We start from the raw sequence: 72,089 nt of genomic DNA, 5'->3' as shown, positions 1-72,089 counted from the left end.
CAACCACTATTAAATTTAATCTATGGGAACCCAATGGCAGCACAGGAAAAGATAAAATGGACTGACAAGGCAGAGATGGCCTTCACAAAAAAAAAACAGGCCTTAGTGTCGTGCTGTTACAGGAACATGGCAGCAAACAAAGACAAATAGCTTACTACTCTACTAAACTCGATGCAGTTGCAAGGGCCTTACCGCCCCGTTTACAATCTGTAATAGTGGCAGCCTTGGCAGTATCCTCTGCCACAATCGTCCTGTACCGACCTTTAACCTTAAAAGTACCACATGCAGTATCAGTAGTATTATTGCAGCACAAACTGTCCTACCTCTCACCGGCTGGACACTTGTCTTGCATGACAGTATTGTTATCACAACCTAATATGGTCATAGAAAGGTTCACTACTCTGAACCCTGCTACACTATTGCCTACAGCCCATGATGGTGTGCCGCATGACAGAGATAGATAAAGTAATGATGCCCAGAGCAGACTTACAAGACACAGCATTAGATAAATCTGATCTAATAATGTATGTCGATGGCTCATGTCGAAAGAAGCCCGATGGATCCAACAAATCGGGTTTTGCTGGAGTGACAAACACAGATCTATTATCAGCCAAACCACTACCATTAGACTACAATGCCCAAGCCGCTGAACTTATTGGGCTCACTGAAGCATGCAACCTGGGAAAAGGGAAAAGAGTGACAATTTTTACAGATAGTGCATATGCCTTCTCTACCATTCATGTGTTTGCAGCCCAATGGAAAAATAGGGGAATGGTAACGTCGACAGGAAAACCAATCCTCCACAAAGATACTTATACTACATCTTTTAGATGCCATCCTCCTGCCTACATAAGTAGCTATTTGTAAATGTGCAGTACATATGAGAGGGACAGATGACATAACAGGAAATTGCAAAGCTGAAGAAGCAGCCAAAGCAGCAGCTCAACATGTACTAACAGATGTGGTGTTTCTAACCCAAGAACAAAAGAAAAGAAAAAGACAAATGGAAAAAATATAATGCATCTACAGTGGGGGAAAAAAAATGTTGATCCCTCACTGATTTTGAAAGTTTGCCCACTGACAAAGAAATTAACGGTCTATAATTGTAGTGGTAGTTTGGTAGGTTTATTATAACAGTGAGAGACAGAATATCAAAAAGAAAATCACAATAAATAAAATGTATAAATTATTTTACATTTCATTGAATGAAATAAGTATTTGATCCCCTATCAAAACATGACTTAGTACTTGGTGGAGAAACCCTTGTTCGCAAGTACAGAGGTCAGACGTTTCTTGTAGTTGATTATCAGGTTTGCACACATCTCAGGAGGAATTTTGGACCACTCCTCTTTTCAGATCCTCTCCAAATCTTTAAGGTTTTGAGGCTGTCGCTTGGCAACTCGAAGTTTTAGCTCCCTCCACAGATTTTCTGTAGGATTAAGGTCCGGAGACTGGCTAGGCCACTCCATGACCTTAATGTGCTTCTTTTTGAGCCCCTCCTTTGTTGCCTTGGCTGTATGTTTTGGCTCATTGTCGTGCTGAAAGACCCATCCACGACCCATATTTAGTGTCCTGGCTGAGAGAAGGAGGTTGTCACCAAGGATTTCACGGTACATGGCCCCATCCATCTTTCCCTCGATGCGGTGAAGTCGACCTGTCCCCTTAGCAGAGAAACACCCTCAAAGCATAATGCTTCCACCTCCATGCTTGACGGTGGGGATGGTTTTCTTGGGGTCATAGTCAGAATTCCTCTTCCTCCAAACACGGCGAGTCGCATTGATACCAAAGAGCTCGATTTTGGTCTCATGTGACCAGATCACTTTCTCCCAAGCATTGTCTGAATCATGTTATACGCGAACTGGAAGTAGACTACCAACCACCACATTAAAAATTAAAGGTCTTGATTTGGAATTTCTTGTGGATTCAGGTGCTGCCCGTTCTGTTGTTAGTGCAAGCGATTCCCCGCTCACTCCCACACTCAGCACAGACACATGCACTGTCATAGACTGTGCCAATACTCGCATGCGCAAAACACCTTACGGAGCCTCTGAACTGTTCCACCGCAAACCGATACCTCAAACACAAACGTATCTGATTAACCTCCTAGGCCGAGATTTAATGTGTGCATTTGGCATTAGTGTGATATAACGTGACGGCCGTCTCGTTGTCACTTTTCTACCAGAAAACCCACTCTACCCTCTCGTGACATGCACTATTTTCAAATGGCGTATTATTGATCCCATTTTCGCCGCCAACTTGTTAAAAACGGCTCGAATGAAGCCTCTGTGCAACTGACCGACGATCCTGACTACCTGCTTCAATGGACTGATATTTCACCACAAACAGAAACTCTCACATTGTGTAATTTGTACTACAACTGTTCCCATGCAGCATGCTCCGTTTCTCTCAGTATACCACAACTGTCAAAATTGACATGGGTCCAGCCACCACATGTTTTACTCGCGAAACCCCCCTCCACAACGGAGCCAGGTACCTGGGTCCCTGGCTCCTTTCTACTTTAAGTGCCTCGGACTGGGAACCCTCTACCTCCATGCTCAACACGCTTTACAGCCCGTCCACCGACATCTACACCACACCACTGCAGCACGTTACACTCTTCTTCTTCTTCTTCTTCTACACCCGTCGAACGATTTACGCTGTGAACCGATGCAGATAACATCTCTCCATTTATAGGCGTATTAACAGAAGACGATTGAAGAACCATTCCACAATGTCTTTGGGCACCTGGTCCCGCTGATATCGGGTGAATAAAAGACACCACTCCCTATGTGGTTCAACAAAAGGGATCTTATTTCCCCCGTCAATCGCAATACCCCTTTTCGCACGACACTGTAGACGGCATAACCCCCGTTTTCAATGCTCTCGCGAAAAATGGTATCGTCGTCCTAATTACCAATCCGCCTGTAAACACTCCAATCTTTCCAGTAAAGAAGGCTGCCGTTGAAGACAATCAAACTCATACAAATTGGCGCTTTGTCCAAGATTTGCGACCTGTCAACGATGCTGTTGTACCATGTGCTCCTGTCGTTGCAAACCCACACACACTCTTCACCCAACTTCCCCCAGGAGCGGCCTGTTTCTCTGTTTTTGACCTGAGTAATGCTTTTTTCTCTGCCCCTATGGCCCCTGAAAGTCAGTTTTGGTTCGCCTTCACTTTTGCGGGTTCCACTTGGACATGGACTAGGCTGCCTCAGGGCTCTACGGACAGCCCAACCGCTTTCCACGCTGCCCAAGCACATAACCTCGCTAAGTTTACACCTCCGGCTGGTTCCACTATTTTGCAGTATGTAGACGATCTCCTCATTGCCAGCACATCCACACAACTCAGATACAGACAACACAGATAGACTTGCTCTCTTACACTTTCTCGCTGACAACGGCTATTGATCTCCCACAAACAAAACGCCAACTCATGTCTTTTCTCAGCACTATGTCATACTGTCGCCAATGGATTCCTGATTATGCATCACGTGAGGCCCCCCTGTCTGCGCTTGTCCATGCCTCCGATCTGAGTCCGACTGATGCGGTGACATGGACACCCGAGGCTCGAGCGGCCTTCACTGATCTGAAACATTCCCTTACTGTCACACCCACACTCGGTTTCCTTGACTATAGAGTCCCGTTTACTCAGTTTGTGGATCAAAAGGGTGGATATATGATATCGGTGCTGTGTCAACCCCAGGGGGGAAAACTCCGCCTGGTGGCATATTTCTCTTCTAAATTAGACCCTGTAGCAGCTGGACTCCCGGCATGCTTACGTGCTGTGACCGCAGCGGAAAAGGCAGTAACAGCTGCCGCGCGGTATGTGGGCTACTTACAGTGCACGCTGATGGTGCCCCACACTGTGGAATTGATCCTACAAACTGGTAAACCAGCACAAATGACACCACAAAGATTTTTGCATTATAATGTGCGTCTGCTTGACATGTCAAACATAAAAATCCAACGCTGTTCCCCACTCAACCCAGCCACATTACTCGCCCCCACTGACGTCACAGACAATGAAACATCACACGACTGCTCACAAACCATGGAGATTGCATGCAGGCCTAGGGTTGAGCTGTGAGGACCATATCCCTGACGCAGATCTCACCCTCTGTGCGGACGGATCGGCTTCACGATGCAAAGATACAGGTCAATCAAATGTAGGTTTTGCCGAGCTGGCTGAGGGACAAAGGGTGAATGTCTACTCGGACAGCTGCTATGCCTTTGGTTTGGTGCATGACTTCGGCGCCCTGTGGGAGCAGAGTGGATTTATGACGTCATCAGGAAAATCCATCCCTCACCACACACTTGGGAAAGAACTTTTAGCTGCAATTCAGCTCCCCAGGGAAATTTCTGTGATGAAATGTGCTGCACACACCCAAAACACAGAGTCCGTCACACAAGGAAATGCTCTGGCTGACGCGTGCGCAAAAGAAGCAGCTGTTATGGGCCCAGTGCATTTGTTTGTGGTGACGGACCTGAACACTGACAATGACCCCACTGAAATGGCTACCGTTACCGAGATCCAGATGCGAGCTACAAACACAGAATGACAGAAATGGAAAGTTAAGGGCTCCACATTTTCCAACCAAATCTGGTACGGGCCTAATGGTCTACCCTGTCTGCCTACTGCTGTGTACCTCCTATTCATCAAAACAGCGCACGGCCTTGATCACGCCTGACACGATGCAATAGTGAGAGCAATACCTGAGGTTTGGTATGCTCCAGGAATCCAAACAGTCGACCAGTCGTGGTTATCAAACTACATGATCTGTGCACGTCACACCCCACAGGGCACAGCCCAACTGTCTGTACTAACTCAACCAACTCCATCACAACCGTTTCAAACTCTGATGCTTGATTTCATAGAACTCACCCCATGACAAGGAAAAAAGTAGTGTCTACCCATCGTCTGTATGTTCTCTAAATGGGTTGATACTTTCCCTACTAAAAACCAGTCCGCTCTTACGGTTGCAAGAATTCTCCTCCATGAAGTCATACCCCGATAGGGAATTCCAAGGAAAATATCTAGTGATAATGGCTCTGCTTTCGTCGCTGATATCTTAGCCCAACTCACAAAGCTCTGGACATTAACATGCGACACCGCTGTGCATATCACCTGGCTAGTGGAGGCACCATAGAACGCGAAAACGGTACCATAAATAGCAAACTGGCTAAAATGTGTGAACACACCGGACTCCCTTGGATCGATTGTCTCCCTCTTGTTTTGTTTTTCATGCACACATGCTCTCGTGATCGGTACAAGATCTCCCTATACAAACTCGCGTATGAACGTCCACCTTATATCGGGATGCACCACAGCAAGGCCACACTGACCGGCGTTGATGATGACATTGTAAATTACTGCAAAGCTCTGTCACTTGCCATGTCAACTCTGTCCTCCCAGGTGAAAGCAGCTCAACAGCCGCCTGAGTTCGAACCCCTCCATCAGTTCCAACCTGGGGACAGGGTCCTCGTAAAGAATCTACGAGGATCAACTTGGCACAATCCCCGTTTCCTGAGACGGTTCCAAGTCCTGCTTGTCACCAAGGTCGAAGGCCGAGCCTCCTGGATCACGCCTCCCACTGTAAGAAAGTTCCTACTCCCCTCTAGCTACTCGCTGAGGAGACAACGTGAGTGTGCGCGGAACGCTGCTCACCCTGCAACTGCAATGGGACCACGTCAACCACACCTGCGGCCATGGCACCCTTTCCGCCAAACAGGGTTTTGTGGCCTACAAGACATTATTTGTTTCCTACTCATCATTGCTATAATTGTTGTTGTCCCCATATACACTGCTGCTAATGTCTCTTCCCCTTTCAAACTGCGCGTCAGATGAACCCTATTAGATCACTTAGATCACGATTGGCTTCCTAATAAAGTTCACAATGTATAGGCCACTAACCTATGGTGGCGCTAGGTCAATTACACCGCTCACCACTCCAATCATGCTAACTGCTATGTCTGTACTCATATGTCACCCTTTTCACGATCGCCGAAGGTTACCGCCATTCCCCTTACTGCAACCAAAGAAATGTGTGTTTTGGAAGGAGTTACTGAAGGGGTTTACAGCACTAACATGGTCACCCCACAGTCCCCTCCATCGTTGGAAATCTGCTCCTCATTTGATAAAGCCTGGCCCACAGCAGTCGAGCAGGCAGTTCTGGCTGTTGCAAGCCAGGCGCTGGGCTTGATACTTGCTACGTTGCTAATGGTTCCCTACATGGGTCAAATACATATCGACCTGTGCATGCACATACACAGCGTTCTAAATTATTATGCAAATTGGATTTAAGTGTCATAAACATTTAATTTTTTGTTTTTCAATTAAACTCATGGATGGTATTGTGTCTCAGGGCTCTTTGGATCACTGAAATCAATCTCAGACACCTGTGATAATTAGTTTTCCAGGTGAGCCCAATTAAAGGAAATCTATTTAAGAAGGATATTCCACATTATTAAGCAGGCCACAGGTTTCAAGCAATATGGGAAAGAAAAAGGATCTCTCTGCTGCCAAAGGCGTCAAATAGTGCAATGCCTTGGACAAGGTATGAAAACATTAAATATTTCACGAAAACTTAAACGTGATCATCGTACTGTGAAGAGATTTGTGGCTGATTCAGAGCACAGACGGGTTGGTGCAGTTAAAGGCATAATGAGGAAGGTTTCTGCCAGACAAATTCATCGGATTAAGAGAGCAGCTGCTAAAATGCCATTACAAAGCAGCAAACAGGTATTTGAAGCTGCTGGTGCCTCTGGAGTCCCGTGAACCTCAAGGTGTAGGATTCTCCAGAGGCTGAGGTGTGAAAATGACCTCGGCAAAGTTTATAGAGTTTCTGACTGACCACTTTCTTCCGTGATACATAAAGAAAAACCGTGCCTTGCGTAGCAAAATCATCTTCATGCATGACCATCTCATGCTGCAAAGAATACCTCTGTGTCATTGGCTGCCATGGGCATAAAAGGAGAGAAACTCATGGTGTGGCCCCCATCCTCCCCTTATTGAGAACCTTTGGTGCATCCTCAAGCAAAATATCTATGAGGGTGGGAGGTAGTTTGCATCAAAACAGCAGCTCTGGGAGGCTATTCTGACATGCTGCAAAGAAATTCAAGCAGAAACTCTCCAAAAACACACAAGTTTAATGGATGCAAGAATAGTGAAGGTGATATCAAAGAAGGGGTCCTATGTTTTTGAATGAAATAGCTTTTGATTTAGGTCAATATGACATCCCAGTGCTGCAAATTCAACAAATGACCATTTTCAGTTCTTTAAAACCTATAAAATGTTTTCAAACTATGTTGTACATAATAATTTGGAACAGTGCATTTTGAGTTTTTTAATTTTGAAAAAAATACTGTCATCATTGGGAGGTTTGTTTAATAACATTCAAATTATACCCTAATGGTTGATGACTTGAAAATTATAATGACTGTCATTTGCATCGACTATTGAGGAAAATCAGAGAAAAATATAATTTGCATAATAATTTGGAACGCGGTGTACTTTACCCTCCTGAGAATATAACTGTCCCAAACAGTATTAATAAAATATATGTTCCCGGCACTACAACACATAGTACTGGCTCAGCTGCCGGCCTTAATGGCACTACTACTAAACTACACTACTAAACAGGTTTTCTGGTTATGTGGCCATAATGCATACACCCATCTTCCAGTCAGCTGGAATGGCATTTGTGCCCCAGTTTGGCTGGCCAATCACTCCTTTATCATCTCAATTTTCAACAACACTGCTGACGTCTGCGCCACATGCATTTAATGCCCGCTACCAACCCTTAGCCCCCATGACCCTGTTTGGGGCTCAGATGTCCCAGAGGATCACAAATTATGGACCGTGGGCTAAAAGGTCCTACTCTCGCTCTTTCCTTCGACCGGGGTTGGTAAAACTATGCTCCGCATTGAAACTTTACATTATCAATTTACCACCTTTGTGAACTAATTTCTCCTCATAACCAACACCAGGACACAAGAACATTGCGCACTCCGCCTATTGTCCCTCCAAAACCGCATGGTGTTAGACCAGCTTACAGCAGCACCAGGTGGGGTCTGCGTCCTCGTCGGAACGGCTTGCTGACTTTTGTCCCCGACAACAGCCATGTCATAGACCAAACTTTACATAGGCTTACCCAATTGCGCGACGTCACTCTCAAGGAGGAGGTCAATGACACTCAGAGTGGGTTCTGGTGGTTTCACATGAATTGGCGCCACCGCTTTAGTTTCTATGCCTTTGTTTTGTTTGTATAATACCATTACTACGCCGCCTGACCACCCAAATCATTAAGACCGTTGTTGCCATCCATTTTGTCGACCCTGAGCCCCCTCAGGAATCTTGGTCTCCCCCTTATGCAGGCCTTGACGACAATTTCGATACCACCTCCTCACAGGACACCCGAGTTTAAAACCACACATGACGCATTACATTGAATCTTCATGAATTTGTAGTGTTGATGTTTTTTCTGGTTTGCTCAGAAGTTATATATATATATATATATATATATATATATATATATATATATATATATATATATATTTTAGGTTTATGACATCTCTAATAGCGACTCCCGCATGTAATTTACTATTTTATACTTTGCCTGATTTTGTATCCCACACAGGTTGTGACAAGTTGATTTGAATCTTTGTGAATTAGCACCACTGATGTATTACATAATCATTTCAAGCATTTATTATAATGTCAATTATTTTTAGAGCTTATTACATAATAATTTTAAGCATTTATTACAATGTCAATCATTTTAAGCAATCATTTTAAGAGCTTATTATATAATCATTTTAAGCATTTATTATAATGTCAATCATTTTAAGTGTTTATTACGTAATCATTTTAGGCATTTATTATAATGATCATTAGTTGTTTCATTCTGATGTTCATTGGATTTTGTGTCGTGCTATGATTTTGAAGGAGGTGGGGGTGCAGCAAATGGCATGTTTGGTGCAACCTGAATTTTCCTCTTTGCTTCCCTCCTTAGAGGGAATTTCCTTTGGAAATGGGGATCTGGCTCTCTCTGTCTTGCTTTTGTTGTGTTTTTTAGTTGTTGTGATGTTTCACATTTCATGTTTTAGTATTTACATTTTCCATAGTTTTATTATCCTTATGTTTATATGGTTTAAATGGGTGGAATGTAACAAAATAATGTCACAATATATACATATATAAATCTATGTAATCACAAATGTATATGCACACACATAATGACGAACGCAACTTCATAGAACCCCAGTCACATATTTTCCATTATTCACATAGTTTCCACAGACATCCAAGCCTTGGAGTCCAGACCCAGATATCAGTATTTAAGCCTCACCTAGACGCAGAGTTCACCAATGACCAGTAACGCCAAACTGACTACATATTGTTTCTGACATCCTATAATAAACTGTTCAACTCAGAGAGCTGCTCAATAGCACATCTCTGATCCCACCCATGTACAAGTAAAACCAAAGTCTATCTGCCTCTTTATTTAAGACCACCGATTGACAAACTGCAGATTAAAGTGACCCTTTAATTCCAAAACAAATCTTTGTCATGGACTGGTCTGATTTCCTGTCGTGGTACCCTAGTACAGTGGTTAAGATGATGCCATGTGGTACGTCCTTCTACCTGATTGGCAGTTGGCATCACTGTGACCACCTTGTAGGGACTCTCTTGCCTTGATTCATTCCGTCGTCTCCTGAAGACCGGCAGATAGACCAGCTCTACAGGTTCCACCCCCTTGGTGGCCCCTTGGTGGCGCCCCCTTTTTCTGTTGGTATATAAACTTATGTATGGCAGTTTGTTGTTTTATATATTCCTTTATTTCCATTTGCAATTGCTCCAACAGAGGTCCCCTATTTGGTCCTCCAATGGTGCAGGAATGGGTCGACCCCGTGAGCATTTCATGCGGAGTTAGATGCGTCCTTCTGTTAGCCTGCATGCAATAACTCATTAGTGCCAGTAGTAGTGCATCTACCCAATTCAGTTAAGCGCTTGCACAAATTGTTTATTTTTGCCTTGGGTGTCCCATTCACCCTTTCCACTATTCCCTGTGACTGAGGATGGTACACACAACCTAACCTTGGTTTGACATGCAGCTGCTGTATCACTTGTTTTACTGTTTTCTGGATAAAAGCTGAGCAATCATCCAAGTTAATCTCTGTCGGAATTCCAAACCTCGGCATGACTTCTCTTGACTGCTCCTACCCAACTGCTGAATCTATCAATGACTACTCATATGTAAATTTTTCCATTTACCTACCTGAATGGTCCCTTAGGTGTCGTGATTTTTTTTTCTCACGTTGTTTTTTGCACATACCCCACATTCATTTAGTTGATTATAAACCATTGTTTGCAAGTATGGTGACCAAAAACCTTGTTTTCTGATTTTTCTCACTACTTCCCCCCCTTGCGCAGTGGTCAAAACCATGCACATTAGTGGTAAGTAAACTTACAACGTCGTTGCTGCCAACAACAGCAACAGCAATGCAAATGCAAAGGTTAGAGATGGTTAACTTGAGGTATAAGTTTAAAGATGGTTTTGTTTAGGTATAATGTTTTAGATGGCTAAATTAAAGTATGAGGTAAGAGAGGGTTAAGTTTAGGTATAAGGTTAGCAGCAGCAACAACACCAGCAGCAACGACAACACCAGCAGTGACAACACCAGCACCAACAAAAACAGCAGCACCAGCAGCAACAACAGCGGCAGCAAAAACAGATACAACAACTGGAACAGCTGCAGCACAGACTGTCAGAGCCATCAAGGATATCTCAGTGCGAACAATCTGAATTCCCTAATCCAAATCAGGTAAAGTTGGGAAACGATTCAACAAAGGAAGGCACACACAAAGATGTCACCAGAACCAAAAGTGGTAGCCCTCAACTGAAAAGTAAATTCCAACAGTGTGCACCATCTCATTTCAATCCAGTCACGGTGTTTTTATTAGCGTCCCTAAATTACGGGTCCAGATTTTATTCACACCTCGGGAGGGAGATCCTTTTGACCCTCTCTCTCCAAAAACACACCCCTCTTATGATCCTCTCACTGTAATCTCAAAACAGAAACAACAACAACAGCAACAGAAACAGCAGCATCAGCCACAGAAACAGCAACAACAGCAGTAGCAGAAGCAACATCAACACCAGTAGCAACAACAAAAACAACAGCAAAAATAGCAACAGCAATGCACATGCAAAGACGTTACCGGAACCGGAAGTTTTAGCTCTCACCGAAATCGGAAAGGTCACTCCGGTTAGAGATGTTAGAGATGGTTAAATAGAGGTATAAGGTTAGAGATGTTTAAGTTAAGGTATAAGGTTAGAGATGGGTAACTTTAGGTATAAGTTTAGAGATGGTTATGTTTGTTAGGAGGTGTGCTGAGTGAACCCAGGTGCAGAGAACAAGGCAGAGGCGAGGTGGCAAAAATAGAGGTTTTACTCAAAACAAGTACAAAACTGGGCAAAAACAAATAAGAAGTCTCGGGAGCTTGGGACAAGAGCGTTGTCATGAGGTTAGACAAACTCAAGACTGAGCGCCCGAGGACACAAACGACAGGGTCTAAATAGGGACGACCAAACGAGACACAGGTGAAACATATCATCTAATGAGGCAGGGTAATCAGGAACAGAAATAGGTGAAGCAGAGCAACCTTGAAAAGGCAGTACTGGCGGCATCTAGTGGCTGATGCTGGTAGGACCCGGGCGAACCCTGACAGGACCCCCCCGTCTAGGAACGGCTCCCGACGTTCCTCCAGGGAGTGTCGGGTGGCGACGGCGGAAATCCTGGATCAGAGAGGGGTCCAGGATATCCCGGGCCGGAACCCAGGAGCGCTCCTCCGGCCCGTAACCCTCCCAGTCCACCAGGTATTGCAGGGCCCTGCGGACCCGGCGGGAGTCCAGGAGCTGGCGGACCGTGTAGGCGGGCTGACCGTCGATGATGCGAGGCGCCGGAGGAGGCCTCGTGGTGGGCGCCAAGGTGCTGGTGACCACCGGTCGGAGCCGCGACACGTGGAAGGTGGGGTTTATCCTCATCGACCTGGGGAGCAGAAGACGGTATGCGGCAGGATTGACCCGCCGCACGATCTTGAAGGGCCCAACATACCGTGGCGCGAGCTTGCGTGATTCCACCCGTAATGGAAGGTCCCTGGTGGACAGCCAGACCCTCTGGCCCGGACGGAGCATAGGCTCTGGTCTGCGCCGTCGGTTGGCCTGGATCTGCTGCTGCCGGGATGTCCTCAGCAGGGCCTGACGAGCCCTCTGCCAGGTCCGTCGGCACCGCTGGACAAACCGCTGGGCTGACGGCACTCCCACCCCCGCCTCCTGCTCCTGAAACAGAGGAGGTACGTACCCAAACTGGCACTCAAACGGGGACATGCCAGTGGAAGAGCAGCGCAGAGTGTTGTGAGCGTATTCCGCCCACACTAGATGGTCGCTCCAGGAGGCAGGGTTGGAGGACACGAGGCACCTCAGTGTTGTCTCCAGGTCCTGGTTGACCCGCTCAGTCTGGCCATTGGATTGCGGGTGGAAACCGGAGGACAGGCTGACGGAGGCGCCGAGGAGCTGGTGGAATGCTTTCCAGAACCGGGATGCAAACTGCGGACCGCGGTCTGACACCACGTCCAGGGGCAGGCCGAACACCCTGAAAACGTGCTGCACCATGAGCTCAGCAGTCTCCAGAGCTGAGGGGAGCTTGGGCAGAGGAATAAAACGGCAAGCCTTGGAGAACCGGTCTACAACGACAAAGATGACAGTGTGGCCCCGAGACGGTGGAAGGCCGGTGATGAAGTCCACTGAGAGGTGTGACCAGGGCCGACTGGGGATGGGAAGGGGATGCAGCAGCCCCATGGGACGTGACCGGGGGTTCTTGTTCTGGGTGCAGATGGTGCAGGCAGCGACGAAGGACCGGACGTCCTGCTCCATGGTAGGCCACCAGAAACGCCTGCGGAGGAACTCGAGGGTCCTGGAGATCCCCGGGTGGCCAGTGAGGCGGGATGAATGCCCCCATTGCAGGACTTGTGATCGGACAGCCTTCGGGACAAACAGGTGACCCGGGGGCCCGTTGCCGGGATCCGCCTCCCTCCTTTGGGCCTGCCGGACCTGCGTCTCGATTCCCCAGCGGACCGGAGCCAAGATGCAGGAGCTCTGGAGAATGGGCTCGGGGAGTTCAACCAGCTCAGGAGGGTCAAACTGTCTGGAGAGAGCATCGGGCTTGAGGTTCTTGGACCCGGGACGATACGACAGGGTGAAGTTGAACCGATTGAAGAACAAGGCCCATCGGGCTTGACGGGAGTTGAGGCGTTTGGCCTCCTGAATGTATGTCAGGTTCTTGTGGTCGGTCCAGACGACAAATGGGTGTTGGGCCCCCTCCAGCCAGTGCCGCCACTCCTCCAACGCCAGTTTGACTGCCAGTAGCTCCCGGTTCCCTATGTCATAGTTCCGTTCCGCTGGGGTGAGGCGACGGGAGAAGAAAGCACATGGATGGAGCTTCCTGTCGTGAGTCCTTTGGGACAAAACGGCCCCCACTCCCACATCGGAAGCATCCACCTCCACCACGAAGGGTAGGGTAGGCTCTGGTGTGGCCAGGACAGGGGCAGCGGTGAACCGCATCTTGAGAGCCCTGAACGCCCCCTCAGCCTCCGCAGTCCAGGCGAAGCGGGCTGTGGATGTCCTAGTGAGGGCGGTGAGGGGAGCTGCCACCGTGCTAAAACCCCGAATGAATCGCCTGTAAAAATTGGCAAACCCGAGGAAGCGCTGCACCTGTTTGACCGAGGTGGGTGGTGGCCAGTCCCGGACGGCCTCGGTCTTGGCAGGATCCATCTGGACGTGACCCTCGGTGATGACGAACCCCAGGAACTGAACGGTGGTGGCGTGGAACTCACTCTTCTCCAGCTTCACATAGAGGCCATTGGCGAGCAGGCGGTGAAGGACCTGTCTCACATGCTGTATGTGTTCGGGAAGGGTCCTGGAGAAGATGAGGATGTCATCGATGTAGACGAACACGGAGCGATTGAGAAACTCACGGAGGACGTCGTTTACAAAGGCCTGGAAGACAGCGGGAGCATTGGCCAATCCAAAAGGCATGACCAGGTATTCATAATGGCCGGTAGGTGTGTTGAAGGCGGTCTTCCACTCATCCCCCTCGCGGACGCGGACGAGATTGTATGCGTTTCGAAGATCGAGTTTGGTGAAGATGGTGGCGCCTTGCAGTTGCTCAAAAGATGTGGACATGAGAGGAAGGGGGTAGCGATTCTTGACCGTGATCTTGTTCAGACCACGGTAATCAATGCAGGGACGCAGGCCGCCATCCTTCTTACCCACGAAGAAAAACCCTGCGCCCGCCGGGGAGGTAGAAGGGCGGATGAAACCTGAGGTGAGCGCCCCCCGGATGTACTCCTCCATGGCTGTAGTCTCAGGGGCAGAGAGAGAGAAGAGACGTCCTCGAGGAGGGCAGGTGCCAGGCAGAAGGTCGATGGCGCAGTCATAGGACCGATGGGGAGGAAGCGTGGTGGCCCGTCTCTTGCTGAAGACCTCCCTCAGATCGGCATACTCGTGGGGCACTCGTGAAAACTCGGGATGGATGGGACCTTGAATACGGACTGGAGCCAGGACACGGACAGGAACTCCGGAGTGGGCAGGGGCTTGGGAAGGGGCCCGAGCTTGGACACGGACTGGAGACTCGAGAGGGTGAGAAGACGGACCAGAACGAAGACAGGTGGTGTGGCAGGCAGGGCCCCATTCGGTGAGACACCCGGAGGCCCAGTCCAGATGTGGGTTGTGACGGGCTAGCCATGGGTAGCCCAGGACCAGTGGAAACTCAGGGGAGTGGATGAGGTGGAGCTGGATTACCTCTGAATGTTTTCCCTCCAGTGACAGCCAAAGGGGGGCGGTCCGATGGCACACGCTACCGGACCCCAGTGGTCTTCCATCCAGGGCTGTCACCGTGAGAGGATGCTCTAGAGGTGCCAGAGGGAGCTTTAGGGCCTTTGCTAGCCCTACATCCAGGAAGCTTCCTGCAGCGCCGGAATCCACCATAGCTTGGAGGGAGTGATGTTGATCTCCCCAGGCGAGGGAGGCAGCCAGCAGGACCCTGGTCGCCTCGAGCTCGGGAGAGAAGGTTGGCCTCGTCGCAGTTCTCCCTACCCTGGACGAGAGTTGGCTTTTCCCGAGAGCTCAGGGCAGGAAAAACGGAAATGCCCCGGGATCCCACAGTACAGGCAGCAGCGCTCTCTCATCCGCCGGTCACGTTCGGACCGAGAGAGCCGTGTGCTGCCTACTTGCATCGGCTCCTCCCTTGATGCTGGAGGCGAGCTCGGGATAGCCAGGAGATGCTCGGGAGGCCTCGTCCCCAGAGCCGCTCTGCGCGCTGGTGTTGGTGAAGCGGGGAAATCGCGTTCCCTTTGTCTCTCCCGGAGGCGGTTGTCCACCCGAATCGCTGCATCGATGAGCGTGTCCAGGTCCTCCTGCGCCTCCCGGGATGCCAGCTCGTCCTTGACCCCCTCATTGAGGCCCCCCTGGAAGGCCGCGATGAGTGCCTCGCTGTTCCATCCAGACGCCACGGCGAGGGTGCGGAATGCGATGGCGTAGTCCGCCACGCTCTGTCCCCCCTGGCGGAGCCGGAGTAGCCGTGTCGACGCCTCCCTCCCACTGACTGAGTGGTCGAACACTCGGCGCATCTCCCCGGCAAAAGCCTGGTAGCTGGAGCAGGCCGGGGTTTGCCGATTCCAGATGGCTGTGGCCCAGGAGAGTGCTTTGCCGGTGAGTAGCGTGACCACGTATGCCACCTGTGAGCGCTGGGTGGGGAACTGTGACGGCTGGAGCTCGAAAGCCAGGGAGCATTGTGTCAGAAAGCCACGACAGCCCCCTGGGTTACCGTCGTACCTCTCTGGCGCCGGCAGTCGTGGTTCGCGGTGCTCTGGAGGACGCGGGTCCATGGGAGGCAGCGCTGGCGCAGGGCCCATAGGTGGAGCCGGTGCCTGGCTCTGTTGGACGGCCTGGGCGAGCGACTGCAGGTTTTCCAGGACCTGTTGGAGAACCCGCTCGTGTCGGCCAATCGCAGCCCCCTGGTGCGTCAAGGCCACCCGCAGGCTTTCCACCTCTGGAGGCTGGCTCTCTGCTGGGTCCATGTTGGGGCTCAGTCTTGCTGTTAGGAGGTGTGCTGAGTGAACCCAGGTGCAGAGAACAAGGCAGAGGCGAGGTGGCAAAAAGAGAGGTTTTACTCAAAACAAGTACAAAACTGGGCAAAAACAAATAAGAAGTCTCGGGAGCTTGGGACAAGAGCGTTGTCATGAGGTTAGACAAACTCAAGACTGAGCGCCCGAGGACACAAACGACAGGGTCTAAATAGGGACGACCAAACGAGACACAGGTGAAACATATCATCTAATGAGGCAGGGTAATCAGGAACAGAAATAGGTGAAGCAGAGCAACCTTGAAAAGGCAGTACTGGCGGCATCTAGTGGCTGATGCTGGTAGGACCCGGGCGAACCCTGACAATGTTTAGGTACAATGTTCAAGATGGTTAAGTTAAGGTATGAGGTAAGAGATGGTTAATGAGATAAAGGTAAATATAGGAAAAGATTCAAAGAAGTAACACACAAACAAGGACTTCAACAGAACCGGAAGTGGTAGCCCTCACCGAAAATGGAAATTTCAACCGTGTGCACCATCTCATCTCAATCCAGTCACGGTGCATTAATTAGTGTCCCTAAATTACAGGTCAAGTGTTCATTCACACCATGGGAGGGAGACCCTTTTGACTCTCTCTCTCTGAAAACATACCCTTCTTATGATCCTCTCACTGTAATCTCACAACAGAAACAACAGCAACATAAACAACAACACCAGCAGCAACAATAGAAAGAGCAACAACAACAACAGCAACAACAAAGGCAGCGGCAGCAAAACTAGCATTAACAACAGAAACCACAGAAAAAAAACATTAGCAGCAGCAGCAGCAACAGCAGAAACCAAGACACACACGCACACACACGCACACACTCGCACACACACACACACACACACACACACACACACACACACACACACACACATACACACACGCACACACACACACATACACACACATATACATACACACATAGAAGTCAGTCACAGGTTTTTATCCTACTTTTAAAAGTGGCCTCTCTCAGGTCCCTCGGTAGGGTGTTCCCTTTACTTCGGGCATAGATACAGAAGGCAGCCTCTCCTGCTTTAGAGTTGGTACGAGGGATAGTTAAAACTGAGAGTTCTTGCTGGTTCGTGTATAATTAGCATTTGTTTTATATACATTTGTTTTAGGTGCAAGGCCATTTATAGCTTTATATACAAGTAGCAGAATCTTAAAATCAATTCTAGTTTTGACAGGGAGTCAATGTAGAGATCCAAGAACAGGTGTGACGTGTTCAAACTTTTTGTCCCAGTGAGAACGCGTGCAACCGCACTTTGGATTAACTGTAGCCGCTGCACAGCTGATGAAGGGAGGCCGGTGAATAGACCATTACAGTAGTCCAATCTATTCATTATGAATCCATGGATTCGTTTTTCAGAGTCTGCTTTTGACAGGAAGCCTCTTAATTTTTAAATGTTTTTTAGATGGTAGAAGGCTTATTTTGTGATGTGATTGATGTGGCTATGATTACACCCAGATTTTTGGCTTCATTCTTGCTCTCCAGGGACAGAGAACTATGATGGGCTCCAATTTTCTGTCTTTCAGCCTTTGCACCAAAGATGAGTATTTCTGTTTTGTCTTTGTTCAGTTGTAAAAAGTTCTTTGACATCCATGCATTAATATCATTAATACACTGCGTGAGGGAGTGTATGGGGAGTAGGTCATCGGGAGATAGGGATATGTACAGTTGTGAATCATCTGCATTATTATGGTAATTTATTCCGTGTTTCTTTACAAGAAGTGCAACTGGGAGCATATAGAGGTTAAACAATAATGGGCCCAGAATAGAACCTTTGGGCATTCCACATATAATATCCACTTCTAAAATCTCCAATGGACACAAAGAACTGCCTGTCCTGTACATAGGTTTTAAACGAATTTAGAACCGGGCCAGATAGGCTTACCCATTTTTGTAATCTCGTTAATAAAATCTGATGGTCAACAGTGTCAAAGGCAGCACTGGGATCCAGGAGCAGAAGAACAGATTATTTTAGCATCAGTGTTTATGTGCAGATCGTTCAGAACTTTTACAAGTACTGTTTCTGTGCTATGGTGAGGTCGAAAGCCAGATTCATAGGTGTCTAAAAGGCTGTTTGAGGTTAGAACTGTTTTTTCAAGTATTTTGCTGAGGAACAGCAGGTTGGAAATGGGCCTGTAGTTGCAATAACTGTTGCATCGAGATTGCTCTTCTTCAGGAGTGGTTTAATCTGGTTGGGGATGGTAGCTCAGGCGATCAGAGCTTGTGGTCTAGTGATCTAAAGGTTGCTGGCTGATCCCAGGCTCCTCCTGCTAGCATGCTGTAGTGTCCTTGAGCAAGACACTTAACCCCTAATTGCTCCTGACGTCGGTGTTTGAACAATTGTAAGTCGCTTTGGATAAAAGCATCTGCTAAATGAAATGTAATGTAATGTAATCACAGCTGTGTGAAAGAGAGCCATTTAAAATTTCTAATGCCTCATGAGCTAGGCAGTTAAAACTGTTTTAAAAAATGTGGTAGGGAGAGGGTCCAGGCAGCAGGTGGAGGACCTAAACTGACCAACAATATCGTCCAGTCTTTTTATGTCTAAGGGGACGAATTGAGACATGGCAGCAGCCATATTACTGGAGAATTGAAGGGTAGGTTCATTTCTGGATGTTGAGACACTAATGTTCTGTCTGATAGCTATAATTTTGTTACTGAAGAATGTTGCGAACTCCTCACATTTTTCAGTTGAGTTTTAGATTGTGGATTAATAAGTCGATCAACAGTAGAGAAGAGCACTTTACATTTGTTGAGGTTTTCATGAATGATTTTACAGAAGAAAGACTGTCTGGCCTGTTTAATTTCTATATTGTATTGATTGAGTCTATCCTTGTAAATTTCATGATGAACCTGAAGTTTTGTCTTTCTCCATTTTCGTTCTGCCTAGCGACACTCTCTCTTAAGATGCCTAATAACTGCTCCATTTCTCAAGGGGGCTTTTTGTTTTTTCTTGTTTTTAGTTTAAGGTGCAATCTTATCAATGATATTTTGTATTTTGGAGTTGACAGTGGCGGGCTGTGAATTTTACACCTAGGCCTTCAGTGGCGTCCTACCTAAATCAATCCACCTCTTAATACCATCAATATGACACCATGCTTACAGACACCATCAATATTATACAGAAACGCAGTAGAACAGGACGTTGCATTACAGACAGGTATTTTATATAGCAAGAATGTCTCCTTAACTTTAGCCTGCACTCCATTTAGTCCAGATGACATGACAGGTGCGCCATCGTAACACTGTGCCACAACTTTATCCAGACCGACACCCCATGCGAACCGCCCGCCCCGCAGGCGAGCAGGCAGGATTCCCATGCCAACCCACGGCCCACGTAAGTGGGAGGCCAGCCCCACCGCAGTCGATCAGACGCCCCACCCGGCGTGTGTGCCAAGTGCCCATACACGTTGCAGAGTGTGCTCAGCACAGGGCACCTGGATGTTAGCCAGCTTCCCCCGCCACCGATGCCAGCAGGCCGGCAGATTTACAGGCCCTCCACCAACCCCAGCACCCGGGGCGCCCACCGCAGAAAAGCCGTGCAGCAGAAGCAAAAGGCCAAAAGCCGCCCCCCACACGCCAACCCACACCCACAACAGCAGAGAACCCCCCCAGGGGTCCCGGAAGGCACCCGGCGGCGCTCTCCGCAGCCCCGCCAGGTCGCAGCACACCAGCCTTAAGCCACCAGGTGCAAGCCGCCAGGACTCCAGCCCAGCCAGTAGGAGTTCCAGCCACCATTGGGATGTGGTGAGATTATCTCTATATTTCCAATTGAGTATTATCATTTTCTTGGCAATTGTTAAGGCGATCAAAATGGGTTGGTGGTATTTAAGTGGTGGGTCGACTGAGGAGAGGTCACCAAGAAGACATATAGATAGGAAGACTGGAATGCTGCGACCCAGAAGGGTTGATAGCTTCTTGGTGATGTTGGTCCAGAATGCTAGGATAGGTGGGCAGAGCCAGAAGGCATGAAAGTAGTCATCTCTGGTATTAAGGGAACAGTGAGAGCAAATGTCTTCATCCACAAAACCCATTTTGAGCATTTTGTGTTTTTCGTGATATGAGCTCTGTGCAGAATCTTATATTTGATGAGTTGCATTTTGGAGTTGCGAGTCATAGAAAAGGTGTTAAAAATACAGTAAGCTCCCACAGGTTGATATTGGTGGGACCAGCATGGTCTCTTTCCCATTCCATTGTAGGTAAAGATAAAGTGTCAACTGTTTTTAATAAAAGTTGATATGAGTGAGATGTTGGGGGATGGTAGCTTAGGAGGTAGAGCTGGTTGTCCAGTAATCTAAAGGTTGCTGGTTCAATCCCAGGCTCCTCCTGCTAGCATGCTGTAGTGTCCTTGAGCAAGACACTTAACCCCTAATTGCTCCTGATGGCTGCGTCCGTCAGTGTTTGAATTATTGTAAGTCGCTTTGGATAAAAGCATCTGCTAAATGTAATGTTCAATCATTGGAGGTGGTTGTAGGATGTTGTTCGTCAATTTGATTTTAACATTTAGAGACTGCTGTAATTGAAGGAATTGAAGGAAGCCGGGCCACCGATATTATACCTTTTGTGTTAAGGTTGGGAAGGATAGAAGCAAATTGTTTTCAAAAATGTGTTCCAGGTGAGTAATTCCTTGTCTTTTCCAAGACCTGAAGATTATTGGTCTGTTTTTAACCAGAAAATCTGGGTTGTGCCAGATTGGCGTGAATTTGTTTGGAGATAGAATGTGACCACTGAGTTTGAATAATTTCCACCAGGCTGACAGAGTTGTTGCGATAAATGGGTTTTTAAAGACCTTATGTTTCCTTATTGATTTAGTAAGGAATGGTAGATCAGATAATGACAAGTGCTGACATTCTGTTTGTTCAATGTCTCATCATCCATGGGCCAATTGTTGCTCTGGTTGTAACCATTTAATTATAAATTGAAAATGGTTTGCTAGATCATAATATCTAAAGTTTGGGGCTGCTAGGCCTCCACAGTCTTTGTTTTTCTGTAGTGTTGTTAATTTAATTCTCCGTTTCTTGTATTTCCAATAAGATTTATTGACTATTGAGTCTAGAGTATTAAACCAATGTACTGTTGGTTGCACTGGGATCATTATATATACATAGTTTACTTTTGGAAGTATATTCATTTTCACTGCTGCTATCCTACCAATTAGTGAGATGGTGAGGTGTCTTGGAATGTGTGGCGTCCCAAACAGCCCCATCGTATAAGATAATTACTAAGAGACGGTGCCAGGGGTCCCGAGAGAGAGAGCACATCACCAGGGGTCCTGGTAAGAAAGGAAGTGAAATGTGACCTGTGACCTATGTAGGGGAACCAAATGGTAAATGTTGTCTTTCGGCCAGTATAAAAGACCCGCGCGAGTTGCATTCGACAGAGAATCCTTCCGGCTTGGTTCTCTCCCAGACCGTCCATGGCAAGTCTGGTCTGATGCTGTTCTTTTGTAATAAATCCATGATTTTACTCAAGTCAGCGTCAGCGGTCTCTCCTTCTTCATCAACACATCAAATTCATCAAGAAACTGCAAAGTGGCGTCACAAACTAGGATCTGCTGGGCCTCACCTGCCGATGCTGCCTGCTCCAGCAAATTACCACTCGCAGAGTGAGTGTTACCTCACAAAATTGAGCTGTGTGTGGTTTTTGAAGTGGTAGTATTTTGGGCAGATACGCTGCACTAACAAGAGCAAAACTGTGCGGAGATGGAGATGATGTGTTGATGTGTGAAGTGAGTTTCCGTCTAAATTGGGGTTTATTAAGTTGTAAAAGACGTAAATAAGGGGAATAAGAGAATAATGAATGAAGAAAGAAAGAATTCAGTTGAAATAGAGAATAGAGACGAGAGAAATAAAAGATGAAGTTAAAAGTAAAAGATAAAGGCTTAAAAGATGTGGAAAAAGTAGAAGTAAAAAGTAATTGTAGAATGGCAGAACTAGTAGCCAAAAGTTATTTAAATAACCATGCAAGATTAATGGATACAGGGCCCGTAACTCCTTAAAAAGTAAGACATGTGTACATTAAATGCTGCGTGAAAGTTGGCCCAATGAAAATATTATATAGTCAAATCTAGGTAGGAAAAACAGAGGAAATAACCCTGGCCAGGGGAATTGACTCAAAATAAAATTATATGAATGAAGATGAAAAAGGATGAAAAGTGAAAAAGAGATAAAAGTTATAAGTCTTAAGTAAGATGAAAAGTGAAAAAGAGATAAAAGTTAAAAGTCTAAAGTAAGATGAAAAGGATGAAAAGTGAAAAAGAGATAAAAGTTAAAAGCCTAAAGTAAAATGAAAAAGATGAAAAGTGAAGTAAAAAGAGTAACAAAATAAAGGCTAAAAGGATGAAAAATAAAGTTTGAGAAAAAAATGGGGAAAGCAGGGCTAAACCAGCCTAAGAGAATAAATGTATGCTGAAAGAATCTGATTAAGAAGATAATTTGTTAAAAGTTTGGCCAAAGTGAAAATGTAAAAGTCTGGCCAAAGTGAAAATCTTGATGAAATTAGAAAAGTATACATGAGTCGACTTTAAAGTATAAAGTCAAGCGCTGTTGAAGTTTTTGGAGAATTTGATGTACTGTTGGTCAGATGTCTTTTGCCTGTTGGGGTGTGAGTGTGCCTGTGCCTGTGTGTGTGTGTGCCGCGGCTAAAGAGATGTGAAGAGATTTGTGTATTGTTCGTGTATATGTGTAAATGATATATAGAATACATGGGTTATTAAATAGGTATACATATGTGGTGAGCAGTTAAATAATACATAAAAGAAACATTTCTTGCCCCTTTAGTGATAAATATACATGAGCCTGTTTATGGACTTTGTAAAACTGATGATAAATATATATGAGCCTTTTTCTTCACAGGACATTTGATAAATATATTTGAGCCTTTTTCTTTTAAAGGACGTTTTATACATTTGACAAAGGATATGAACCTTCACAGGACTTTATATATTTGATAACAAAATGAGCCTTCTTGAGAGAAGGACTAGAATCACCAGAAACACTCTACCTAGACATGCATGTACACATTCAACGAAGTAACGCACACTCAAAGACGTTACCGGAACCGGAAGAGGTACTGGTAGCAGGTATAGTTAGTCAGGTTAATTCCTGCCTGTCGCACTCCCTGATTTTGGAAACGGATCAGCCAGGGTTTGACACTTTAATGAGGGAGGCTAGGGGAAGTGGCTCCACCGCATGAGGGATACCAATGTGCAGATCACCCATTGGTACCTGGCTCTTCAGCTATTTAAGTTCAAGGTGATCCATAAGCGGTGCAGTTGGTGGTGGCCAACTTCCTCTCCGCACCGGGGGGGGGTTGCTCCCCGGACTAAGTCAGCCGGTGGGGGTACGTGGCAGATGAGGGCGTGTGATTAAGCCACGTCTGCAAGTGACTGGGCTGGCTTGGCTCCGTAGTGGCACAGCTGTACTGGGTTTGCCTGATCTGCCTCTTTAGTGCTGATTGGTCAGATCCGACTGGGACAGTTTTATTATATGTTGTACTGTCTTTTCAGTGGGAATCACACGGTGCAGGACGCGGAAACGCCTGCGGACCAGAGTGCGTCCACGAGAGCGTGACTCGCAGACACTGATCATTCCTTTCATTTTATGTTCCGATTTTGCCAGCAAGCATTTTTGTTATGTTTATTTATAAAACCCTCACCATGCCGGCACTTCACTCACAGAAGGACTCCTTCCTCCTCCCTAAACCAGTACATGGTGGTGGAGACTCCCACACACCATTGTCCCCGTGCCAAAGAAACCTTCCATCAACCGCCTGAATGACGACCCACCCGGTAACATTGAACTCAATCAACTTGAAGTCCCTGAGCAGCTAGTCAGAGACCACATCCGCTCCACCCTTCCTGAAACCTTGGACGTCTTTCAATTGTTAGGACCAGGGCTAAGGGGGGCTCCAACGCACAACACAGAGACAGCTGGCAGACGAGGTTTAACAAAGGCGCTTTATTGTGAGTCACAAAGGGTGAAAGTCAGTTGGGCAGGATCCGGTGGACAGGTCCTGAAAGGCGGGACCGCTGGACGGGACAAGGCCAGACAGGGCAGGGATGAGGAAGGAGGGATCCAGGTTCCGGACGGGGTGACAGGAAGCCAGGCTCGGCGAGGCAGGACGGAAATGGTGAGTTCAATTAGCAGACGATCTGGCGATGAGCGAATGGAAGGCCAGGGAATAGGTACTGCAGGCTTTAATGAGGGATTGAACTCAGGTCTGTGGGGAGGTGCAGGAGGAAGGAGCGTCAGAGGGGACCAGGAAGGGGTTAACGCCAGGCGACCTGTCCATGATAAAGAGACGAGTGGCCCCTAGTGGGGCTAGAAGGCTGTGGGCGTGACATCAATTTGCATACCACCCCAACAGATCTACAGACGATGCCATTGCCCTGACAGTACACACCATAAGGCAAACACATACCTGGGGATTCTGTTTGTAGATTATAGTTCAGCGTTCAATACTATTGTGCCTGCTAAGCTTGTTCCCAAGCTCAGGATCCTGGGTCTTATCACCTCCCTTTGCAACTGGATACTGGACTTTCTGACGGGTAGACTCCAGGTGGTGAGAATGGGTAACTGCACCTCCTGTCCCCAGAGCCCTCAGGCCTGCTGTGGTGTGTGGATGGGAGGGCTTTAGCAGCGACACCTGACGCTCGTTGGTTAGGCTAACGAGCAGCAGGTTTAAAAACCCCCTCCACATACACACACTCAGGAGATGAGCCCTGTCATGACATGTTCCATCTGCTCCTGGCTAATTCCACCTAGCCTCCTCTCTGCAGAAAACTGAGGTCTACAACCCATCGTTGTCTGTGTCTCTGTGCCAGTGTGCCCTGGAAACGGCATTTGGGTGGCGTGGGGTGGCGAAACTGAACTGCCGAAGACGCCCTGGAGCCACCAGTGGGTCAACGGGCAGCCCCAGCACCAACCCTCTCCCGACAAGCAGCAGCACCTAGTGGTCCGGTGGAGAAGCAGCCGCAGCAATCACCATGGGTAACCGTCTGCAGCCAGCTCCTCCACCCAGCAGCCACCGCCAGGTTAGGGGGTGCCCTGGAAACGCCACTTAAATGGCATGTGGCATATTGAACTGCCACAGCTCCATACTCAGTCCCCTTCTGTATGCCCTGTTCGCGCATGACTGTGTGGCCACCTGCAGCTCCAGCATCATCCCCAAGTTTGTAGACTACACAACCATCCTGGATCTCATCTCCAACAACAATGAGACCGCCTACAGAGAGGAGATTAGTGTCTTGTAATATGGTGCCAGGGCAACAACCTCTCTCTCAATGTCTGCAAGACCAAGGAGATTATTGTGAATTTCAGGAAGCAGCAGGAGTGGGGTCATGCCCCCATACACGTCTATCTAGCTGAAGTGGAGAGGTTCTCCTGCTTCAAGTTCCTCGGTGTGTTCATCAAAGACGACCTGGTACAGCAGCTTCTCCACTGCTGATCGCAAGGCCCTCCAGAGGGTCATAAAGACATCGGAGTGCATCATGGGTTGCCATCTCCCCTCCGTGCAAGGCATCTACCATACAGAATTCATTCGGAATGCACAGGAAATCATAAAAGACTACAGCCACCCAGGCTATTGGCTGTTCACATTAATACCGTCTGGAAGATGTTACTGGAGCATTCGAGAAGAGACTACCAGACTTATTATCCCCAGGCCGTCAGGCTTTTTATCCAGCAATGCTAATCTGCTGATTATATTGGTGGCACAAGAACAATTCTGCATATGCTCTGGTCACTTCAAACTACATTCCCTGGAACTGCTGCTTGTGTTGTTTTTATTATTTTATGTATTTGCCGCATTTGCCTATTTCTGCTCGTTTTGCCCTCATTTTCTGATTGTTTTTAACAATGTATCTTCTTTCAGCCATCTACATATTATTACATAATTTAGCAGACACTTTGTCCAAAGCAACTTACTCATACACCGATTGACATTGTAACGGTGTGGTTAGGACCCAATTGCAGCACAAAGACAGGCAGGGATATTTGGTAATGTCTTTTATTTGTAGAGCAGACGGAAGACAGGCAGGGGGCAGGCAGGATACATCGTCGGGGACAGGCAGGTTCGATAACGAGGAATGCAGACAGAAGACAGGCGGAGGGGCAGGCAGGATACGTGGTCGGAGCGAGGCAGAGTCGGTAGCGGGGAATCAGTCCGGAGAACGTTGGAGAGTCTGGTGCAAGCACCGAAGACAATCTGGCGATGGGTGACTGGTGAGAGAGGCTTATATAGTGGTTAGATCACAGATGTGGAACAGCTGTGTGCGCAGGTGAATGGAGTTGGATTAATGGGACAGGTAAGGAGAGGGAGGGGAAGTAGAAGAAGGCGGAGATCATGACAGACATAGTCAAGTGTATGTTGCTCAAGGACAAGACAGTACGCTAGCAAGAGGAGCTGGGGATCAAACCGGCAACCTTTGGGTTACTAGACGACCCACTCCACGTCCTGAGAAGTTGTTGTGGTTTGGCTGATGGGCAACAGGGGGTCACACATTACAAGATCTTTCACCAGGATGAATCCCCAACGAGTGTGTCGGGTCTCCAAACTCCATTTTGTCACGAAAACACAGGCGAGAAGTGACACCGGAAATTACACAATACCATGGGCGGGACAGGATTATCTAGATCTAAATCTAGAGAAGGAAAGTAAGATCGGTATGCTTCATGTTTCTGGCTGCTGCTCTACTGCAATCCTGTCTAACCTTTTCGACTCCTCCCCTCCCCCTCGCTCCGTGTCTGCTCTCATTGGCTGTAGCTTGTTGAGCCACTCCCGAGTCGAGACCAACATGACCAGATACTTGCTTGAGATCTCGCCAGGCATCTGTGAGCCATTGGCAAGCGCTCGGCAAGCTGTGAGCAGTTCACACCACACACTCGTTGCTCTAATTTGCCTCCGATCTGGGGCTTTACTTGGCGATCTCCAAAAGTCTGTCAGCAAGTGGAAAATCAGGCCATAATCACGTAGTCTGAACTCTGCATTAAGTGACTTTTAGAACGAATGAAGAATGGCAAAGACTAATTGCTCTATACAAGTATGTGCATTGCATACTGAATTAAAACTTTGTACAATGCTGCAATACTGTTAACAGTTCCCAACTCTGAAGTGCTTCTTTCTGAAAAAGAGATAATTAAATAATGGGAGGAAAAAATGAAGAATGAAAAAAATACAGTAACAATTATGTCCTTAAAGGACTGGTACACTCGTGAAAATAACATGGCCGCTATCACTTATTTCTTCATTCTTTTTGGGTTGTAAACAAAGCCCTGCAACTGATCCAAGCCACTCCTTTTCAAGGCACTGACTCTATTCTGAGATGAAAAAGCCCCACTTCCTCAGAAGAAGTGGAATATGGGCCTAGTCTAATAGTTATTACAGGTCCTACAGATCTCACAGCCCTGGAGCCAGTGGTGCCGCTGGGTGCTCCAGTGGAGGTAGTGGGGCCTCTAGGTACTCTGGTAGAGATATTTGGGCCTGTGGGTGCTCTAGTGGGGGTAGTGGGGCCTCTGGGTGCTCCAGTGAGGGTAGTGTCTTCACTGCAGTCTTCTTGCCTTACCGTACAATTGTCCAGTAGAATACTGATGACTTTTGACTGATGACCATTGGACTCCAGGATATCTTTTAGCTCCAGTATAAGGGCTGATGCATTGGTGATATTAACTTTTCTGCTTGCTAGATGTGTAAACATTTTGGCCAGATCATCATCATAAAAGCAAACAAGGACATTGAGAATTTTGTCCATGTTCAGGCTCGTAGCTTCATCAACATTCAGTGAAAACATTCTTTTACACACTTTTTTTTAGCTTGTCAGATAAACCTTGCCTGAACTCTGGAGCAATGCCATGGGCATTTAAATAGCTGGCATGTTGATTTGAAATTGACAGTTCTGTCAAAGCAGTTTTGTCTTTTTGATCACAAACACGGTCGGCCATTGATGCCAAAGCACCAGTGGTAACTGTAACCAAGTGCCTAATGGCATCCTGTCTCCACCAGTTTCCTCTATTCATGTCCATCGCCATTTGTCCTTAACCTCCTGTCTCAACTAAGGCCGTATCTTCACCAGGTTCATAAGCTGCGTTGCCATTTTTGAGCCGTACTGCAAGTGGAATGCTAACACCATATCTGCGCTACAGGGATAGACAGTAGCTTGCGGTTCATTAGATAGGAAGGAATTGCGTTGTGTTACTCTCATACCATTTGAAGGTGAAATACCACTTTGTGTCGCTGAACATGATTGGATAAACCCCATCCAAAACCAAAGCCCCAAACCCTAAGTGGAGTGAGTTTTTATTTTTTTCCTCAAGAATAGTTTGTGAATCTAAAATAGCCTGTGAGAGAAAATGCAGATGATCAATGCTGTTTCTGTGTTTCATATGTCTTATATATGACAATAGTGGTGTGTGTGGTGAGCTTTAGCAGATATTAACATTTCACTGCGTATATTAATGAATCTTAAGTTGCTGGAAAAGGTGTGTTGGTTTATTGATGTAACTTTGGTAAAGGTGAGGAGTATGATGAGTTTTTGTTTTCAGAAGTGTTTTTTGTGCTTTGTTAATAGAATTTAATCGCAAAGCATTCCAAATTGATAAAACTAATCAAATACAAATTGGGAAAAATTGCTTATAAAAATAATTTTGTGATGTCACGGAAAGCAGATATGATGCATGCCAACAGGAGGAATCCATTCGTTTTTGGTTTATAAAGTTGGAGTTATTTATTTTCTGTTCTTTGTTTTGTGTTATTGCATCAAAGTGATCTGCTGGTTAATATAATCTTTTATCTGTCCCACAGTGGGGAAGTTTGCAGTATTACAGCAGTCACAGATTGGCACAATAGCATGAAGCATTAGTAAATTGGTAATTCTAAATTAAAGGACATAATAAACTAACGATCAGTATAGATTATACATTACATTAAATAAATACATTAAATAAAAATATTGCATGCGTAAACTGTCAGTTTTAGTGTGAAATACAGTAATGTTTGTGTGTTCAAATCCTTACTGGTTTCTTTTTTGGTAAGGCTGGTAATTGTTGAAGTATAATCGAAACAGCATTTTTTTTTTCTCACTCTAAAACTGATCTCGACTAGACATTGAATTAGGTAGCTGTTGATATACAGTATAAAACTTGCCAAGTAGGGTAACAAAGAGGGACATTTTTTTGGTTAGGAGTTATGGGTTCGCTTACTAATGGTTTTTAATTTGGCCATTCCAAACTTTAAGTGTTAATTTGGAAATATCTTCTTTCTCTATGAGATAACATTGCTATGTTATTATCACAAGATTTGCATATAGAGCGGCAGGTACGTGCAGGCGAGGAGGGGATCCTATGGACCGCACGGTGTCCTTATCAGGCGTGCTTTTTGTTTTAATTTTAATTAATGGGTATCGAAGTAGCGGATTGTCTGGGAAAGATATATTCATGAGGAATTCCTCATGAACCTCGGCCACCTGCGACGTGCCCACAGCGCAGTGCAGATCACGGGCGCCCCAACGGGGCGCCTCCTCTAAGTGATCAGCGGCTCCGCTGTGCTTGCCCAGAACAGCAAAATGCTTAGAATCAGATCAGGGGGTCCATGTGACTTTTCTTCTTTTTGAGCACCTGCCGAAAGTTTCTGTTCGGACTGTAGAGGGAAAGTAGACCCGATCACCAGTGGTTACTGGACAGCTCTGAGAGCCCCCGTCCCCTCTCTCCCTCTTCCTCTCTCTCGCTCCATTTTCAGGACACGGTAAACTGCGCCAACACCGTTTCAATTCCCGGATGTTTCCTCGCGAAAAAACAACAACCAAACAAACAAAAGTCTGTCATCAATGTCAATCGCGATCAATGGAATCAATCTTCGATAATGGAGTCGATCGCCGATTTATGATTTAATCGTAAATCTGCCGAATGGCTGCACATTAATTCACATTTTTCCTGACTCCAACAGATATCAACTTCAAGGACTGACTATCTACTTGCTGCCTAATATATTCCACCCCTTGAAAGGTGCCGTTGGAACGAGATGAGCAATGTGATTCACTTCACCTGTCAGCGGTTTTAATGTTGTGGCTGATGAGTGTATTTTATCACACATTAATGCAATTGGGCTCTTTGGATTGATCAGAATCCCAGCTTTGTAGCCACACATTTCAACAATTCAATGACTGTTTAGTTACCACAATGTGCACAAATAGCGAAAATAAAAAAAAGCAAAGCTAACATTTTCAGTTTGTTTTTTTTCGGACTTTAAAGCTAAGATACCCTATGTAGTTGTGATATGTCAGGCATAACTGTAAAGGTGAGACTCCTGCGATTCTAATGAACCCAATTTCATTCAGATATCTTGATGTGAAAGGTCAAGAGGCCCGTTCAAATATGGTCATGCACATTTCCTTTTGTCAAAAAAGATCGCCGTCTTTGGAGCTATGTTATGCCCGCTTCTCGGCGAGGTATCATAAGATGGTTTACAGCTACGGATTCATCTGGAAGCCTCATTTCCTCTAATACCGGAAGCTTACTGGAAGCCTAAAAACTGAGCCTGTGACTTGCAAGAGCTTGTCCAACAAAAAATAGGCTTAGGGGCTTGGGGGCCCCCTGGTGGCCGTGGGGGCCCTTTGCAACCGCATAGCCTGCAAACAGCCCTGCCTGCGGTAGACATTTAAGATTTTAGTATCTGTCTCGAAATAATGGTATTGTGTCATCTCTAGTTTTCCTAATAGACAATCATGGGCACATCATAGAAAAAAACTCATAAATTAATCTAATAATTGTTGATGCTCTAAGTATTATTGATGAAATAGAGAATTCCTTCCATGTACTTTTTTAAATTGTCTGTTGGCCCAGTGAACTTATAGCATCGTTAGAAGATTATTAAATTAGCAATGTTTCTTATTGACCATACTGTACCTTGACCATTCCAACCCTTGATTTGAATCACAAAGTTGTTAATGACATGCTATCGTATAGGAACCTGCTTGGGAGGTGAATGGAAAAGGTTTTGGTTGAAATGTGAAAACCTGAACTCAAAATCGAATTTGCCGAAAGCAGTGCTGAAAGTGTGGCTTTAAACAGATCCCAGAATGCAGAGAACAGCCAGTTAACCTGTTATTTCAGAGCGTTTATGGCCTATTTCCGTCTAGTTGTGTTTGAGGGTTTACAACCTTCATGTCTAACACCGTCACACACAAATACCGTGATAGCAATGGACTACATACTAACTGTGTTCGAATGAGAGCCTTGTTAAAAAAAAGACACTCTTTCATATTTGTGAAACCTACTGTCTATTTGTGAAAGCAGACAGAAATATGTATATATTTTTTCCCATGGCTATAACAATTCTCAAGGGTCGTTCGTTTTCATCGAGACCTGTTCTCATGTGGTCGGCCATGTAAGGACGCAGAAATCCAAATTCTGTTTTCACAAATAGACAAAAGGTCTCCCAATTCTGAAACTTGTAAATCTTCTCTGGGGACCACATGGTCAAACTGCATTGTATTTTTGTTTATTTTAGATAGAGATTTAAAACAGTGACATTAGTCAAAATGGATCAAGTGTGACATGGTTGAAAAAAAATATCGGCAGTCGTCCACTCAACATTTCTAGTATTGTTTTGAGCAATCGCGAGTTGAAATTTGAATGTCTGATGAATATTGAATATCAAGCTGTCTTTGTCACATCAAATATACATTTTTTGAGTCACGAGTCACGCATTCAAATCGAGCCCTGTAGCGAATCCTCTACCGACGAATAGAAAATAATGACTGAGGATTAGATTAATGTGAAACAATTATATAATTCATATTGAATGTGTCTGGTTTATACTTTCAATTCTACTTAAACAAATAATTTTGGCCAAATTAAGTCATTCTCGTGAGAATTCCATTTACAACTCAGGGTCAACCGATTCTTCTGACTTGTTACACCAACTGAATTAAATGAACAAAGAGTTGGAACAATGTAACAAATCTTCTTACACATGACTTGTAAAGAGCCCAATCACCTAAAAGAGCCGGACTATCCATAGCTATTATACACACACAATTCTGAGTCAGTCAATTTATCTTGAAAGAAAAAAAATCTGAGGTCACACACCACTGTCCTATCAAGGCCCAGATTTCATGGGTGGTCAATTTGGTGCTCTAGCAGTAAGTGAAGACAAACGCTTTTTGTCAATAATCAGTGAAACATCAGCAATCATCTATGTATCTATTTATTTATTTATTCCATTAAACAATGTCTTAAACATACATTTCAAGGCTTTAGCGTAAAAATCCAAAAGTCCATGTGCTTTTGTAAATGATAAAGTAAAGGGAGCAAAAGTAACATCACATAATTCTTACACTTGTATATTTAAATGATCTATAATCCATACATACGTATATTACATCAAAAGGGAGCCTCTTAATGATGTACATTTCTATGAAAATGGCTGAGCTCAGAGCTTACATAGTTCGCACAAGCGTACTTGAATAATTATCTGCATATTTAATCTCCATACTCTTTATTGACAATGTTAAACATTGGCTTTTGTACTTAATTAAACTTTTATATTTTAAGTGTAGACATTGGCTGACAAAAATACACAACAATATTTTATACTATGCTATGTATCTATTCATTCATTTGTTAAATTTTACAATATGTCTTAAAAATTAATTTCATGGCTTTAGTGTTAAAAACCTAAAGGCCATGTGCTTGTGTTAATGATACAATAATTGATGCATATAGGTCTTTTGTGGCACTGTTAATTTAAAAAAAGGATTGTAGGAAGCAACAGGAACATCACATAATTCTTACACTTGTATATTGAAATCATTATCCATAATCCATACACATACAATAATACAGGAAAATGGAGCCTCTTATTGATGCACTTTTCTGTACAAATGGAGATGATCATATTAGTGGCTTACTTAGCTCCCGCAAGCAAACTTTCATAATTATCTGCATACTTTTTTCCATACTTTGTATTGGCATGTTAAACATTGGCTTTTGTACTTTATTAAACTTTTATACTTTAAGCGTAGACTATGACTTACAGAAAATACACATTTCAATATTTTAGGTTTATTATAATTTTTTAAAGTATATTTTAAGCACCAGTATTCAATATTTAAATTCAGAATAAAAAGTTAAACTCAAAATTAATGTATAGAAGTCTTTATAGATTGCTATGTCACACACAGGTTTCTGAAAAGATGGTTTGAAGCCACTAGTTTCAGCTGGCAGTGAGCATTAGCTGGCTGGACTGAATGAGAGACCTGTCAATCAAGGCAACTATGCCCAAAATATACCTGCCACTTCAGTTTAAACAAAACTACCTAGAGAAGAAGGTACCGTATACAGTATATAAATGCCTGTACATTCCTTTTAAAAGCAGTATTCTAAGATTTATGTCATGTGCTGACAGGATTGAGGTTATGCACTCACTGCTCATTTTCATATTTAATATCATAGGCCACAGGTCCCTCCATGCTGAATCCAAGATAAAACGATACTTCCTCCTGACTTCCTCCACTGCGAATACCACCCAAGTAAATGGGACGCACCTGTATTCTAAGATCGCTACCGCAATTTACATAAATTTCACGGTTTTCCGTCTTACCCTTAACTCGCAGCAACATCCTTTGGACCTCAGGGTCTTTCCACACAGCACCGGTCTGCCAGAGAAGGTATGGCTTGCATGGCTGGCTCTGACCACTCGAAGCGGATATTTGATTTGAAGCACAGGCTTGATCAATCTTTCCCTTGGAAACTATTCTTTTCAGTCCAGTATTGTGTCCAAGGAAGAAGTGTGTAATGGCACTTCTTGCTGGCATCATGTGGGAGAAGCGACGATGAAAGGATTTCTTGGTCAATGTGATGTAGCTACTGATGTTCTGGAAGGCTGCTTGGTGCTCAAACTTTCTGTGTTTTGTAGGCCACATCAGTACCATGAAGAGGAAGTACAACTCTGTCACATTTGAATTAGTCCCTTCTTGTTGTAGTGCCTCATTGAGAAGTGAGACCAGTTGGCCATATTTTTTCAACAGTTTAGAATTTGGATTGATGCTGTGCAGAACAATATTGGCCAGGATGAAGTTGATCCTGTCTGATGTGGTTTTATGGGGGGAATTGTTGATGAGAAATTCCCATTTGCGGAGAATTATCTCCATTTCAAGGCCATTCTTCTCATTTAAATAATGCAAGAGTCCCGCAAATGAGTCGGCACGTTTTATTTCCAGGTAGTCTCTCTGATCTGCTATTTGCTGTGCAAGACTTAGTTTGGGGTTACAAGCTTTTTCAGATTCCTTCTCTTTACTGGAAGTGCAGAATATCTCGATGTACCGTTTAAAGCACTGTGACAACTTTATTTTGTTTCTATCATCTGTTGTGTCCCTCTCCCTCAGTGACCTTGGCTTCAGGTATGTGAAGTATTCCTCAAAAACACCAAAAATCTTCTTGAGTCTTGGCTGCAGAGAGATCAGAAATGTCTCATTGTCTGTCAGGACTCGAATGAAGTGGTTGTTTGTTTCATTGCTATCGCCATGACAACTCTTAATTTTCCAGGTACCTTTGAGGAACTGTAGCATTGTGTCCTTTTTGTAACTATCACTGATCGTGAAAAGAGGAACAGCTTGAATTACCTTTAAAATGTTTAGGGTGACCTCTGCCTCTCCTGCATAGCCTGACATATTATATAACCTTTGCATGTTTCCGTCAAGAGGTTCATATGGATCTATCAACTTGTCCGTCTCGGCTAACTCCTGTGAGTTCCTGAATGCCTTTATGGCATTGGATGCTAATTTTAGGCACTTTTCAACCACTTCTGGGGTAAGGTGCTCAAGGCAATTGGTTTCATCTTTTAGCTGGCTCTTGTAGACTTGTCCAATTGTGTCTGCAATGTAGGAATTCGATTTCTTCTCAAGCGCATCCTTGGCCCACTTGAGGGACAATACATAGTTTTTGTCTTTAAGGTAGAAATGTCTTGCCAGTGCTTGTGGCAATGTTGCACTTCTGTTAAATCTTAATGATGCCCTCTGTAAGATCTGTTCCACTTTGTCTGGGCTCTCTTTTTCATATATTTGCTCAATCAAAGGAGAAAACAATGTGTTTTTGTCATCCCCCTTCTCCTTTTTGTAACGTTTGATTAACATACTTTGAATGTTTTGCTCTAGAAAGTCCTTTCCCATTAAGGATTTGTAGAGAATGTCACAGTGCAACATGTCAGTTGTAAGCTCACTACAAGAAAGCTTGTGTCTCTCGTTAAACACTTTGAGGCAGCTTTTGGCAATCATTTGGTGTAAGAACCGTACTGCTCGATAGGTGCCATGCTCCTCAACAGTGGAAATGATGAGCAACGTAGAATAAGGATTCATTTTTTCTTCAAGTTTTTCTGAATTCCAAAGGGAAAACCTTATGCCCACTAGCTCTTCACATAGAGAGAGTGACATGTAGGACCCATTTACAAAAGTATTCAGCAATGTTAGGAAGCAGATTAATCTACCTTGTTGGCTCCTGGGATCCAAATCTGTGAGAATGTTGTTCACCAGATTTTTGATGTATGTCTCACTGAAATTCATGGTCATGATCATGAAGGCGTAGAAGGTTTCAGGTTTGTCATGGTGGTCCTTAAGCTGTTCCAGCTTCTCGGCAAAAAGACTTTTCTCTTTGAGGGACAGCTTGTTGTTGAGGAACACATTTGCCACAAGGCTTTTTCTGGAGCTTTCAGTTGGGAACTGAGTCCTCTCACAGTTCAGTACTATGACCGTTGGATTGTTACGGCGATTTTTCTCACTAAGCACACTCAGGATACACTGCTTTAGGTCCTCCATGTTGTTCCAGTTGTCCACCAAGAGCAAGACAGGTGTGTAGACCGACTGCTCTTGGTTGCCACACGACAGCAAGTGTCTGACTTGAACTGCAACCTCGCTGTTCGGCACCATGTTGTTCTTCACAACAGCACATCTGAATGTATTCCTCAAATTCCAGAGAATATGCATTGCAAGAGTAGTCCCCCCACAGCCAGGGTGATGAAAGAGATTAACCATGACACATGGGGATGTGTAGCCCTCTGTTGGAGTGATCAGTCCGTAAAGCTCGCTGTATTTGTCTCGCTTGATAAACGGCAGGCAACCTGGCCTCTCTGAAAGATAAAAGTTCCACCATGTGACTTGACCGCCTCTGTAAAAGTCCTCCTCAATTTTGGTCTTAAACTCGTGAAAAGACTCATTTGCCTCAATTTCTGTGTTCTCACATTCATTTTCACTTAAGATGTTTAAAGCAGTCATCATACCCTCATCTTTCTTTGTCAGTAAGACTGGGCTGAAACCTGAGGAGGGCAGGTATCTCCTATAAGACTGTGTTTGGGGTTCTTTGAGCTTGTTGATGGTGCTGTTGATTTCATTAAGGCTCAGTTCATAGATGCATTTTCCAGTGATATCCACTTTGCAACGAGTCTCTATAAGTTGTCGCCAATTGTTGAAGACATCAGAGTCTTTGCATATACATAGCATATTATCGTGGCCTTCCATTGTGCGATATATTGCACAAAAGGTTTCTATAATAGGGCTTGAGATGTCAGTGACTGCAGAGTGAAGAATGAAGACCACCAATAATCCATCTCGGGAAAGCAGATTTGAATTGCAGAGGAATGAAACCATGTTGCTGATTCCTCCAGAGCGTATTTTAAGCCAATCGACAGGGTTTAGTGGTTTATTCATCTCAGTATCTTCATTAACCCGTCCATTGCAGAAGACCCAGCTCGTTTGTCTAAAGAGGTTCAGCTTTCCAATGAAAGCTGTAAAACTGTCCTGGGTGGTGTACATATGTGGATAGTGTATATTAGCGATGTTGTCCTTGCGGTAAAAACTGCACGTCCCATTTATATCAGACTCCGGGTCAAAATCGAGTACTGCAAATGGCTTCATATCTTTCAGAAAGCCTAGGTACTCCAGTTGGCTAGGGTGACATTTGTTGGTAATGACTATTAGTTGAATGTTTTCTAACATATCACTACCACGAGTTATCAGTTGTCTCAGCCTTTTCCCCTGGTGGCCTTGGGGGGCTTGGCTTCTATATCCCTCTTTGTTTTCTGCTGATTTGCGTGCTAATGCCCAGGAGATTATTTTGTCTGTTATGATTTTAATTTTCTGCTGGGTTGCACGAGGATTAGGATCTTCTAAGATGTTAATAGCTGTTGGGCCTTCACGCACAAACAGACATTCAGTCTTGCATTGCTCCTCATCTCCTGCTGTAGCAATTTTTAAAAATGTATAGAAAACCGTTTCTTGTGTCACAGAATGCGTTGGAACAACATCAACCTCAATGACCCATTTGTCAGAGGTTGTTCCATCAAGACACTGAATCTGAATGAATTTAGGAGGCCTGATGCATGTTTTTGCAACATTTACATGTTCCTCTTCAAAGTGCCACCTTAGATTCAATTCAAATGCCTCGCTATATTTAGCAAAAGAAGTTATCTCTTGTCCAATTACCCGACCACATTCCTGCGTCAGCTGGCTTTTCACACCAAAATGAATAGTGCCATTTGTGCGGGAATTCATGCAACTCGCAGCGAAAGAAAATACTGCAGTTGTGAATTTATATATAATTTCAATTTCACTGACCTTCTTTATGCTAGGCAAAATATGGTACTCATGCACCGGATCAAGAAGATTGCTTGGACCATCTGGAGGAGGGAGAATGTCATTTTCAGTGTACAAGAAAGATGGGTCCTTTAAGTCAAATGGCCGGGTAAGACGTATTGTCTTTGCTGGGTGTACAGCTGCTGTGTCCTCAGTAGTTGTGGTTGAGATTCTGGGAGGTTCTTTCTCTAGTTGGCCGTGGTCTGTTGTATTTTGGATGGAATTAATTTTATTTCTTAGTTCTTTCAGTAACAGCAGCGAAGGGCTTTGACTTTGGAATCCAGTCTCTGATGACCCAGTTTCCACATCTGTATAGTCATCGAGGCCTGCTGACACATTGTAATTGTGCACATTTCCTCTGAGCTCAGCTGCTCTGCCTGGTAATCTTGCACTCTTCTGGGACATCTCTGAAGGTCTCCTAAACCTCTCCACCTGGCGTACAATCTGGAGTGCGAGCGCGGGCGGAACACCTAAATCGAATAGGTCCTGTTTTTCAAAGGAGGCCAAGGCAGCCCCTGTCATCTCTTTGTCATATAGGCTCTGCGCAATACTCAGTGGGATTTTTAGATGGATGATAAGCCACTCTTTCACAGTATGACTGGTCCAGTCCTCCATCATTTGTGGATATTCATCAACTTCTTTTCCTCTCTGCAAGCACATGGGTAAATCATTAGAGGAATATCCATTAAAGTGTTTGGGTGGCAAAAATATTAACAGTCAAATCTTAACTATATTTATAAGGTTTATAGGGTACAGTATTAAGCAGTATCGTGCCAGATAGAAATTCAATACAAAGATACAAAAACAAGCTTTAGTTTTAGTTTCAGTTTTACATCATATCAAATAAGGTTACCTATGCACACATCACTCTATCGTTTCCAATGACTCGTCATTTACCCCCTTACCGATAGTATGAACTGCTTGCAGCAACTTTGGATGTTGGATGGATAGCATCTTTGAGTTGTTTAGATGACTTAAGGTGAAACAACTGATTTTTGTCAACGTCTTATTTCACCTCGTTAAAATCTGTAGCTGGACCCATTTTACACATCTTCAATGCAAGTATACAGATGGTTGTCTTGGGTGCATGTAGTGCTGACTTAAGTAATTGTGAGACATTGTTATTATTGTCTCTCTCTCTGTACTCCAATACAATAGATTACACATTTTATAATTACTCTGAGATTAAACTTCAGATTCTAAAATTTAGTTTGAGAGTATTTAAATCAATGTTGGGTGAACAATTTAAGATTAGAGTATAGCATTTTAATGCTTACTATCGCTATTTTTGGGACTCAAAAGTAATTGGACAGATAAAGATTAACTTAAATAGTTGCCATATTTAATATTTGGCTGCAAATCCTTTACAGTTAAGTCTGATGATGCTCTGCCATGCGTGTATCCCATCTTCAGATCTTCCTTGTTTTTCCCTCTACACTATTTCGCCAGGGCAGTAGTAAGCATATTGCAGTTAGGCTTCACCCTCAAGGATTCTGATTGGTTTACTTATTCAAGCTCAAGTTCAAGTTCAAGAGATTATTTGTCACATACATATACTGTACATACGCCTGGATGATAATCTGTCTTGCTTTTCTTCTGCATGACAGACTGACAAAGCAATATTAATATGCACCTCATGCTATCGCCACAATTTGAAAAAGCTGTGTGTGGGCATGCCAAGTGTCTGACAAACAGGAATAAGGGAGTCCATAGTAGTAGGCACCTTCGGAGAATCAAAATAAGGAATCAATATATACAAATTACTTTGTTCTCGTATAATCAAACCACTTGCTCAGGATTCCTAAAAGGAACTGGTGGACGATATCCAACACTAATGACACATACACTGATGTTAAATGGTGTTGATTATGTATTTCTCTGGCACTAATACTGTTCCATAGTAATTCCACTGTTCGTGTCCCCTCGCTTTTTACTCTTGAGGAACTCCCAAGATAACATACCGGTGTTGCTTGTGTCCCATCAACAGACAGTTGAGTTTCGTCTGGTCTCACATTCCTGCACACAGTGTAATTCAAAAGTCCAGTTAGAATGGAATATTTGTTGTATGTTTTTTACTGCAAGAAAGAGAGACAGCTATGGGGTTGACTGCATATGAAAAAAAAAACATCTTTTCATATGAAAAGAAAACATATTTCCATATACAGTCAACCCCATAGCTGTTGAAATCATATATGTAAAGTAACTGTATGAAACTTTACCTTTACCTTTTGTTGACAACATTTACATTCACTTTTGAGATTACGATATGATATAATATACAGTATCTTTGGCACTCTTTCATGCGGCCTCTGTAGAATGTTTTTTTTATATGTGAAGTTGTATTTTGGCTACAATACCACAGTATTGAAGTCAAGAACACCCAAAGTCAGACTAAGTCGTGTCCCAATTTTTTTGGAGGTGGCGGTGAGGTCAAATCTGAGGGGAGAATTCTCTGAGAATAGCTTGTAATAGCATCATGAATTGCGCATCAATTGCTTCAGCGCCGTCTTAGCGTCCGATTCACAAAATATATTACATTTTGCTGCTGGGTGCAATTTGCCCTTGTTTTGCATCTGGTTTCAATTATCCATGTGGCACAGTGTGGCTTTACACCAAGAACACAGTAGGCAGGACAATGGCAGAGAGAATGAGAAAAATGGATACCAATGGCTCTGCGGACACGACACGGTACGTTCACACAGCGGTTTTTTGTTTCATAAAATAGGAAAACGTAGAAAATGTAATGAATGTAAAATGAAAAAAATGTTAATTTTTGTTTTGTTTTGGAAAATAAAGAACAGGGAAAGCCCAAATGCGTAACAGGGAGCGAGCAGAGCGTGACGTTCAGTTGAAATATCCCTGAAGAACGGCATTTTTAAAATTGCGATCGTTCTTGGATGATGCAGTGTGGACACAAATAAACCGTCATTCCTCCAATGGTTCTTAGAACTTCCTGCGGTACAAATACAACTTTCTTTAATGAATATTGTTTCCGTGGTTTTGAAAAAACGCAGCACCAGCTTTGAACACTGAGACTACAGTATACATGCGGCCACTAAACTTTTATGGCAAGTGCAAGCGGTAAGTATTTATAGTACACAATGAGCCAAGTCATCTGTCAATAAGGATTAATGGTTTAAAAAATTGGAATTTGAAAAAGATTAAAACATATTTAAGATTAACACATTTACTATTTATCCAAAAGTAAATGGATATTTGGCATAATTTTTGGTGTTGAAAAAATATATTTCTTGTCCTGGCGAACTGATGGTGTCTCTCTGTTGTTCCCAAATACATTTTCTATCTTTCCCGGGACGACAGGACGCCGTTAGTCTCGCGCCCTGCTCAGGTTGTCTGTCTACCTAGGTTGTCTGTGAACACTATGCAGTACAAGTGGCTGGCGCAAGTCACTGGACAGGAATGATTTCCGAGAGACAAAGCTTGGACCTCGGTCCTTCAGTTGATGATGTCACTGTAGTTTTTTGATGAATTTGATGTGTTGATGAAGAAGAAGTGACCGCTGACACTGACTTGAGTAAAATAATAGATTTATTACAAAAGAACAGCATCAGACCAGACTTGCCTAGGACGTCCAGGAGAGAAGCGAGCCAGATGGATTCTCTGTCAGATGAAACTCGGGCAGGTGCTTTTATGCTTAACCAGAGACAACGTTGACCATCTGATTCCCCTACATAGGTCACCGTTCACATTTTCACCTCCCTTCTCACCGGGACCCCTGACAATGGGCTCTCTCTCTCCCTCTCTTGAGACCCCTGGCACCGTCTGTTAATAATTATCTTATACAATGGGTACTGTCTTGGGATGCCACACATTCCAAGACACCTCATCACAAAGAGGCCTGCTCCACAAACAAATTAAATTCCGACAGTTTTTCACAAATTTCTTAAGACATCTAAAATGTCCCTGTTGTAATGAGACCTCAACCATGTCTGTGTATTCTGTCGTTGTCGTGTTTGAGATACTTTTTAGCCTGAAAAATGCATAGAAGACAAATAAAACCATGCCGAGCAATAACAATAGGCGGGCTGGACCCCTAATAATAATGTGAAAATATCATTTACAGATAAATGCGCTTCAATTTCACCAGCTCTATGAAGATGATAGATAGGCAAATATTACCATCACTCTCGGCAGATGGTAATATTTTCATGCTAACTGCATGTGGCTACTAGTGCTGTTGTTTGTGAATTAGAAGTTTTTTGCAATGAGGCTCATTTGCATAGAAAGGGGCAAATTTTGCACCAAATGTATGAATAATACCTAATTCAAAAATGCGCAAGTGGCAGCGTAGTTAGCGATGCATTCACCTTTTCAGGGTGCTTTGGGAATTAGACATTTTTCTGTTTTTTGTGCGGGTTTAGCAGCCGCAAAAGCCACGCAATCCTTTTGTGAGACTTTCTGGTCGTGGGTTCAACTCAAACTTGAGTCAAGCCGGACACCAGGACAACAATGCAAGTCAATTTGAATACCATGACTGAATACTGTGTACATTATTTTCCTTTCATTTGAGAAACCAAAGTTAAAAAAGTTAGCTTACCCTTTAATTCATCTAAATTAATTTTTGATATTCATTTCAAATAAGTTAACGTAAAACGTTCAAAATAATGTCAGCGTCTGCACCAAACCAAAATCAAGTCAAGTCTGAGTCAATACTGTACACTGTGGAGTCTGAGAGTGTGCTTTAAAATGTGGTCCAACCTTCATGGTCTGATTTAAACAGATTGGAAGACAAACTCTTAATCTTACCGCTCCTTTCTGTTTTCTTCCGAACATTTGAAGTTGAGGGGTTCCTCCAAAGAAGAATCACTCTTTAAAGAGAGACGGCTTGGGGAACTGCTTCTTTCTTCCCACTCGGTTTCCATTTCCTTCTTGTCCAGGGAGGGAATGGCTAGCTGTTCTGTGTAGCTGCCATACTGAATAGAAAAGAAAAATGAAGAAATGTGATCATGTACGAATTGTTCATTTGAATGAAATTGAATAAAGCCTGCGAATGGCTGATTTTTGCATGCATAAGCATCGTAACTACAATAAGAATTGAATGTAAAAGAAGACTACATGACAATGAGGTAGAAAATTTTTTAATTGAAACTGAAATTACTCTTAAAATCAGGGGTCTCAAACCCAAATGACCTGAGGGCCATTGACCAGATTGTCTTCTCCTAGCCGGTGTTATGTTGGTGAGTGAAGCACAGGAGACAACGTACTGTTGAGTATTTTATTCTACTCTTCGCAACTGCTCGCAATCATGGTGTACATCACATATCCTCGCTCTCTTTGCTCACTCTCTTATACTCTTCTTCTCTCACCTCATCCTGAAGTCTTGCGGCGACAACTCCTGGAGGGTGATCGTAGCGGCACTAACATTATCACATTCATCTACATCAAAGTGTCTGCATGTCTGTTCTGGGAACTGTGTTGGCATGATCTCCTAGGGCAGCTGCTGTTGGTAGACAGCCAATGACAGGCAAGTCATCGTTTGCATAAGTGACTAGTTCCACTTTAGGTTCTGCAAGTGGGCAATCTGCAAAATGATGCCTGTAAATTGTCTTTGGTAGCATAGACACAGAAGGTGCAATATCTACAATTACCTGAAGGATGTGAGAATTTACTTGTGCGCTTGAATGTTGACGTCACAGCTTATCTTATCACGAGCTGAAGCCAGAAGCTTGACATCACCAACACAGAGCACAGCCAGCTCTAGGATTACCACTTCTCTCACGTTCCTCACTGTTGATTTGCATTCCTTGGTGAAATGTCCCTTCTTTGCACAGTTGTTGCATTTCATTGTTGCAGTTGGACAGTTTTTATGATTAGCCAAGTGTGTGTTGAATCCACCTCTGAAGCATTTGCGTGGTTGCTGGTTACCATTTGCATGTTTGCGACTGTCTGGTGGCGGTGCTCGGTCTCCTCCGTTCCTAAATATTCCTCCAAATTTGTGTTTGAAGCACCGACAGCCTGTACTGTTGCGTCGGGACTGCGCTGACAGAAGAAAAGAGCATGGCGTTTTTGACCGCTGCCTCCACTTGGCGTGCGATTGTTTGGGCCTTGTCCAGTGTGAGATCTTCTTCCAGTACTAACTTTTCCCTGACAGCAGTGAGAGAGGCAGTAGCAATTAGTTGGTCTCCTATCATCTTACTTTCCATTGGCCCAAAACCGCATGGCATAGCTAGGGCCCTCAAAGATGCAATGTACTGTGTCACGGTTTCATCAGTCCTTTGAATGCATTGTCTGAATGCATGTCGGCATGCTAACACATTCACTTTGTGACAAAGTGCTTTTGAAGCACAGCCATGGCTTCATCAAATGTTGCACCTTGTACTAGCAGAGTATAGAATAGGCGTTGTCACTCCGGGACCAGGCAATGTAGTAGGACCGCAAGTTGCCTTGTATCTGGCCATGCGTCTCCTCTAGCATGTATCACTAGCATGTAATTGTCGAAGAATTTCCGCCATGTGTCAAACAGTATCGGCGGCTCAACAACATGAGGAAAGAAGGGAGGTGGACTCGGTACTGAAGCGTTCATCCTCGTCACCAATTTGTTATGTTGGTGAGTGAAGCGCAGGAGATGACGAACTGTTAAGTATTTTATTCTCACTCTCAATTCTCACGTCACTTATCCTCACTTGCTCTGCTCTCTCTCTTACATACCGCCTCTCTCACCTAATCTTGCAGTCATACGGCGACACCTACCGGAGCATGAGCGTAGCGGCAGTAACAATATCACATCCATATAAAGTGTCAGTGTGTCTGTAAACACAACAGCAGGGAACATCAAGGGAAAAACAAACTGTACCGCATTTTTTCTTAGTTAATGGAATTGCCTATTAATACGTCTGTAAAAATTTGACACGTAATCATGAAAAAAGTTGTTTCTATTATGTTTCATAGTCTGAAAATAAATCATAATAAATAAATTATTAACCCCCAAATGGAAATTCCAGTGTTGCAGCAGCAATGACATACATGACAAAACACACATAATGTACAAAAGCCCACGTTTTTGAATCAATTACTATATTTATATACACACACACACACACACACACACACACACAAACACGCATATGCACACAGTGTATATATATATATATATATATACACACATACATATATACACATACACACATATATACATATATACATATATACAGATACATACACATATGCATATGTGTATATACTGTACATATACATAGCAAAATATATACCGTTCCATATAAAAATAAATGACAATTTATTGATAAAATTGAATTTAACTTCTCCTGGCACAGAGGGGAGTCGTTGTAGGTGGCCATCGTGATGGGCAGAAATGACCTCCTGTAGCGGTCCTTATTGCAGCGGAGCTGAAGGAGCCTCTGACACTCTGTTGTCTGACCAGTAGGTTGTGTAGGGGGTGTGCAGTGTGCTGGGTGTGCAGTATGCTGAGCAGCTTGTGCAACATCCTTCTTTCCACAACCAGCTCTAGGGGCTCCCGAGCAGCCCCCAACACAGAGCCAGCCTTCTTTATCAGTTTGTTCAGTTTCTTGGAGTCTCTGGCTCGAATGCTGCTGCCCCAACAGACGACTGCAAACAAAATTGCACCAGCCACAACAGACTGGTAGAAGTTTTTCAACATCTTGCTGCATACATTAAAGGACCTGAGCTTCCTCAAGAAGTACAGACCCTTCCTGTAGACAGCCTCAGTGTTGCATTTCCAGTCCAGTCTGCTGTCTAGGTAAACACCCAGGTACCTGTAACCCTCCACTATGTCCACCTCTTCTCCCAGGATGGAAATAGTATTCGGCTTGGTCTTGGTCCTACTGAAATCCACAACCATCTCCTTCGTCTTGGTCGCATTCAGGACGAGGTGGTTGTTTCCACACCATACCACAAAGCGGTCCACCAGTTCCCTGTACTCAGTCTTCTGTCCACCAGTGATACACCTCACAACCGCAGAGTCATCCGAAAACATTTCTGCGGATGACAGGACTCCGAGTTGTATTGGAAGTCTGAGGTATACAGGGTGAAGGGGAAAGGTGAGAGTACAGTCCCCTGCGGTGCTCCTGTGTTGCTAACCACCTGATCAGACACACATTCCCTCAGCCGCACAAACTGAGGTCTGTCTGTCAGGTAGTCAATAATCCAGGAGGTTGTGGAGGTATCCACTTTTATCTCTTGAAGCTTCTCTCGCAGCAGTGTAGGCTGGATCGTGTTGAAAGCACTGGAGAAATCAAAAAACATGATCATCACAGTGCTGCCTGCTTTGTTCAGGTGAAGTGGGCTCGCTGAAGCAGGTAGATGATGGCGTCTTCAATTCCAATCTTGGGGCAGTAGGCAAACTGCAGTGGGTCCAGAGAGGTACTCACCTGAGAGGCCATGTCGGCAACAGCTGATGGTGGGATGTAAACAGCCATAATGATGCCGCATGTTAACACCCTCAGCAGTTAATATGGACGAAAACTCACGATTAACAGTTCGATGTCTGGGCAACAGAAACGCTCCTTCACAGTAATATATCCGGGATTGTACCACCTGTTGTTCACAAACACAGCAATCCCCCCTTCTTTCTTCTTTCCACTCCGTCTGCAATCTCTGTCAGCCCGTACTGTCTAAAAGCTGGGGACGGTGGTACAGTGGTACCTCGACTTACGACTGCATCTACTTATGACTAATCCAAGATACGAGTAGCAAAAGTCACGAAAATTTGTATCGACTTGCAACCGACTGCCGACAAGATGCGACCGTGGAAATTTGCAGTTGGTGCATCGGCGCTCAGTCAGCAGTCAGTCACAGCGGGCGACCTGATCGTGTGTGCATGTAGTTTGTGGCTTATGGATATTTTTTTCATATTTACTGTGTTTGTGCTGTGTATTTTGTTTATTTTCAACCTTCATGATTTCATAATTTATAAGGGAAAAATTGCTTTGACAAACGACTGTTTTAACATACGACCGTTCTTATAGAAGAACTACAGTCGTAAGTCGAGGTACCACTGTATTAGCATTTGGAATATGTTCCTGCAGCCACATCTCGATGAAACACATAATACTGCATTCCCAACATTCCCGCTGTGTCCTCGTCAGCGCTCGGAGCTTGTCCATCTTATTCGCCAGGGACCTCACATTCCCCATGACAATCGAGGGAAGAAATGGTTTGTATCTCCACCTCCTTCCTCTCCGTTTGACACCGGCCCTGCATCCCCAACATCTTCTCTTTAACTTGTCAGGGATGTGGGATCTCGCTCCAGGCAGCAGTGTAGGCTTGAAGAGCACAATCAGCTCGTCCCGCAGGTAAACAATACCCCGACACCCGTTGGCATAGCAACCCCCCATAACAAAAGTTAAAAGTGCCAGGAGTATCAACAGAAATCCGTTGAGCCCCATGGAATGTGGAGTCGTTTACCAGAAAAGAAAGCGCAATATATACACAAGAAAATACAATCGTTGATCGGAGCTACTGCAACAGGCTGCCACTAGCACGGCGCCATCTATGTGACAACACAAAAATACAAAAATAACAAGTAAAATTGTGTGTATTAATTAAGCTTTATGATTTTCAAATTATTTTGTGAGCCAGATTAAACAAAATATGATAAACGTATAGCGATGTTGTGCATGCCAGAAAGTGGACTTGACCTGTACAGAAAGGACAGTCATAGAACACAATGTACCCTTTATTTAAAAGCCTGTTCCTCTCCATTCCTGAGGTCCTCAGGCGTGTCCGCAGAAAAATAATCTTTGCTTCACATGATTATTTTTTTCCCTGCAATCACAGGCTGTAGAGGATTGCAGAATTTCAAAAATTACAAGTGCTCTCGAGGTCTAAAGCATTTTAAAGAAAAGGTGAATTAAATTTTACACGTTCAACATCTGCATTTTAAAATTTTCAGAGAAGTTGTAACATTCTTTCTTTGCTTTATTAAACAGCCTTACTGTGAAAAGTATCATATTCTTATTCAACACTTACCTCTCGATATCCAACTGTGAATGCTTCAGAGGTGCTTTAATGGTCTTCAGTCACCTCGGGAACTTGTAAACCTTGTATAATTTGTTCGAAAAAGCAGAACGGTTTACCAGACAGTGTGCATCCACACAGAGGCAATACCAAAAGTGATTCTGATCCTTCCCGATTTCTATTGAGGGTTGGGTTTGAGATGCTGGGTGTGTGTGTGTGTGTGTGTGTGTGTGTGTGTGTGTGTGTGCGTGTGCGTGTGTGTGTGTGAGAATGCCATTGCCTTTATTTTAAAAATGACAATTCACGACTGCTGTGCATGTTGGCACAGCATACAGGCATGGGCGGAGTTTTTTACCGGTTACACCGGCTATGTGGGAAATCATCTCAGACACGTCCCAACATTGTTGGGATAAGTTTAATGTCTGAAATACCACCAATTTTTTATTTGTTATTGTGTAAATATAAATTCATCTTTGTGATTTCTGCTTATTAATTGTTTAAAAATGACATTACAACATATTGATCAAGCTCAATTTGTTTCTGGTATGGTGGATGAATCCACAAAGGTGAGCAAGGCAGCACAGCTGTCTCTTGTGCTTTGCTAAATTATTGACATCGGTGTCAAAAAAAGGTTCATCAAGTTTGATGGCGTCAGGGGCGCTCTGATCCTCCAATTTGTAGAAGATTATGAGTGCTTGGATAAAGTTGTGGCTCAGTGTTATGACAATGCAGCAATTATGGCCTTCGATCTGAACGGCATCCAGGCTAAAGTGAAAGGAGAAGGTCCCTCTCACTCTTTCATCCATTGGTACACTCATACCCTGAACCTAGTCCTCACCCATGGTTTAGCAAAGATGAGAGAATGTAAGATATTCTTCCCACCTCTCAGTGCTAGATGAAATATGTCAAAAGCGACTCCCGCAAGTAGCACCAACAAGGTGGAATTTTACTTCCAGATTGGTGTGCACAGTCATTGAGAAAATAAATGAACTGAAGGAGCTTTTTAAGAACATTTGAGCGTCAAAATCAACGACAATGTTGTCTGCAGTGCTGGTGGATATATTGCTCACTTGGGAAACTTTGAATTCAACCTTTTGCTGCTTACTTTCAGTGGCATTTTTAGTTATGCTGATGTCCTTGAAATTTTACAGTCCAAGGCACTGGAGATACAGTTCTGCCTGGCTAGAGTGAGCAGGTTCTGTGACAAGATAAATCAGGAGAGGGACCACTTTAATTCAATCTACAAATACAAAGTCTCTCAAATACAAAAAACTGCACACTAACAGATACGTAATAGATTTAAAGACCAAAAAGAACTTGCGTTCCTTTCCCTGCATGATCCACAACAATTCATCACCTTCAAGTCCACATTCCTAGTCTCAGCCTTCACCCACCTGTTGGAGAGCCATGGAGCTATCTTTGACCTGCCCTGTCTGAAAACCAAGCTGACTGTCATGTACTCCATGGCAGATTTCGAGGGAAAGAGCCCTGTCAACCTCCTCCTTTTCAGGCAGCAGAATGAACAGTATGAAAGCATGCGCCAACTGTTTAAATGAATGTGCGGAAGTGTCACCATCCCCGTGTTGATTGCCTCAGTGGAGTGCATCTTCTCTGCACTCAAACACATCAAGTCATACAACAGAAACACCACAGGACAGGCTTGACTTTCTTCATTAGCCTCCGTGTCTATTGAAAAGAACCTGCTTATGAAGTCCAAGAAATGAAATGAAATTAAATCCAAGGATCTGCTGTATGAACCTGTCATCTCCCATTTCACCATGAAGGAAAGCGTGGCACTTCCTCCTGCTACACGCCACCAGAGTGGCATTTTCAGGGCCCTCCGACCGAGACACAGGCAGAGACAGCAAACACACTAGTTTATTGAAGAGAGTGGCAAGATGTAACAAGCCGGGAGCAGATGGACACATGTCATGACGGAGCCTCTCGCTGTGTGTGTGTGGGTATGGTTGATTTACCTGTTGCTCGTTGATTGCTCTGACAAGCAAAAGGCGTACAGCCACCTCCGATCCCGGGCCCAATAACCTAGACCCAAAACAGGTGTGGCTGCTTAAACCACACCACCCCCGCACCACAGAAAGAACGATGGATTTCCTCTTCAAACAAAGGGCACTTCCTCAGAGCAGCTTGTTGCTTCTTGTTAAAAATACATTACAATAACACACCTTAATCTGTATAGAACTTTTTCATGTTACATAATGCTTTAAAACACAATATTATCATATATAAATTAATGTCAACATATTAGAAAATTATGACATTTTGCTTTCGTTTTTGTCATATTGGTTGGTTGGTTGGTTTTATTGGAACTGTGGAACAATAGAAGTGATTTTTGAAGTTGTTGGGCATGGCTATAGGCATTGTATTATGGTGATATGGTCTTGTGATTTTGGCATGTTTTTGCAGGAGACCCCCACTGAAGGCCTAGGTCTGAAATGCATGGCACAGTACTGCAGATAACACATACAACACATAACACATGTAGCCAAAGCCCAATCTCCAAAGAAAAATGCATGCTTGTCTTGACCGCCTCCATCACAGAACTCCAAATGTGTTCTCTTGGTTGGTGCTGATGACTGAAAAATATTGCCATGCACTCCATTTAGTCCAGATGACATGACAGGTGCGCCATCGTAACACTGTGCCACAACTTTATCCAGACGGACACCCCACGCGAACCGCCCGCCCTGCAGGCGAGCAGGCAGGATTCCCATGCCAACCCACGGCCCACGTAAGTGGAAGGCCAGCCCCACCGCAGCCGATCAGACGCCCCACCCGGCGTGTGTGCCAAGTGCCCATACACGTTGCAGAGTGTGCTCAGCACAGGGCACCTGGATGTTAGCCAGCTTCCCCCGCCACCGATGCCAGCAGGCCGGCAGATTTACAGGCCCTCCACCACCCCCAGCACCCGGGGCGCCCACCGCAGAAAAGCCGTGCAGCAGAAGCAAAAGGCCAAAAGCCGCCCCCCACACGCCAACCCACACCCACAACAGCAGAGAACCCCCCCAGGGGTCCCGGAAGGCACCCGGCGGCGCTCTCCGCAGCCCCGCCAGGTCGCAGCACACCAGCCTTAAGCCACCAGGTGCAAGCCGCCAGGACTCCAGCCCAGCCAGCAGGAGTTCCAGCCACCATTGGGATGTGGTGAGATTATCTCTATATTTCCAATTGAGTATTATCATTTTCTTGGCAATTGTTAAGGCGATCAAAATGGGTTGGTGGTATTTAAGTGGTGGGTCGACTGAGGAGAGGTCACCAAGAAGACATATAGATAGGAAGACTGGAATGCTGCGACCCAGAAGGGTTGATAGCTTCTTGGTGATGTTGGTCCAGAATGCTAGGATAGGTGGGCAGAGCCAGAAGGCATGAAAGTAGTCATCTCTGGTATTAAGGGAACAGTGAGAGCAAATGTCTTCATCCACAAAACCCATTTTGAGCATTTTGTGTTTTTCGTGATATGAGCTCTGTGCAGAATCTTATATTTGATGAGTTGCATTTTGGAGTTGCGAGTCATAGAAAAGGTGTTGTTGCAAATACAATAAGCTCCCACAGGTTGATATTGGTGGGACCAGCATGGTCTCTTTCCAATTCCATTGTAGGTAAAGATAAAGTGTCAACTGTTTTTAATAAAAGTTGATATGCGTGAGATGTTGGGGGATGGTAGCTTAGGAGGTAGAGCTGGTGGTCTAGTGATCTAAAGGTTGCTGGTTCAATCCCAGGCTCTTCCTGCTAGCATGCTGTAGTGTTCTTGAGCAAGACACTTAACCCCTAATTGCTCCTGATGGCTGCGTCCGTCGGTGTTTGAATTATTGTAAGTCGCTTTGGATAAAAGCATCTGCTAAATGTAATGTTCAATCATTGGAGGTGGTTGTAGGATGTTGTTCGTCAATTTGATTTTAACATTTAGAGACTGCTGTAATTGAAGGAATTGAAGGAAGCCGGGCCACCGATATTATACCTTTGGGTCAAGGTTGGGAAGGATAGAAGCAAATTGTTTTCAAAAATGTGTTCCAGGTGAGTAATTCCTTGTCTTTTCCATGACCTGAAGATTATTTGTCTGTTTTTAACCAGAAAATCTGGGTTGTGCCAGATTGGCGTGAATTTGTTTGGAGTTAGAGTGTGACCACTGAGTTTGAATAATTTCCACCAGGCTGACAGAGTTGTTGCGATAAATGGGTTTTTAAAGACCTTATGTTTCCTTATTGATTTAGTAAGGAATGGTAGATCAGATAATGATAAGTGCTGACATTCTGTTTGTTCAATGTCTCATCATCCATGGGCCAATTGTTGCTCTGGTTGTAACCATTTAATTATAAATTGAAAATGGCTTGCTATCATAATATCTAAAGTTTGGGGCTGCTAGGCCTCCACAGTCTTTGTTTTTCTGTAGTGTTGTTAATTTAATTCTCCGTTTCTTGTATTTCCAATAAGATTTATTGACTATTGAGTCTAGAGTATTAAACCAATGTACTGTTGGTTGCACTGGGATCATTATATATACATAGTTTGCTTTTGGAAGTATATTCATTTTCACTGCTGCTATCCTACCAATTAGTGAGATGGTGAGGTGTCTTGGGATGTGTGGCGTCCCAAACAGCCCCATCGTATAAGATAATTACTAAGAGACGGTGCCAGGGGTCCCGAGAGAGAGAGCACATCACCAGGGGTCCTGGTAAGAAAGGAAGTGAAATGTGACCTGTGACCTATGTAGGGGAACCAAATGGTAAATGTTGTCTTTCGGCCAGTATAAAAGACCCGCGCGAGTTGCATTCGACAGAGAATCCTTCCGGCTTGGTTCTCTCCCAGACCGTCCATGGCAAGTCTGGTCTGATGCTGTTCTTTTGTAATAAATCCATGATTTTACTCAAGTCAGCGTCAGCGGTCTCTCCTTCTTCATCAACACATCAAATTCATCAAGAAACTGCAAAGTGGCGTCACAAACTAGGATCTGCTGGGCCTCACCTGCCGATGCTGCCTGCTCCAGCAAATTACCACTCGCAGAGTGAGTGTTACCTCACAAAATTGAGCTGTGTGTGGTTTTTGAAGTGGTAGTATTTTGGGCAGATACGCTGCACTAACAAGAGCAAAACTGTGCGGAGATGGAGATGATGTGTTGATGTGTGAAGTGAGTTTCCGTCTAAATTGGGGTTTATTAAGTTGTAAAAGACGTAAATAAGGGGAATAAGAGAATAATGAATGAAGAAAGAAAGAATTCAGTTGAAATAGAGAATAGAGACGAGAGAAATAAAAGATGAAGTTAAAAGTAAAAGATAAAGGCTTAAAAGATGTGGAAAAAGTAGAAGTAAAAAGTAATTGTAGAATGGCAGAACTAGTAGCCAAAAGTTATTTAAATAACCATGCAAGATTAATGGATACAGGGCCCGTAACTCCTTAAAAAGTAAGACATGTGTACATTAAATGCTGCGTGAAAGTTGGCCCAATGAAAATATTATATAATCAAATCTAGGTAGGAAAAACAGAGGAAATAACCGTGGCCAGGGGAATTGACTCAAAATAAAATTATATGAATGAAGATGAAAAAGGATGAAAAGTGAAAAAGAGATAAAAGTTAAAAGTCTTAAGTAAGATGAAAAGTGAAAAAGAGATAAAAGTTAAAAGTCTAAAGTAAGATGAAAAAGATGAAAAGTGAAAAAGAGATAAAAGTTAAAAGCCTAAAGTAAAATGAAAAAGATGAAAAGTGAAGTAAAAAGAGTAACAAAATAAAGGCTAAAAGGATGAAAAATAAAGTTTGAGAAAAAAATGGGGAAAAGCAGCGCTAAACCAGCCTAAGAGAATAAATGTATGCTGAAAGAATCTGATTAAGAAGATCATTTGTTAAAAGTCTGGCCAAAGTGAAAATCTTGATGAAATTAGAAAAGTATACATGAGTCGACGTTAAAGTATAAAGTCAAGCGCTGTTGAAGTTTTTGGAGAATTTGATGTACTGTTGGTCAGATGTCTTTTGCCTGTTGAGGTGTGAGTGTGCCTGTGCCTGTGTGTGTGTGTGCCGCAGCTAAAGAGATGTGAAGAGATTTGTGTATTGTTCGTGTATATGTGTAAATGATATATAGAATACATGGGTTATTAAATAGGTATACATATGTGGTGAGCAGTTAAATAATACATAAAAGAAACATTTCTTGCCCCTTTAGTGATAAATATACATGAGCCTGTTTATGGACTTTGTAAAACTGATGATAAATATATATGAGCCTTTTTCTTCACAGGACATTTGATAAATATATTTGAGCCTTTTTCTTTTAAAGGACGTTTTATACATTTGACAAAGGATATGAACCTTCACAGGACTTTATATATTTGATAACAAAATGAGCCTTCTTGAGAGAAGGACTAGAATCACCAGAAACAGACTGCCTACACATGCATGTACACATTCAACGAAGTAACGCACACACAAAGACGTTCCCGGAACCGGAAGATGTACTGGTAGCAGGTATAGTTAGTCAGGTTAATTCCTGCCTGTCGCACTCCCTGATTTTGGAAACGGATCAGCCAGGGTTTGACACTTTAATGAGGGAGGCTAGGGGAAGTGGCTCCACCGCATGAGGGATACCAATGTGCAGATCACCCATTGGTACCTGGCTCTTCAGCTATTTAAGTTCAAGGTGATCCATAAGCGGTGCAGTTGGTGGTGGCCAACTTCCTCTCCGCACCGGGGGGGGATAGCTCCCCGGCCTAAGTCAGCCGGTGGGGGTACGTGACAGACAAGGGCTGCAAGTGACTGGGCTGGCTTGGCTCCGTAGTGGCACAGCTGTACCGGGTTTGCCTGATCTGCCTCTTTAGTGCTGATTGGTCAGATCCGACTGGGACAGTTTTATTATATGTTGTACTGTCTTTTCAGTGGGAATCACACGGTGCAGAACGCGGAAACGCCTGCGGACCAGAGTGCGACCACGAGAGCGTGACTCGCAGACACTGATCATTCCTTTCATTTTATGTTCCGATTTTGCCAGCAAGCATTTTTGTTATGTTTATTTATAAAACCCTCACCATGCCGGCACTTCACTCACAGAAGGACTCCTTCTTCCTCCCTAAACCAGTACATGGTGGTGGAGACTCCCACACACCATTGTCCCTGTGCCAAAGAAACCTTCCATCACCCGCCTGAACGACCCACCCGGTAACATTGAACTCAATCAACTTGAAGTCCCTGAGCGGCTAGTCAGAGACCACATCCGCTCCACCCTTCCTGAAACCTTGGACGTCTTTCAATTGTTAGGACCAGGGCTAAGGGGGGCTCCAACGCACAACACAGAGACAGCTGGCAGACGAGGTTTAACAAAGGCACTTTATTGTGAGTCACTGGCATAACAAAGGGTGAGAGTCAGTTGGGCAGGATCCGGTGGACAGGTCCTGAAAGGCGGGACCGCTGGACGGGACAAGGCCAGACAGGGCAGGGATGAGGAAGGAGGGATCCAGGTTCCGGACGGGGTGACAGGAAGCCAGGCTCGGCGAGGCAGGACGGAAATGGTGAGTTCAATTAGCAGACGATCTGGCGATGAGCGAATGGAAGGCCAGGGAATAGGTACTGCAGGCTTTGATGAGGGATTGAACTCAGGTCTGTGGGGAGGTGCAGGAGGAAGGAGCGTCAGAGGGGACCAGGAAGGGGTTAACGCCAGGCGACCTGTCCATGATAAAGAGACGAGTGGCCCCTAGTGGGGCTAGAAGGCTGTGGGCGTGACATCAATTTGCATACCACCCCAACAGATCTACAGACGATGCCATTGCCCTGACAGTACACACCATAAGGCAAACACATACCTGGGGATTCTGTTTGTAGATTATAGTTCAGCGTTCAATACTATTGTGCCTGCTAAGCTTGTTCCCAAGCTCAGGATCCTGGGTCTTATCACCTCCCTTTGCAACTGGATATTGGACTTTCTGACGGGTAGACTCCAGGTGGTGAGAATGGGTAACTGCACCTCCTGTCCCCAGAGCCCTCAGGCCTGCTGTGGTGTGTGGATGGGAGGGCTTTAGCAGCGACACCTGACGCTCGTTGGTTAGGCTAACGAGCAGCAGGTTTAAAAACCCCCTCCACATACACACACTCAGGAGATGAGCCCTGTCATGACATGTTCCATCTGCTCCTGGCTAATTCCACCTAGCCTCCTCTCTGCAGAAAACTGAGGTCTACAACCCATCGTTGTCTGTGTCTCTGTGCCAGTGTGCCCTGGAAACGGCATTTGGGTGGCGTGGGGTGGCGAAACTGAACTGCCGAAGACGCCCTGGAGCCACCAGTGGGTCAACGGGCAGCCCCAGCACCAACCCTCTCCCGACAAGCAGCAGCACCTAGTGGTCCGGTGGAGAAGCAGCCGCAGCAATCACCATGGGTAACCGTCTGCAGCCAGCTCCTCCACCCAGCAGCCACCGCCAGGTTAGGGGGTGCCCTGGAAACGCCACTTAAATGGCATGTGGCATATTGAACTGCCACAGCTCCATACTCAGTCCCCTTCTGTATGCCCTGTTCGCGCATGACTGTGTGGCCACCTGCAGCTCCAGCATCATCCCCAAGTTTGTAGACTACACAACCATCCTGGATCTCATCTCCAACAACAATGAGACCGCCTACAGAGAGGAGATTAGTGTCTTGTAATATGGTGCCAGGGCAACAACCTCTCTCTCAATGTCTGCAAGACCAAGGAGATTATTGTGAATTTCAGGAAGCAGCAGGAGTGGGGTCATGCCCCCATACACGTCTATCTAGCTGAAGTGGAGAGGTTCTCCTGCTTCAAGTTCCTCGGTGTGTTCATCAAAGACGACCTGGTACAGCAGCTTCTCCACTGCTGATCGCAAGGCCCTCCAGAGGGTCATAAAGACATCGGAGTGCATCATGGGTTGCCATCTCCCCTCCGTGCAAGGCATCTACCATACAGAATTCATTCGGAATGCACAGGAAATCATAAAAGACTACAGCCACCCAGGCTATTGGCTGTTCACATTAATACCGTCTGGAAGATGTTACTGGAGCATTCGAGAAGAGACTACCAGACTTATTATCCCCAGGCCGTCAGGCTTTTTATCCAGCAATGCTAATCTGCTGATTATATTTCTGCATATGCTCTGGTCACTTCAAACTACATTCCCTGGAACTGCTGCTTGTGTTGTTTTTATTATTTTATGTATTTGCCGCATTTGCCTATTTCTGCTCGTTTTGCCCTCATTTTCTGATTGTTTTTAACAATGTATCTTCTTTCAGCCATCTACATATTATTACATAATTTAGCAGACACTTTGTCCAAAGCAACTTACTCATACACCGATTGACATTGTAACGGTGTGGTTAGGACCCAATTGCAGCACAAAGACAGGCAGGGATATTTGGTAATGTCTTTTATTTGTAGAGCAGACGGAAGACAGGCAGGGGGCAGGCAGGATACATCGTCGGGGACAGGCAGGTTCGATAACGAGGAATGCAGACAGAAGACAGGCGGAGGGGCAGGCAGGATACGTGGTCGGAGCGAGGCAGAGTCGGTAGCGGGGAATCAGTCCGGAGAACGCTGGCGAGTCTGGTGCAAGCATCAAAGACAAACTGGCAATGGGTGACTGGTGAGAGAGGCTTATATAGGGGTTGGATTACAGATCGGGAACAGCTGTGTGCGCAAGTGAATGGAGTTGGATTAATGGGACAGGTCAGGAGAGGGAGGGGAAGTAGAAGAAGGCGGAGATCATGACAGACATAGTCAAGTGTATGTTGCTCAAGGACAAGACAGTACGCTAGCAAGAGGAGCTGGGGATCAAACCGGCAACCTTTGGGTTACTAGACGACCCACTCCACGTCCTGAGAAGTTGTTGTGGTTTGGCTGATGGGCAACAGGGGGTCACACATTACAAGATCTTTCACCAGGATGAATCCCCAACGAGTGTGTCGGGTCTCCAAACTCCATTTTGTCACGACAACACAGGCGAGAAGTGACACCGGAAATTACACAATACCATGGGCGGGACAGGATTATCTAGATCTAAATCTAGAGAAGGAAAGTAAGATCGGTATGCTTCATGTTTCTGGCTGCTGCTCTACTGCAATCCTGTCTAACCTTTTCGACTCCTCCCCTCCCCCTCGCTCCGTGTCTGCTCTCATTGGCTGTAGCTTGTTGAGCCACTCCCGAGTTGAGACCAACATGACCAGATACTTGCTTGAGATCTCGCCAGGCATCTGCGAGCCATTGGCAAGCGCTCGGCAAGCTGTGAGCAGTTCACACCACACACTCGTTGCTCTAATTTGCCTCCGATCTGGGGCTTTACTTGGCGATCTCCAAAAGTCTGTCAGCAAGTGGAAAATCAGGCCATAATCACGTAGTCTGAACTCTGCATTAAGTGACTTTTAGAACGAATGAAGAATGGCAAAGACTAATTGCTCTATACAAGTATGTGCATTGCATACTGAATTAAAACTTTGTACAATGCTGCAATACTGTTAACAGTTCCCAACTCTGAAGTGCTTCTTTCTGAAAAAGAGATAATTAAATAATGGGAGGAAAAAATGAAGAATGAAAAAAATACAGTAACAATTATGTCCTTAAAGGACTGGTACACTCGTGAAAATAACATGGCCGCTATCACTTATTTCTTCATTCTTTTTGGGTTGTAAACAAAGCCCTGCAACTGATCCAAGCCACTCCTTTTCAAGGCACTGACTCTATTCTGAGATGAGAAAGCCCCACTTCCTCAGAAGAAGTGGAATATGGGCCTAGTCTAATAGTTATTACAGGTCCTACAGATCTCACAGCCCTGGAGCCAGTGGTGCCGCTGGGTGCTCCAGTGGAGGTAGTGGGGCCTCTAGGTACTCTGGTAGAGATATTTGGGCCTGTGGGTGCTCTAGTGGGGGTAGTGGGGCCTCTGGGTGCTCCAGTGAGGGTAGTGTCTTCACTGCAGTCTTCTTGCCTTACCGTACAGTTGTCCAGTAGAATACTGATGACTTTTGACTGATGACCATTGGACTCCAGGATATCTTTTAGCTCCAGTATAAGGGCTGATGCATTGGTGATATTAACTTTTCTGCTTGCTAGATGTGTAAACATTTTGGCCAGATCATCATCATAAAAGCAAACAAGGACATTGAGAATTTTGTCCATGTTCAGGCTCGTAGCTTCATCAACATTCAGTGAAAACATTCTTTTACACACTTTTTTTTAGCTTGTCAGATAAACCTTGCCTGAACTCTGGAGCAATGCCATGGGCATTTAAATAGCTGGCATGTTGATTTGAAATTGACAGTTCTGTCAAAGCAGTTTTGTCTTTTTGATCACAAACACGGTCGGCCATTGATGCCAAAGCACCAGTGGTAACTGTAACCAAGTGCCTAATGGCATCCTGTCTCCACCAGTTTCCTCTATTCATGTCCATCGCCATTTGTCCTTAACCTCCTGTCTCAACTAAGGCCGTATCTTCACCAGGTTCATAAGCTGCGTTGCCATTTTTGAGCCGTACTGCAAGTGGAATGCTAACACCATATCTGCGCTACAGGGATAGACAGTAGCTTGCGGTTCATTAGATAGGAAGGAATTGCGTTGTGTTACTCTCATACCATTTGAAGGTGAAATACCACTTTGTGTCGCTGAACATGATTGGATAAACCCCATCCAAAACCAAAGCCCCAAACCCTAAGTGGAGTGAGTTTTTATTTTTTTCCTCAAGAATAGTTTGTGAATCTAAAATAGCCTGTGAGAGAAAATGCAGATGATCAATGCTGTTTCTGTGTTTCATATGTCTTATATATGACAATAGTGGTGTGTGTGGTGAGCTTTAGCAGATATTAACATTTCACTGCGTATATTAATGAATCTTAAGTTGCTGGAAAAGGTGTGTTGGTTTATTGATGTAACTTTGGTAAAGGTGAGGAGTATGATGAGTTTTTGTTTTCAGAAGTGTTTTTTGTGCTTTGTTAATAGAATTTAATCGCAAAGCATTCCAAATTGATAAAACTAATCAAATACAAATTGGGAAAAATTGCTTATAAAAATAATTTTGTGATGTCACGGAAAGCAGATATGATGCATGCCAACAGGAGGAATCCATTCGTTTTTGGTTTATAAAGTTGGAGTTATTTATTTTCTGTTCTTTGTTTTGTGTTATTGCATCAAAGTGATCTGCTGGTTAATATAATCTTTTATCTGTCCCACAGTGGGGAAGTTTGCAGTATTACAGCAGTCACAGATTGGCACAATAGCATGAAGCATTAGTAAATTGGTAATTCTAAATTAAAGGACATAATAAACTAACGAACAGTATAGATTATACATTACATTAAATAAATACATTAAATAAAAATATTGCATGCGTAAACTGTCAGTTTTAGTGTGAAATACAGTAATGTTTGTGTGTTCAAATCCTTACTGGTTTCTTTTTTGGTAAGGCTGGTAATTGTTGAAGTATAATCGAAACAGCATTTTTTTTTTCTCACTCTAAAACTGATCTCGACTAGACATTGAATTAGGTAGCTGTTGATATACAGTATAAAACTTGCCAAGTAGGGTAACAAAGAGGGACATTTTTTTGGTTAGGAGTTATGGGTTCGCTTACTAATGGTTTTTAATTTGGCCATTCCAAACTTTAAGTGTTAATTTGGAAATATCTTCTTTCTCTATGAGATAACATTGCTATGTTATTATCACAAGATTTGCATATAGAGCGGCAGGTACGTGCAGGCGAGGAGGGGATCCTATGGACCGCACGGTGTCCTTATCAGGCGTGCTTTTTGTTTTAATTTTAATTAATGGGTATCGAAGTAGCGGATTGTCTGGGAAAGATATATTCATGAGGAATTCCTCATGAACCTCGGCCACCTGCGACGTGCCCACAGCGCAGTGCAGATCACGGGCGCCCCAACGGGGCGCCTCCTCTAAGTGATCAGCGGCTCCGCTGTGCTTGCCCAGAACAGCAAAATGCTTAGAATCAGATCAGGGGGTCCATGTGACTTTTCTTCTTTTTGAGCACCTGCCGAAAGTTTCTGTTCGGACTGTAGAGGGAAAGTAGACCCGATCACCAGTGGTTACTGGACAGCTCTGAGAGCCCCCGTCCCCTCTCTCCCTCTTCCTCTCTCTCGCTCCATTTTCAGGACACGGTAAACTGCGCCAACACCGTTTCAATTCCCGGATGTTTCCTCGCGAAAAAACAACAACCAAACAAACAAAAGTCTGTCATCAATGTCAATCGCGATCAATGGAATCAATCTTCGATAATGGAGTCGATCGCCGATTTATGATTTAATCGTAAATCTGCCGAATGGCTGCACATTAATTCACATTTTTCCTGACTCCAACAGATATCAACTTCAAGGACTGACTATCTACTTGCTGCCTAATATATTCCACCCCTTGAAAGGTGCCGTTGGAACGAGATGAGCAATGTGATTCACTTCACCTGTCAGCGGTTTTAATGTTGTGGCTGATGAGTGTATTTTATCACACATTAATGCAATTGGGCTCTTTGGATTGATCAGAATCCCAGCTTTGTAGCCACACATTTCAACAATTCAATGACTGTTTAGTTACCACAATGTGCACAAATAGCGAAAATAAAAAAAAGCAAAGCTAACATTTTCAGTTTGTTTTTTTTCGGACTTTAAAGCTAAGATACCCTATGTAGTTGTGATATGTCAGGCATAACTGTAAAGGTGAGACTCCTGCGATTCTAATGAACCCAATTTCATTCAGATATCTTGATGTGAAAGGTCAAGAGGCCCGTTCAAATATGGTCATGCACATTTCCTTTTGTCAAAAAAGATCGCCGTCTTTGGAGCTATGTTATGCCCGCTTCTCGGCGAGGTATCATAAGATGGTTTACAGCTACGGATTCATCTGGAAGCCTCATTTCCTCTAATACCGGAAGCTTACTGGAAGCCTAAAAACTGAGCCTGTGACTTGCAAGAGCTTGTCCAACAAAAAATAGGCTTAGGGGCTTGGGGGCCCCCTGGTGGCCGTGGGGGCCCTTTGCAACCGCATAGCCTGCAAACAGCCCTGCCTGCGGTAGACATTTAAGATTTTAGTATCTGTCTCGAAATAATGGTATTGTGTCATCTCTAGTTTTCCTAATAGACAATCATGGGCACATCATAGAAAAAAACTCATAAATTAATCTAATAATTGTTGATGCTCTAAGTATTATTGATGAAATAGAGAATTCCTTCCATGTACTTTTTTAAATTGTCTGTTGGCCCAGTGAACTTATAGCATCGTTAGAAGATTATTAAATTAGCAATGTTTCTTATTGACCATACTGTACCTTGACCATTCCAACCCTTGATTTGAATCACAAAGTTGTTAATGACATGCTATCGTATAGGAACCTGCTTGGGAGGTGAATGGAAAAGGTTTTGGTTGAAATGTGAAAACCTGAACTCAAAATCGAATTTGCCGAAAGCAGTGCTGAAAGTGTGGCTTTAAACAGATCCCAGAATGCAGAGAACAGCCAGTTAACCTGTTATTTCAGAGCGTTTATGGCCTATTTCCGTCTAGTTGTGTTTGAGGGTTTACAACCTTCATGTCTAACACCGTCACACACAAATACCGTGATAGCAATGGACTACATACTAACTGTGTTCGAATGAGAGCCTTGTTAAAAAAAAGACACTCTTTCATATTTGTGAAACCTACTGTCTATTTGTGAAAGCAGACAGAAATATGTATATATTTTTTCCCATGGCTATAACAATTCTCAAGGGTCGTTCGTTTTCATCGAGACCTGTTCTCATGTGGTCGGCCATGTAAGGACGCAGAAATCCAAATTCTGTTTTCACAAATAGACAAAAGGTCTCCCAATTCTGAAACTTGTAAATCTTCTCTGGGGACCACATGGTCAAACTGCATTGTATTTTTGTTTATTTTAGATAGAGATTTAAAACAGTGACATTAGTCAAAATGGATCAAGTGTGACATGGTTGAAAAAAAATATCGGCAGTCGTCCACTCAACATTTCTAGTATTGTTTTGAGCAATCGCGAGTTGAAATTTGAATGTCTGATGAATATTGAATATCAAGCTGTCTTTGTCACATCAAATATACATTTTTTGAGTCACGAGTCACGCATTCAAATCGAGCCCTGTAGCGAATCCTCTACCGACGAATAGAAAATAATGACTGAGGATTAGATTAATGTGAAACAATTATATAATTCATATTGAATGTGTCTGGTTTATACTTTCAATTCTACTTAAACAAATAATTTTGGCCAAATTAAGTCATTCTCGTGAGAATTCCATTTACAACTCAGGGTCAACCGATTCTTCTGACTTGTTACACCAACTGAATTAAATGAACAAAGAGTTGGAACAATGTAACAAATCTTCTTACACATGACTTGTAAAGAGCCCAATCACCTAAAAGAGCCGGACTATCCATAGCTATTATACACACACAATTCTGAGTCAGTCAATTTATCTTGAAAGAAAAAAAATCTGAGGTCACACACCACTGTCCTATCAAGGCCCAGATTTCATGGGTGGTCAATTTGGTGCTCTAGCAGTAAGTGAAGACAAACGCTTTTTGTCAATAATCAGTGAAACATCAGCAATCATCTATGTATCTATTTATTTATTTATTCCATTAAACAATGTCTTAAACATACATTTCAAGGCTTTAGCGTAAAAATCCAAAAGTCCATGTGCTTTTGTAAATGATAAAGTAAAGGGAGCAAAAGTAACATCACATAATTCTTACACTTGTATATTTAAATGATCTATAATCCATACATACGTATATTACATCAAAAGGGAGCCTCTTAATGATGTACATTTCTATGAAAATGGCTGAGCTCAGAGCTTACATAGTTCGCACAAGCGTACTTGAATAATTATCTGCATATTTAATCTCCATACTCTTTATTGACAATGTTAAACATTGGCTTTTGTACTTAATTAAACTTTTATATTTTAAGTGTAGACATTGGCTGACAAAAATACACAACAATATTTTATACTATGCTATGTATCTATTCATTCATTTGTTAAATTTTACAATATGTCTTAAAAATTAATTTCATGGCTTTAGTGTTAAAAACCTAAAGGCCATGTGCTTGTGTTAATGATACAATAATTGATGCATATAGGTCTTTTGTGGCACTGTTAATTTAAAAAAAGGATTGTAGGAAGCAACAGGAACATCACATAATTCTTACACTTGTATATTGAAATCATTATCCATAATCCATACACATACAATAATACAGGAAAATGGAGCCTCTTATTGATGCACTTTTCTGTACAAATGGAGATGATCATATTAGTGGCTTACTTAGCTCCCGCAAGCAAACTTTCATAATTATCTGCATACTTTTTTCCATACTTTGTATTGGCATGTTAAACATTGGCTTTTGTACTTTATTAAACTTTTATACTTTAAGCGTAGACTATGACTTACAGAAAATACACATTTCAATATTTTAGGTTTATTATAATTTTTTAAAGTATATTTTAAGCACCAGTATTCAATATTTAAATTCAGAATAAAAAGTTAAACTCAAAATTAATGTATAGAAGTCTTTATAGATTGCTATGTCACACACAGGTTTCTGAAAAGATGGTTTGAAGCCACTAGTTTCAGCTGGCAGTGAGCATTAGCTGGCTGGACTGAATGAGAGACCTGTCAATCAAGGCAACTATGCCCAAAATATACCTGCCACTTCAGTTTAAACAAAACTACCTAGAGAAGAAGGTACCGTATACAGTATATAAATGCCTGTACATTCCTTTTAAAAGCAGTATTCTAAGATTTATGTCATGTGCTGACAGGATTGAGGTTATGCACTCACTGCTCATTTTCATATTTAATATCATAGGCCACAGGTCCCTCCATGCTGAATCCAAGATAAAACGATACTTCCTCCTGACTTCCTCCACTGCGAATACCACCCAAGTAAATGGGACGCACCTGTATTCTAAGATCGCTACCGCAATTAACATAAATTTCACGGTTTTCCGTCTTACCCTTAACTCGCAGCAACATCCTTTGGACCTCAGGGTCTTTCCACACAGCACCGGTCTGCCAGAGAAGGTATGGCTTGCATGGCTGGCTCTGACCACTCGAAGCGGATATTTGATTTGAAGCACAGGCTTGATCAATCTTTCCCTTGGAAACTATTCTTTTCAGTCCAGTATTGTGTCCAAGGAAGAAGTGTGTAATGGGCATTCTTGCTGGCATCATGTGGGAGAAGCGACGATGAAAGGATTTCTTGGTCAATGTGATGTAGCTACTGATGTTCTGGAAGGCTGCTTGGTGCTCAAACTTTCTGTGTTTTGTAGGCCACATCAGTACCATGAAGAGGAAGTACAACTCTGTCACATTTGAATTAGTCCCTTCTTGTTGTAGTGCCTCATTGAGAAGTGAGACCAGTTGGCCATATTTTTTCAACAGTTTAGAATTTGGATTGATGCTGTGCAGAACAATATTGGCCAGGATGAAGTTGATCCTGTCTGATGTGGTTTTATGGGGGGAATTGTTGATGAGAAATTCCCATTTGCGGAGAATTATCTCCATTTCAAGGCCATTCTTCTCATTTAAATAATGCAAGAGTCCCGCAAATGAGTCGGCACGTTTTATTTCCAGGTAGTCTCTCTGATCTGCTATTTGCTGTGCAAGACTTAGTTTGGGGTAACAAGCTTTTTCAGATTCCTTCTCTTTACTGGAAGTGCAGAATATCTCGATGTACCGTTTAAAGCACTGTGACAACTTTATTTTGTTTCTATCATCTGTTGTGTCCCTCTCCCTCAGTGACCTTGGCTTCAGGTATGTGAAGTATTCCTCAAAAACACCAAAAATCTTCTTGAGTCTTGGCTGCAGAGAGATCAGAAATGTCTCATTGTCTGTCAGGACTCGAATGAAGTGGTTGTTTGTTTCATTGCTATCGCCATGACAACTCTTAATTTTCCAGGTACCTTTGAGGAACTGTAGCATTGTGTCCTTTTTGTAACTATCACTGATCGTGAAAAGAGGAACAGCTTGAATTACCTTTAAAATGTTTAGGGTGACCTCTGCCTCTCCTGCATAGCCTGACATATTATATAACCTTTGCATGTTTCCGTCAAGAGGTTCATATGGATCTATCAACTTGTCCGTCTCGGCTAACTCCTGTGAGTTCCTGAATGCCTTTATGGCATTGGATGCTAATTTTAGGCACTTTTCAACCACTTCTGGGGTAAGGTGCTCAAGGCAATTGGTTTCATCTTTTAGCTGGCTCTTGTAGACTTGTCCAATTGTGTCTGCAATGTAGGAATTCGATTTCTTCTCAAGCGCATCCTTGGCCCACTTGAGGGACAATACATAGTTTTTGTCTTTAAGGTAGAAATGTCTTGCCAGTGCTTGTGGCAATGTTGCACTTCTGTTAAATCTTAATGATGCCCTCTGTAAGATCTGTTCCACTTTGTCTGGGCTCTCTTTTTCATATATTTGCTCAATCAAAGGAGAAAACAATGTGTTTTTGTCATCCCCCTTCTCCTTTTTGTAACGTTTGATTAACATACTTTGAATGTTTTGCTCTAGAAAGTCCTTTCCCATTAAGGATTTGTAGAGAATGTCACAGTGCAACATGTCAGTTGTAAGCTCACTACAAGAAAGCTTGTGTCTCTCGTTAAACACTTTGAGGCAGCTTTTGGCAATCATTTGGTGTAAGAACCGTACTGCTCGATAGGTGCCATGCTCCTCAACAGTGGAAATGATGAGCAACGTAGAATAAGGATTCATTTTTTCTTCAAGTTTTTCTGAATTCCAAAGGGAAAACCTTATGCCCACTAGCTCTTCACATAGAGAGAGTGACATGTAGGACCCATTTACAAAAGTATTCAGCAATGTTAGGAAGCAGATTAATCTACCTTGTTGGCTCCTGGGATCCAAATCTGTGAGAATGTTGTTCACCAGATTTTTGATGTATGTCTCACTGAAATTCATGGTCATGATCATGAAGGCGTAGAAGGTTTCAGGTTTGTCATGGTGGTCCTTAAGCTGTTCCAGCTTCTCGGCAAAAAGACTTTTCTCTTTGAGGGACAGCTTGTTGTTGAGGAACACATTTGCCACAAGGCTTTTTCTGGAGCTTTCAGTTGGGAACTGAGTCCTCTCACAGTTCAGTACTATGACCGTTGGATTGTTACGGCGATTTTTCTCACTAAGCACACTCAGGATACACTGCTTTAGGTCCTCCATGTTGTTCCAGTTGTCCACCAAGAGCAAGACAGGTGTGTAGACCGACTGCTCTTGGTTGCCACACGACAGCAAGTGTCTGACTTGAACTGCAACCTCGCTGTTCGGCACCATGTTGTTCTTCACAACAGCACATCTGAATGTATTCCTCAAATTCCAGAGAATATGCATTGCAAGAGTAGTCCCCCCACAGCCAGGGTGATGAAAGAGATTAACCATGACACATGGGGATGTGTAGCCCTCTGTTGGAGTGATCAGTCCGTAAAGCTCGCTGTATTTGTCTCGCTTGATAAACGGCAGGCAACCTGGCCTCTCTGAAAGATAAAAGTTCCACCATGTGACTTGACCGCCTCTGTAAAAGTCCTCCTCAATTTTGGTCTTAAACTCGTGAAAAGACTCATTTGCCTCAATTTCTGTGTTCTCACATTCATTTTCACTTAAGATGTTTAAAGCAGTCATCATACCCTCATCTTTCTTTGTCAGTAAGACTGGGCTGAAACCTGAGGAGGGCAGGTATCTCCTATAAGACTGTGTTTGGGGTTCTTTGAGCTTGTTGATGGTGCTGTTGATTTCATTAAGGCTCAGTTCATAGATGCATTTTCCAGTGATATCCACTTTGCAACGAGTCTCTATAAGTTGTCGCCAATTGTTGAAGACATCAGAGTCTTTGCATATACATAGCATATTATCGTGGCCTTCCATTGTGCGATATATTGCACAAAAGGTTTCTATAATAGGGCTTGAGATGTCAGTGACTGCAGAGTGAAGAATGAAGACCACCAATAATCCATCTCGGGAAAGCAGATTTGAATTGCAGAGGAATGAAACCATGTTGCTGATTCCTCCAGAGCGTATTTTAAGCCAATCGACAGGGTTTAGTGGTTTATTCATCTCAGTATCTTCATTAACCCGTCCATTGCAGAAGACCCAGCTCGTTTGTCTAAAGAGGTTCAGCTTTCCAATGAAAGCTGTAAAACTGTCCTGGGTGGTGTACATATGTGGATAGTGTATATTAGCGATGTTGTCCTTGCGGTAAAAACTGCACGTCCCATTTATATCAGACTCCGGGTCAAAATCGAGTACTGCAAATGGCTTCATATCTTTCAGAAAGCCTAGGTACTCCAGTTGGCTAGGGTGACATTTGTTGGTAATGACTATTAGTTGAATGTTTTCTAACATATCACTACCACGAGTTATCAGTTGTCTCAGCCTTTTCCCCTGGTGGCCTTGGGGGGCTTGGCTTCTATATCCCTCTTTGTTTTCTGCTGATTTGCGTGCTAATGCCCAGGAGATTATTTTGTCTGTTATGATTTTAATTTTCTGCTGGGTTGCACGAGGATTAGGATCTTCTAAGATGTTAATAGCTGTTGGGCCTTCACGCACAAACAGACATTCAGTCTTGCATTGCTCCTCATCTCCTGCTGTAGCAATTTTTAAAAATGTATAGAAAACCGTTTCTTGTGTCACAGAATGCGTTGGAACAACATCAACCTCAATGACCCATTTGTCAGAGGTTGTTCCATCAAGACACTGAATCTGAATGAATTTAGGAGGCCTGATGCATGTTTTTGCAACATTTACATGTTCCTCTTCAAAGTGCCACCTTAGATTCAATTCAAATGCCTCGCTATATTTAGCAAAAGAAGTTATCTCTTGTCCAATTACCCGACCACATTCCTGCGTCAGCTGGCTTTTCACACCAAAATGAATAGTGCCATTTGTGCGGGAATTCATGCAACTCGCAGCGAAAGAAAATACTGCAGTTGTGAATTTATATATAATTTCAATTTCACTGACCTTCTTTATGCTAGGCAAAATATGGTACTCATGCACCGGATCAAGAAGATTGCTTGGACCATCTGGAGGAGGGAGAATGTCATTTTCAGTGTACAAGAAAGATGGGTCCTTTAAGTCAAATGGCCGGGTAAGACGTATTGTCTTTGCTGGGTGTACAGCTGCTGTGTCCTCAGTAGTTGTGGTTGAGATTCTGGGAGGTTCTTTCTCTAGTTGGCCGTGGTCTGTTGTATTTTGGATGGAATTAATTTTATTTCTTAGTTCTTTCAGTAACAGCAGCGAAGGGCTTTGACTTTGGAATCCAGTCTCTGATGACCCAGTTTCCACATCTGTATAGTCATCGAGGCCTGCTGACACATTGTAATTGTGCACATTTCCTCTGAGCTCAGCTGCTCTGCCTGGTAATCTTGCACTCTTCTGGGACATCTCTGAAGGTCTCCTAAACCTCTCCACCTGGCGTACAATCTGGAGTGCGAGCGCGGGCGGAACACATAAATCGAATAGGTCCTGTTTTTCAAAGGAGGCCAAGGCAGCCCCTGTCATCTCTTTGTCATATAGGCTCTGCGCAATACTCAGTGGGATTTTTAGATGGATGATAAGCCACTCTTTCACAGTATGACTGGTCCAGTCCTCCATCATTTGTGGATATTCATCAACTTCTTTTCCTCTCTGCAAGCACATGGGTAAATCATTAGAGGAATATCCATTAAAGTGTTTGGGTGGCAAAAATATTAACAGTCAAATCTTAACTATATTTATAAGGTTTATAGGGTACAGTATTAAGCAGTATCGTGCCAGATAGAAATTCAATACAAAGATACAAAAACAAGCTTTAGTTTTAGTTTCAGTTTTACATCATATCAAATAAGGTTACCTATGCACACATCACTCTATCGTTTCCAATGACTCGTCATTTACCCCCTTACCGATAGTATGAACTGCTTGCAGCAACTTTGGATGTTGGATGGATAGCATCTTTGAGTTGTTTAGATGACTTAAGGTGAAACAACTGATTTTTGTCAACGTCTTATTTCACCTCGTTAAAATCTGTAGCTGGACCCATTTTACACATCTTCAATGCAAGTATACAGATGGTTGTCTTGGGTGCATGTAGTGCTGACTTAAGTAATTGTGAGACATTGTTATTATTGTCTCTCTCTCTGTACTCCAATACAATAGATTACACATTTTATAATTACTCTGAGATTAAAGTTCAGATTCTAAAATTTAGTTTGAGAGTATTTAAATCAATGTTGGGTGAACAATTTAAGATTAGAGTATAGCATTTTAATGCTTACTATCGCTATTTTTGGGACTCAAAAGTAATTGGACAGATAAAGATTAACTTAAATAGTTGCCATATTTAATATTTGGCTGCAAATCCTTTACAGTTAAGTCTGATGATGCTCTGCCATGCGTGTATCCCATCTTCAGATCTTCCTTGTTTTTCCCTCTACACTATTTCGCCAGGGCAGTAGTAAGCATATTGCAGTTAGGCTTCACCCTCAAGGATTCTGATTGGTTTACTTATTCAAGCTCAAGTTCAAGTTCAAGAGATTATTTGTCACATACATATACTGTACATACGCCTGGATGATAATCTGTCTTGCTTTTCTTCTGCATGACAGACTGACAAAGCAATATTAATATGCACCTCATGCTATCGCCACAATTTGAAAAAGCTGTGTGTGGGCATGCCAAGTGTCTGACAAACAGGAATAAGGGAGTCCATAGTAGTAGGCACCTTCGGAGAATCAAAATAAGGAATCAATATATACAAATTACTTTGTTCTCGTATAATCAAACCACTTGCTCAGGATTCCTAAAAGGAACTGGTGGACGATATCCAACACTAATGACACATACACTGATGTTAAATGGTGTTGATTATGTATTTCTCTGGCACTAATACTGTTCCATAGTAATTCCACTGTTCGTGTCCCCTCGCTTTTTACTCTTGAGGAACTCCCAAGATAACATACCGGTGTTGCTTGTGTCCCATCAACAGACAGTTGAGTTTCGTCTGGTCTCACATTCCTGCACACAGTGTAATTCAAAAGTCCAGTTAGAATGGAATATTTGTTGTATGTTTTTTACTGCAAGAAAGAGAGACAGCTATGGGGTTGACTGCATATGAAAAAAAAAACATCTTTTCATATGAAAAGAAAACATATTTCCATATACAGTCAACCCCATAGCTGTTGAAATCATATATGTAAAGTAACTGTATGAAACTTTACCTTTACCTTTTGTTGACAACATTTACATTCACTTTTGAGATTACGATATGATATAATATACAGTATCTTTGGCACTCTTTCATGCGGCCTCTGTAGAATGTTTTTTTTATATGTGAAGTTGTATTTTGGCTACAATACCACAGTATTGAAGTCAAGAACACCCAAAGTCAGACTAAGTCGTGTCCCAATTTTTTTGGAGGTGGCGGTGAGGTCAAATCTGAGGGGAGAATTCTCTGAGAATAGCTTGTAATAGCATCATGAATTGCGCATCAATTGCTTCAGCGCCGTCTTAGCGTCCGATTCACAAAATATATTACATTTTGCTGCTGGGTGCAATTTGCCCTTGTTTTGCATCTGGTTTCAATTATCCATGTGGCACAGTGTGGCTTTACACCAAGAACACAGTAGGCAGGACAATGGCAGAGAGAATGAGAAAAATGGATACCAATGGCTCTGCGGACACGACACGGTACGTTCACACAGCGGTTTTTTGTTTCATAAAATAGGAAAACGTAGAAAATGTAATGAATGTAAAATGAAAAAAATGTTAATTTTTGTTTTGTTTTGGAAAATAAAGAACAGGGAAAGCCCAAATGCGTAACAGGGAGCGAGCAGAGCGTGACGTTCAGTTGAAATATCCCTGAAGAACGGCATTTTTAAAATTGCGATCGTTCTTGGATGATGCAGTGTGGACACAAATAAACCGTCATTCCTCCAATGGTTCTTAGAACTTCCTGCGGTACAAATACAACTTTCTTTAATGAATATTGTTTCCGTGGTTTTGAAAAAACGCAGCACCAGCTTTGAACACTGAGACTACAGTATACATGCGGCCACTAAACTTTTATGGCAAGTGCAAGCGGTAAGTATTTATAGTACACAATGAGCCAAGTCATCTGTCAATAAGGATTAATGGTTTAAAAAATTGGAATTTGAAAAAGATTAAAACATATTTAAGATTAACACATTTACTATTTATCCAAAAGTAAATGGATATTTGGCATAATTTTTGGTGTTGAAAAAATATATTTCTTGTCCTGGCGAACTGATGGTGTCTCTCTGTTGTTCCCAAATACATTTTCTATCTTTCCCGGGACGACAGGACGCCGTTAGTCTCGCGCCCT

At 43.6% G+C, this 72,089-nt stretch overlaps 2 protein-coding genes across 2 annotated transcripts; both read right to left on the bottom strand.

The window, feature by feature from the left end:
- Window positions 1–33,617: 33,617 nt before the first annotated feature.
- On the bottom strand, window positions 33,618–46,195 carry LOC307229555 (sterile alpha motif domain-containing protein 9-like; the record flags this gene model as incomplete). The annotated part of the gene is made up of 7 exons (XM_079999555.1): window positions 33,618–38,465; window positions 39,779–39,833; window positions 42,585–42,751; window positions 43,121–43,173; window positions 45,420–45,826; window positions 45,931–46,019; window positions 46,184–46,195. 7 exons carry the CDS (start codon window positions 46,193–46,195, stop codon window positions 33,618–33,620), a joined length of 5,631 nt encoding a protein of 1,876 aa, XP_079855681.1.
- Window positions 46,196–63,381: 17,186 nt separating this feature from the next.
- On the bottom strand, window positions 63,382–69,268 carry LOC307229554 (sterile alpha motif domain-containing protein 9-like; the record flags this gene model as incomplete). The annotated part of the gene is made up of 1 exon (XM_079999554.1): window positions 63,382–69,268. One exon carries the CDS (start codon window positions 69,266–69,268, stop codon window positions 64,547–64,549), a length of 4,722 nt encoding a protein of 1,573 aa, XP_079855680.1. The 3' UTR covers window positions 63,382–64,546.
- Window positions 69,269–72,089: the final 2,821 nt, after the last annotated feature.

Source organism: Zeus faber (genome assembly GCF_960531495.2).
Source record: "Zeus faber genome assembly, chromosome: 4".
NCBI classification, from domain to species: domain Eukaryota; kingdom Metazoa; phylum Chordata; class Actinopteri; order Zeiformes; family Zeidae; genus Zeus; species Zeus faber.
Note: the sequence above shows the minus strand (reverse complement) of the source record. Positions and strands in the feature narration are given on the sequence as shown.